The sequence below is a fragment of the Dermochelys coriacea genome, chromosome 27, assembly GCF_009764565.3.
Source record: "Dermochelys coriacea isolate rDerCor1 chromosome 27, rDerCor1.pri.v4, whole genome shotgun sequence".
In the NCBI taxonomy this organism is placed as follows: Eukaryota; Metazoa; Chordata; order Testudines; family Dermochelyidae; genus Dermochelys; species Dermochelys coriacea.
In genome coordinates this window covers 13,917,249-13,978,196 of record NC_050094.1, presented here as the reverse complement: position 1 = coordinate 13,978,196, position 60,948 = coordinate 13,917,249, and the positions used below count along the sequence as shown (strand labels likewise).

Here is a 60,948-nt window from a genome sequence, read left to right as displayed (position 1 = left end):
TCTAGAGTGGCAGCTGACACCCTCTCTGTCTTATCTTAAAGTATCACAGTCTATATAAATGAGGGTTGATAATAACATCTCCCTTAAAGGGCTAATTGGTTGTTTGTGAGACAAAGGACAATTACTACTAATAGTTGCTTGTAAATTTCCATCTATTAGAGAATGTGTGCATTTGTGCACTTGAAGAGAAAAGCATCCCATCATTAAGATTTCCTCTTGGGCAAATGTTACTGCCCTTTTGGGTAATATGCCAGTTCTCTGAATCCTCTTAGTTTGTCCCTGTATATTATAGCGGTAGTGGTGTCCAAGCTCTCAGAGCTTTGTTAGGAGTGTACTGGACCTAGTATCTGTCACTGTGCCAAGGAGCAGACCTGAATATTTATATAATGCTGTGAAAGATTTTTCTACAGTGAGGTTTTCATTTTATCGGAGCATGACTCCATATTTATTCATTCCTTCATTTATTTTGATCATCAATATCTACACTGCAGCATCTCATATGAAAAACATGCTTATTAAAGACAAAATAAACATTAAAATAAAATAACAATATATAAAGAGTTTTCTGTTGCAATAAGCTGCATTATTTCTTCTCTGTATATAATTTAGGGCAGTGTTTTTTCTGACTTCTTCTTGTAAAGTTTTCATCATAAGGAAGAGCTGATGATTCATAAAACATCATTGCAAGTGTATTTTTGAAACAAACTGCTGACATGTAACTTAAATTCCTGTGTACTGGGTTTCTTGAGGGAAACTGCCTTTGGGAAATTATTCTTGGCACAAACAGCAAGACTAGCTAGCCCCACGGGAAGGAGAAACACCCAACTGGTGACACCCATTGTGGAAGGTATAAATAGAGATCTGTGGGGATAGAAAATCTGCAGTCTGAATTCATATCAAGCTGTGCCTCTTGCTTTGGGCTTTGGGTTGGACTCTTAATCGCTGTCGCTATGAGCTGCAGCACCAAGCAGACTGTTACTCTCTCTACCAAAGGGAGGAGTAGTGGTGGTAGCTGTGTGGTTGGAGGTGGTGGTGGAGGAAGGACTTCTTCCATCTCTTCTGGAAGATATAGCTCCTATGGGATAGGCAGCGGTAGAGGCTTTTCGGGTAGAAGTTACAGTGGTGGAGCGAGTTGTGGAGCGGGACTGAGTGCTGGTAGCTTTTCTGGAGGTAGCTATGGAGGTGCCTTAGGAGCAGGTCTCCCAGGATACGGTTATGGAGGTTGTTCCAGCATTGGGTTCAGTGGTGGCAGCACCCGCTGTGGATATGGAGGTGGCTTTGGTGGTGTAGTTGGTGTTGGCTTTGGTGGTGGAGTCAGTGGTGGCTTTGGTGGTGGTGGTGTTTGTGGAGATGGCGTATTTGCCAACTGTGATGAAAAGCTGACCATGCAGAACCTTAATGACCGCCTGGCTTCTTACCTGAACCAGGTGCGATGCCTGGAGGAAGAAAATTCTGCCTTAGAGTGCAAAATCAGGGAATGGTATGCCCAGTATGGACAGTCCGGTGTACCAAAGGACTACAGCTGCTACTATAAGGAAATAGAAGATCTTCAAAATCAGGTGACTTTTTTTTGGCTGCATTCCCCATTGAAAGAGCTTCCCTCTGAGCCTGTGGCCTGGTCTACACTACGAGTTTATGTCGGATTTAGCAGCGTTAAATCCGAATTAACCCGACACCTGTCCATACGAGCAGTTTTTTCAACATAAAGATCCCAGTGCAGTTGTGAGAGGCAATATTTCACTTTTGTAAAATGTTCTTTGCAGACATAAATTAAGGCAACTGCTTTTATGAACTATGAGTGAGGGTGTGAAAACTCATGAGTCCGTTTACAATTTGCCTTTTCTCGACCAGATTTGCACATAGAGAAAAAGGTTACATATGCAGGGAACAATCTGGACCTGGTCAGTACTCCTCATGAATGAAGTTTCTAACAGGATGTTTTAATATATTTATACCCAAAAGGGAGATGAGAAGAGAAATTCATTCATTAAGCCACTGAGTTATCTTCATTATTACATTGTATCCTGTCATCACTTTTCCTGGATTCTAGTTAAAATCTCATTTCTATTTCAACAAACTTTGAGCTCGTATACAGAAGTGAGGTTAGGGAAGGGGAATATTCTCATAAAGAACAATAAGAAAAAAAGAATATTTTGTCACCAAGAGTTTTGAATGGGCAATTTAATTTTTGTAAAAATATTTTCCAAGTGTATTCTGAAGAAAAGTTAGTCAGATAGGAAAAAGAAAGCGGACAAGATCACAGGGTGCTGGAGAGAGATACCTGCTAAATGCTGAGCTGTAATGTAAGTCTTGCGATGAAAAACATAAATTCATAGTTATGAACTCTAGACCAAGTTTGAAAATGTGAGGTTTGTTACAGTAGGCACCAGAGACCACTAATTATCATTACAAAACTGTTAGCATCTTAACTGTATGTCTTTACACATTTATGCATTTCACCTATTTCATTTCACGCACTCGGATATTTCTCAAACATTTCTCCTTGGATCAGAAATTTTCTGTGCTTCCTATCTGTCTGAATTTGAATACTGGGAGAGTAAAAAGACTGAAATTTGCAATGTGACACTGAGCATAACAAAGTGAAGAGACTTCAGGACTGAAAATCCCCTGTACCTCTTCTTTTCCAGATTGTTTGCGCTACCTTAGACAACAACAAGATCATTCTGAACATTGATAACAGCAGGATGACAGCAGATGACTTCAGACTGAAGTGAGTACCTCTCTGTACCAGACAAACACTGTCATTCTCCTCTTGTTTCCTCATGTCCTATTTACAAACTGACAAACGAAGAAAACTCCCAACCAAGAATTACGTATCCTATTTCCAAATTAAGGTATCTTCTAATGGAGAGTTAGTGGAATTCCCAAAACAGGACAGGTGGTATTTTTGTGACATTTTATTATTGTTACTTATTTATAATATCATGGCACCTATGAGCCACGTCATGGACCAGGACCCCATTCTGCTAGGCATTGTAGAAACACAGAACAAAATGACACTCACCACCCTCAAAGAACCAACAATCCCACTAGAAAACAAAAAACAATGGATACAGACAGACCAATGGGGGAGCACTCGGGAACAATGACACATAATCAGTGGTCTCAGATTTTGAGTTGTGCCTTCGGTCTTTGACTCTAGAGGTGCCAGAATAGGGGCATTTCCAGGACAGAGTGTTTGAGGCAATAAAGAGTTTGCTTGTGGGATTTAGCGGACTAAAATATAGGGACAACTGATGTAAGTTGGCATGAGTCCACTGAAGGCAATGGAGATATGCAGATTTATACCAACTGAGAGTTTGGCACATGGATTTTTTAATAAAGAAAAGGGTTTAGATTATTTCCAAGGGGAAGTGAAAAAAAATTAGTGTGTGACATCTTTGTAGTAGTTCCAGTCGAGAGGAGAGGGACAAAAAAACAGCTGAGGAAGAAGATCTTTTATGAACCAAACATCACATGCTGCCTTTGAACACACAGATAGACTAGGCAGCAGACGTAGTGTGTTATACTTTAACAACAGATATAAAGGTAAAGCTGAAAGAAGGGAAACCCAGACCCATTCATAACCAAAGTGCAGGAATCCTTAATGGTGGGCTCAGCCAGAGGCTGACTTTTCTGTCTCTTTTGTCCATGGCTTAGGTATGAGACTGAGCTGGCCCTTCGCCAGAGTGTGGAGGCTGATATTAATGGCTTACGCCAAGTTCTGGATGAACTAACCCTGTGCAGGTCTGACCTGGAGGCGCAGCTTGAGTGCCTGAAGGAAGAGCTATGTTGTCTGAAGAAGAATCATGAGGAGGTAGGAGCTCATTCCCTTAAATGGATTTTTTAAAAATGTTGTACATTACTTACTACAGCAGTGGGGACCTGATCCTCATTAAAACACCAGGGCATGACTACAACTATGATCAAGAGAATATTAATAATAATCTGCATTATGATGATATTATCCTTTCACAAATCCCGTTGCCTATCATATTCATTCTAATTTAAAATATAAAGATGGCGGGTCCTGTGCTGGAATAATTGTCACAAGCAGCTCAAGAGCTCAGGTCCAGCCATCTAAGATTTGTGAGGAATGTAGGAGTTGAGTCTTAAGAAGGAATGTCAAGCTTCTGGGATCTCCTGGGCTCTGCAAAAGGGAAAGGGGAGAGAGCTACCTCAGACACTAGCAGTGAGTTGGATAAATCTTCCAGCTGATTTGTCATGGGCTGATTACTTTTCTCTTGTTTGGCATATTTCATCCAAAGAACTTAATTCAAAACAGTGCAAATGTTTCTTAGCAAAAAAGAAATGAATCAGTATTAACAACACCCTTGTGAGGCTATCATTATTCTCTCTATTGTGAAGCCAGGATATCTAAGGAATAATCAAGAGAAGTGTCTCCCTAAGATCACTTGAAAACTCAGGAGCAGATCGAGGAACAGTATATCAGGAGCTCCAACCACTGAACCAAGCTCCTCTTTCTTAAAACATAAGAATTAATGGAAAAAATATTAAAAGAACCAACACATTGAGACTAATTTAAGCTAAGGAATGACTTCTTTGTCAAAAACGGCAGTAGAAATGGGCTGATTGTATTTGGAGTATAGAACAGACACACACAAAAATGGTAGCTGTTATTAAAACATAATCTGTTAACAGCATGATGTGGCTATCACAGGAAAACACATCTCATGCTGGCTCCAGGTCACAAAGTAACACAAAGACCCAGGTGAAGATGAAGTATAATAAATGTCCATTTTTCCAGCAATAGTCAGGAATTCCTTAATTTGCTGTGATTAACTATCTTACAAACCAATAAACACCCACTGTTTCTTTACCTCAGAAGTGCTCACTGTGGAGCTTTGCTTGTAAATCAGCTGTGGTTTCCCCATCAGAGCTGGGTGTATACTGGAGAAGATGCATCAGAGACAGTGTTGTGACTGTCAGAAATGGGCCCCAGGATGTAGAGGCTCACTGACAGTGGCATGCTGCTTTCACTTGCCAGAAAACTCAACTCACGTTTTTTTCCTTTTTAAATAAGCTGATCTGGGTTATCTTTGCAGGAAATCAATTGTCTGAGAAACCAGTCCACTGGTGATGTCAGTGTGGAGGTCAATTCCTGTCCTGGCCCAGATCTGAAGAAAATTCTAGAGGAGATGAGATGCCAGTATGAAACAATGATTGCACAAAATCGCAAAGAGGTTGAGGATTGGTATGAATGCAAGGTAAATTCATCACAACTGTAACTCTCTCAAGCAAAAGTACAGGAGCTATTTCGGAATCACACATGCACGCCATGGGAGGAATTTATTCCTGTATCATATGTTCTAAACGTCATCAGCATAGATGTATAGTGACCAGGTGCACAGGGGATGGAGGCCCTGTGCATATACAGTGTATGTGTCTCATGGAAGAATGGGGTTTGCTATATGTCATTATTGAGGTGTGTTGCTGGAACAGTGGGCAAGCCTGTCAGTTAGGACAGAAGAGAATTACAGGTGAAGTTGTGAGGGGTCTTAGCATTAGAATAGCAAGGGGAGTTACAAGCAATAGATGAGATTGATTCCAGTGTGCAGAAAACTTGCCCAGCCCCTGCCTATCTTACATCTTTTGTTACCCGCTACTTTATACATTCACTAGATTCACCTGACAATTAAAAAAATCCCTCTGAAGCTCTTTATTCTGGGTTTCTGGTTTTCAGATTGAGGAGGTGAATCGTGAGGTCATCACAAGCAGTCAGGAGGTTGAGTCATGCAACAGCCAGGTCTCTGAACTTAGACGTCAGTTGCAGTGCCTGGAAATTGATCTGCAAGCCCATCTTAGCCAGGTATGTGATGTTGTCACCATTGATATCTCACCTGTGACACACTGACGTCTGAATTTCTGGACTGACAGGGACCAGCCTGGCCTGGCACTCTATGTAGCAGTGACGAAATCACTGACAAATCGATTGTTAGCAATGGTTTGCTTTCATTTTTGCGTTGGAAATCCTCAACTTTCTGCATCAAAATGGGTTAAATTTAGTGCATGGCTAAAGTACATGTGGGTCTTTTGCTTCAATTCTTAGAGAGACAACCTGGAAGCCTCTTTGGCTGAAACCGAAAGTCGCTACAACAGCCACCTGTACCAGTTACAGCAACAGATCACCTGTGTGGAGCAGCAACTGGCTGACCTGCGAGCGGAAATTGAGTCCCAGAACCACGAGTACAAGGTCCTCCTGGATGTCAAATGTCGACTGGAGCAGGAGATTCACACTTACCGCTGCCTGCTGGAAGGAGGACAGCGTGACATTGTGTACGTAGACTACAGATACAGCGAGGCATAAAGAAAACACCTATGCTGTGATCTGTGCAATGTGTGAGATCTAAAATCACAGAGAGTGTGGAGATTTAGTTTAGATAAGTATCCAAAGCTTAAGCCAAACCTTGTTCCCTCCTCGTGGGTCTACAGAATGGAGAACTTCTAATGAGATGAGGTGCCTTCCAATACTGTATCTTACGATATAGCATCATCTCGTATTGTTGTGTGCTTCCTGGTATGGGCTGGGCAACAACTACCATGAGGAGAGGATTAATTGCAATATTTTGCCGTTTCTGCTCCAGACAGAAGCAGCGGGTGCAGAGGCAGCTGTGAAAATGAGAGAGAATTGTAACAAGAGATTAACCTAAGTATTTCAAACCTGCATAAAAGACCCAGTCTGAGATTTTGCCAAAAGTCCAGGTCATTCCTTCTTTTATCCCAAGCATCTGGCATGTCCCCAACTCCACTTTGTTGTGAAACAAGTGATATAAATAATTAGGCAAAGATTTTCCTGATATGGAAGCAAGGGAGTCAGCAGACCCTGTTTAAAAAGCCCATTGGCAATGGCAGCCTATGACTAATTCATCCTTTGTGGGCAAAGTTAGTGGGGAGAATGACTCGCCCTGTAGTGATGTGCTTTTGCTTTTCTGCGTGGACGAAGTGGAGTGAGGGTGCTGGGGAGGCGTGCTGGCCAGGTCCTGGCTCTTTGCTGGACTGGTAGCGATTGAGGACAGGCAAAGTCACATGGCTTCACTGAACCTACATGCCGTTGTAAGGTTGGTTTCTCTTTCATTCACTGAACATTCTTTCCTTGTCACAGTAGCTCGGATGGAGGGATTGGCGTAGGAGGTGGAATAGGAGGAGGAACAGTCATTAAAACGTCCCACTCCTACTCTTCATCTTCCCACTCTCTGCCCCATGTCACGTCTTGCCACCCTGGTGATCTAAAAGGTAAGAACTGACTTGCCGTGTAAGGGAAAATGTTTCTTTGGTCCTCTTCTTACCAATAGGGCAAGAGAGAAGCTGCCAAACCCACTCTCTATTAAGTGGTTATGAGGTGCTGTAGCTCACCTTTCAGGACCCTGTTGTAAGGCAACTGGAGAGTCTGGTAGGACATGGTGATACAACAGTGGCATGGTATGGGGAGTATTGTCAAGAAACAGGATCAAATGCAGTTGTGACTCTCTCACTATGAATCATGAATGGTGCAAGTGAGGGAGAAGAGTTTTACTTCCTTTCTAAGCAAAGTAATGGTTCTATTTATCCCTCTCCAGGGCACGGCAGAAAGATTTGTGACTAAGAAGAGAAACCGGCCTCTTCAAGTGCAAGACCCACCGAGCAAAGACCCATCCATGGACAAAGCGAGAGCTCAGCCAGCACTTTCACTGTGCACCTCTGCAAAGAGCATGGAGAAGAGCTCTTCAGAATTACTCATCGCTGCTAATGCCAACACTAGTATCCTAAGGGGCCCATCCGAGCTTTGGTCCACCTTCCTGCCTATCATGATATTTGCTTCTTCCAATCTGTGATGCTCTGTGTGTCTAATCACAATAATTACTTACTTGAGTTAATCTGTATGGTTGTTGGTAATTTACCTTCTGCTGAAAAAGTGTCTCCAATAAAACTTTGCTTCTTCCTGATGCAATCAAGAAACCTGTGTCTTGGTAATGGTTTCCTCTATCAAACTTTTCAGTGGTCTCTGGTACCGGGTTAAACACGAAGCCATGTGCTCAGATAGGTCTGTTAGACTGTGCCATAGTCCCCAAAGGGAAGTGGTGGAAGCCTCATCACAATAAATTAAGGAGAACAATTTTGCTTTGTCCAATAGGGCTGAGGGAATGCACTAGCTAACTTAGCACGTCTTTTCCAGCCCTAAACTCTATGTCAGACGCTGCCTGTTACTATATAAACTGCTATTGTTCACAGTCTATATGTACAGCCCATATGGACCTTTGGTCTGATCCTGTCTGGCCATTCTTATGTTCTCACAGAACACAAGTGTACAGTGCTCCCTTTCTATTTATTTTTGATTACAAGTATTTTTACTGTAAAAAAACAGATACAGTATTTTGCAATTCACCTAATACAAGTACTGTAGTGCAATCTCTTTATGAAAGTTGAACTCACAAATGTAAAATTATGTAAAAAAACAACTGCGTTTAAAGATAAAACAATGTAAAATTTTAGATCGTGCAAGTCCACTCAGTCCTACTTCTTGTTCAGTTAATCGCTCAGACAAATAAGTTTGGTTACATTTGCAGGAGATAAAGCTGCCCGCTTCTTGTTTACAATGTCACCTGAAAGTGAGAACAGGCGTTCACTTGGCACTGTTGTAGCCGGATGTGATGAAGTGGGACTGTTCTTAATGTTTCCTCTGAATATTGTGGGGGGTGCCTCAATTTCCCCTATGCAGTTCTTAAGTACCTAGGTGGTGGGATAAGGGTGTATGATCGTTGCACAGCCCTAGAGGGCAAGTGTGGGCAGGGGTCTGGACACAGAGAATGGCCGACACCCTGTTTCCTGCAACTGATGGCCTGGGCCCTTCCCCCCTGCAAGGTGAGAGCTAAAGGGTTGGAGGACAAAGGAATCAAGTGACCTCCTGGCCCGAAAAGGGACAAAGCCCAGAGGAGGAGGGGCTGGAGAGAATTTCAGTTTGTGGCTGTCTGGGGACATGGAGTGAAGTGCAGACGTGGTTGTCTGGCTCACTGCCCCGCAAAATGGACCCAGCTAAGGGGTCCTGTTCTCTTCCCCTACAAGCTCTGTTTTAGACCATGTTCCTGTCATCTAATAAACCTCTGTTTTACTGGCTGGCTGAGAGTCACATCTGACTGCGAAGTTGGGGTGCAGGACCCTCTGGCTTCCCCAGGAGCCCGGCTGGGCGGACTCGCTGTGGGAAGCACACGGAGGGGCAGAGGATGCTGAATGCTCCGAGGTCAGATCCAGGAAGGTGGAAGTTGTGTGAGCTGTGTGTCGTGAAGACAGGCTGCTCCCAGAGAGGAGACTTCCCCAGAGTCCTGACTGGCTTCGTAGGGAGCAGTTCCAGAGCATCGCTGTGACACCAGCATCACAAGATAGTTACGTGCTAGATGCACTAAAGATTCATATGTTCTTTGATGCTTCAACCACCATTACAGAGGACATGCATCCATGCTAAAGACGGGTTCTACTCGATAACGATCAAAACAGAGCGGACCGACGCATGTTCATTTTTATTATCTGAGTCAGATGCCACCAGCAGAAGGTTGATTTTCTTTTTTGATGGTTTAGGTTCTGTAGTTTCCACATGGGAGTGTTGCTCTTTTAAGACTTCTGAAAGCATGTTCCACACCTTGTCCCTCTGAGATTTTGGAAGGCACTTCAGATTCTTAAATCTTGGCTCGAGTACTGTAGCTATTTTTAGAAATCTCACATTGGTACCTTCTTTGTATTTTGTCAAATCTATTGTGAAAGTGTTCTTAAAATAAACAACATGTGCTGGGTCATTATCCAAGACTGCTATAACATGAAATATATGGCAGATTGCAGGTAAAACAGAGCAGGGGACATACAATTCTCCCTGAAGGAGTTCAGTCATAAATTTAATTAACACATTATTTTTTTAATGAGCGTCATCAGCATGGAAGCATGTCCTCTGGAATAGTGGCCGAAGCATGAAGGGGCATACGAATGTTTAGCATATGTGGCACGTAAATACTATGTAGTGCCAGCTACAAAAGTGCCATGCAAATGCCTGTTCTCACTTTCTGGTGACAATGTAAATAAGAAGAGGACAACATTATCTCCTGTAAATGTAAAAAACTTTTTTGTCTTAGCAATTGGTTGAACAACAAGTAGGACTGAGTGGACTTGTGGGGTCTGAAGATTTACATTGTTTTGTTTTTGAGTGCAGTTATGTAACAAAAAAAATCTACATTTGTAAGTTGCACTTTCACGATAAAGAGATTGCATGACAGTACTTGTATGAGGTGAATTGAAAAATACAATTTATTTTGTTTATCATTTTTACAGTACAAATATTTGTAATCAAAAATAATATACACTTTGATTTCAATTACAAGACAGAATACAATATATATGAAAATGTAGAAAAACATCCAAAATATTTAATAAATTTCAACTGGTATTCTATTGTTTAACAGTGTGTTTAAAACTGCGATTAATTTTTTTAATTGCAATTAATTTTTTTGAGTTAATCGCGTGAGTTAACTGCAATTAATCGACAGCCCGAATAAAGACACAATATGGTGAACCAATAAGTATGAGACCATGCCATGTGGAAGTGAATTTTACATACACAGATGCCAACAAGTTTCCAATCTAAATTAGACAGTCAGAGGAAATGATGACAACAGGCTAAGATGAAGGAGGGAAGGGATGAAGGAGGGTTATAACAAATAGAGAAGGCGTGATTCATGTTCTGTGGGGAATGCTGTTTATGAGCGTTGATTTTTTTTTCTTTTCTCACTGCAAACAATTAGAGCAAGAGATGATGAGCAGGTGACTGAGGCACAAGCTTAGGCTGAAAACCGTAAGTTTTAAAGAGGAATTTAAAGACGGAGTGAAGATATTTGGTGCGCTGGGAAGGGGAGGCTGTTCCAAGAGTAGGAAGCAGCATGAGCAAAGGCACTATGATGCAAGTAGGAGAAGACAAAGAGAAGAACAAGCAAGGAATGTGGGAAGAGCACAAGGAAGGAGTCTCAGGGCTCAGTGCAGAATGGATCTTGGGAAGCAGTCAGCATTGATGCCAACAGTTGTGGGTAAAATGAATTGTACTCCTACAGGGAGGCAGAATCACCAGCCCATTCATGAAGGAGCAGAAATGAACACGGATTACAGCATCATCAAAAAGAAATCTCTGCAGGGACAAATGAACAGATGCTACAAGGTGTGAATGAGGAGATCAAGAGGAGACCACTAGCTACATGGAGTGCAAACTGTTTGCAATAAGCATCTATTAAATACTGGGTGTTGAAAATAATTATAAACGACTATGTGGAGTCTAGATTTTTTTGAATACTCGTGTATTTTATGGTATGATGTAGATACTCTAAATTCTCCATATAAGTCTGTTTTGTGATGTTTTTCTGTATTTATTTATTGTACAGTTTGTAATATTTGTAAAGATTTATGTAAGTGTAAACACCCATGACAATAACCAACCCTGAGGCTGTGAGCTCTCAAGGCCTGAGACAGTCCTTGTGTTATTTGTTTGTCCAGTGCCTAGTAAAATAGGGCTGTTCTACTTGTGTGGGATCCGTACATGCTACTGCAATAGAAATAACAATAAATAATAGTTATATTTCACCCCTCTTCTTGTCTATTGTCTCCACCTAGTCTAATACTGTGTTAGTATCAATGGCTGTGAATGCTGTATGCTGTGAAGTGGTCACATGAATGACAAATCATAAATATATTGTACAATATTTAAAAAAATATTAAATGCAAATTGAAGAATCATTTCAAAAGAAACACCAAGTTGGGTACACATCATCTATCTATTATCTGCCTGCATTGGACTGACCACCTTAATGTCTGGTGTTTGAAGCACTTTAAATAGTCCAGCTCTGTTGCTCACTTTCCCACATTCTCACAGTGCTCTGCCAGTACATTTCCGTGTTCTGCTGCAGGCTCGGGCATTGTCTCCTGTTCCAATCCATCACTGCACACAGATCCCAGCAAGAAAATATAAAAGGAGGGTGAACCAGCTGTGCCTTCGCTCCCCCTTCATTCTTCCCGGTATTCCCTAATGTCTCTTTGGATTCTTCTTTGCCATGATGATCGATCGACGATGATGCCTCCAGCGATGTAAATGGCAGGAATTTTTATTGCATCGTGAAATGTCGGCAGACTCTGCAAACAGATTAACCCTCCAGAAAAGAAATCAAGGAGGTTAAGGATGAGCTTCTAAGAGTAGATGATTCTGCTGTTGTTGTACACGCTCTACCACTCCTCCAATTCATCACTAACAAATGTGCTGAGATAACTCAAAACTACGAACTAACCACCAGTGTGAGAGAAACTGAAGTAATGTACAGAACTGGCACTTGGAAGGCATATTTAAGACCTAGGACCACAATCAATGTTGCCAAATTCAGCATGGTAATAATTTAATTTACCTGCTTGGAATTTTGTCAGACATCGTCATTACAGACAGCGAATCATTAGCCCAATAAAAAGGCATGGTCTGAATTTGAAGGGTTGCAACACTAAAACTGCAATCAGCACAGTATCCCACTCCCACCCACATGCAAAAATTAAAGTCCACATTTACTGCAGAGTACTGAGTTTGCTCTCTGTTTGCACATCAAAGAACTGGAAAAATTTAATAGATAATGCCTGGTAGCTATTATGCAAATTGTATAAGGTCATTATGACAAGTGACAAGATAAAATCATGTATAACAAGGTTGCAGAAACATCACAAAAAATGCTTATGAAAGAAAGCTCTGCTGGTTTGGACACACCCTCCTCATGGAGCAAACAGGACTCTTAGAGAAAATATTCTATAGTGGACTTTTAATGAACAAAAGAACCAGACAGAGAAAAAGAGAGAGATGTCCTGAAAATTAACTCTGCCCATTGTTTAAAAAAACGTCAGTGGGAAGCTGCAGCAGAAAATTAATCATTTTGGTGGGAAAACCAGGAACACATGATGCTGCAAGTTCTGATGCAAAAGGAGAGTTCGCTGTCACAGAGAGCAAGAGAGAGTCGGAATTAATGAGATGAGTAGCAAACATAAATGCATTTCCCTCTCTGATCCATGGCAGGGCCTGTACGTCAAGCAACAAGTCTTTAGCTAACTACAAATGTACAAAAATCTTCCGTGGAATTGACAATGAACCTCTGTTTGTGCTGCATGTAATTCAGGCAAGTTTTGCTGTGCTGGCAAGAAAGTGGAACTCTGCTGTGCTAAAATGATACCTCTGAAAGAGAGAACAGAAGTTACCCCATCCACAAAAGCTGCTTATTGAAGACAGCTATTGGCCTATTTCTTCAGAGATCCTACACAGCATAACGAAAGCTTCAAGCAATGAAAGCATTATATTAATTTTGGTTTGTCCTTGGAGCCTCACCCTGACTCCAATTATACTCCACAGTACAAACAATGAAAATTAGATTTTCTTCCTTATAACTTTCCTCATGATTGTGTCTTTGCTGACTTGCATTTGGGAAGCGAGTGGGGTACATTTCTGAAGGGAGGACTGGCTTCTGTTTAAAGCACTGTAGCCTAATTCAGGAGCCCTGCATGTAATTCTTGGCTCTGCCACAGTTTCATTCTGTGACCTTGAGAAGTCACTTCCTCTCTCTGTGGAATGATTATTTTAATGCTGTTGGGGGTTTCCATGTACCATGTAGTTAATGAATGTGGCAAGGCATCTAGAGCCCTGTGATAGGCATCCTTTTTATCATTTGAAATCTAAATAAATTAATCAGTCACTTAAACGGGAATCATAGTACCCCAGCTTACATGAATGGGATGATGATAAATCCATATATACTTGGGAGGCACTTGGGTATTATGGGATGGGAGCCATATAAGTGCGTAATATAGATAGCTATTCCTACCAGTAAACAGGAGATGGTTTGAGAGGTATGGATTTGGAGGGATTGTCTTTCAGATGCCAGAGGAGAAGGACTTGGAGAATTAGGTGCTTACAACAGCAAGTAGTTTTTCAATAACCCTTTTTTCTCTAATATGGAATCCCTTTCTCTGTCTCATTCAGGCAACACAATATAGGAATTTAGCCTCTCCTTATACAGAGAGTTACTGATTGCTCCTAAATCTCTATGTTAGGGCTTCCAGATCCCTAGCACAATATCTCATGCTAGCAAATCTCAGCTGTTCACAGCTGACAAGTTCTGGCTGGGTGTAAATAGTTCTAACCATTTTGCAAAGAAGCCCCTCTCTTCTGGAGTAGCAGCTGATGTCCTCTCTGTCTTCTCTGACAGCACCAGTCTATATAAATGAGAGTTCATCAAACTTCTCCCTTAATGAGCTAACTGGGGGGAGGAAGGAGGTGAGACAAAGCCCTGTTACTACTAATAGTTGCTTGTAAATTGCGATCTATTAGGGAATGTGTGCCTTTGTGCACTTGAAGAGAAAAGCATCCAATCATTAAGATGTCCTCTTGGGAAAACATTACTGACCTTTTCTGTAGTATGCCAGTTCTGTAAATCCTTTTCTTGTTTCCACCTGCATATCATAGTGGTAATGGTGTCCAAGCTCTCAGAACAAATCAGAATGAATTACTGTGCAGTTTTGAAATGAGAACAGTTCTTCTCACTTCAATTTCCCTGCTCAGTATAGATTCTTAGACCTTAGCAATGGAAAAGGTCTATTTGGTCACACCTAGTCCACCCCCTTGCAGCCAGCCAGTTGTTCCTCCAGTGCTATCAGTGGTCCAGTTTTACATTCTCTATTTCAGGAGTTCCCAGAGTTTTTCACATACACAACAAATATTAACAGATAAATTGTCCATGGACAACCCCATCCCCATTCATCACTGCATGGACCATTTCCCCTTTCACTCACTGTCACAAAACATCCAGCTGGCATCTACAGCAATTACTTACATGGGAAAAGTAACATTAAGAAAGTATTTAATGTATTTTTTGCTTATTTCAATGCAGTTTTTAGATGAAGACAAGGAGGAGGGGAACCAGTTAACCAGCCAACTCTCCACAGACTACCAGCAAGTGATCCTTGTGGATCAGCAGCAATCAACAGGCTATAGTTCGGGAACCCCGCTCTACTTCCACAGCCTAACAATTCTCTGTTTTAGGAGTGTATTGGACGGAGCATCTGTCACATTATTAGGAGCAGACCTGAATACTTATATCATGGTGTCTCAGACCTTTCCACTGAGAGGTTCATCACTATTTTCACTTTACTAAAGCGTGACTCCATTTTTATTCATTCATTCGCTTTGATCTTCGATATCTACGCCCCTGCATCTCATATGAAAAACATGCTTATTAAGGCAAAATAAAAATTAAAATAAAATAACAACATATAAAGAGCTTTCTGTTGCAATAAGCTGCATTATTTCTTCTCTGTATATAATTTAGGGCAGTGTTTTTTCTGGCTTCTTCTTGTAACATTTTCATCATAAGGAAAAGCTGATGATTCATAAAACATCATTGAGAGTGTATTTTTGAAACAAACTGCTGACATGTAACTTAAATTCCTTGTGTACTGGGATTGCTGGAGGGAAACTGCCTTTGGGAAATTATTCTTGGCATAAACAGCAAGACTAGCCAGCCACATGGGAAGGAGAAACACCCTACTGGTGACACCCACTGTGGAAGGTATAAATAGAGATTTGTGGGGATAGAAAATCTGCAGGCTGAATTCATATCAAGCTGTGCCTCTTGCTTTGGGCTTTGGGTTGGATTCTTACTTGCTGTCGCTATGAGCTGCAGCACCAAGCAGACTGTTACTCTCTCTACCAAAGGGAGGAGTAGTGGTGCTAGCTGTGTGGTTGGAGGTGGTGGTGGAGGAAGGACTTCTTCCATCTCTTCTGGAAGATATAGCTCCTATGGGATAGGCAGCGGTAGAGGCTTTTCGGGTAGGAGTTACAGTGGTGGAGCGAGTTGTGGAGCGGGACTGAGTGCTGGTAGCTTTTCTGGAGGTAGCTATGGAGGTGCCTTAGGAGCAGGTCTCCCAGGATACGGTTATGGAGGTTGTTCCAGCATTGGGTTCAGTGGTGGCAGCACCCGCTGTGGATATGGAGGTGGCTTTGGTGGTGTAGTTGGTGTTGGCTTTGGTGGTGGAGTCAATGGTGGCTTTGGTGGTGGTGGTGTTTGTGGAGATGGCGTATTTGCCAACTGTGATGAAAAGCTGACCATGCAGAACCTTAATGACCGCCTGGCTTCTTACCTGAACCAGGTGCGATGCCTGGAGGAAGAAAATTCTGCCTTAGAGTGCAAAATCAGGGAATGGTATGCCCAGTATGGACACTCCGGTGTAGCAAAGGACTACAGCTGCTACTATAAGGAAATAGAAGATCTTCAAAATCAGGTGACATTTTTTTGGCTGTTTTCCCCATTGTAAGAGCTTCCTTCTAAGTTCAGATCCTAGTGCACTTGTGAGAGGCAATATTTCAGTTTTGTAAAATGTTCTATGCAGACATAAATTAAGGCAACTGCTTTTATGAACTATGAGTGAGGGTGTGAAAACTCATGAGTCCATTTACAATTTGCCTTTTCTTGACCTGATTTGTACAAAAAGAAAAAGGTTACATATGCAGGGAACAATCTGGGCCTGATCAGTACATGAATGAAGTTTGTAACAGGATGTTTTAATATATTTATACCCAAAAAGGAGATGTGAAGAGAAATTCATTCATTAAGCCACTGAGCTATCTTCATTATTACATTGTATCCTGTCATCAGTTTTCCGGGATTCTAGTTAAAATCCCATTTCTATTTCAACTATCTTTGAGCTCCTATACAGAAGTGGGGGTGGAGAAGGGGAATATTCTCATAAAGAACAATAAGAAAAAAAGAATACTTTTTCACCAAGAGTTTTGAATGGGCAATTTAATTTTTGAAAAAATATTTTCCAAGTGTATTCTGAAGAAGGGTTAGTCAGATAGAAAAAAGAAAGTGGAGAGGATCACAGGGTGCTGGAGAGAGATACCTGCCAAATGCTGAGCTGTAATGTAAGTCTTGCGATGAAAAACATAAACTCACAGTTAAGAACTCCAGACCAAGTTTGAAAATGTGAGGTTTGTTACAGTAGGCACCAGAGACCACTAATTATCATTACAAAACTGTTAGCATCTTAACTGTGTGTCTTTACACATTTATGCATTTCACCTATTTCATTTCATGCACTCGGATATTTCTCAAACATTTCTCCTTGGATCAGAAATTTTCTGTGCTTCCCATCTGTTTGAATTTGAATACTGGGAGAGTAAAAAGACTGAAATTTGCAATGTGACACTGAGCATAACAAAGTGAAGAGACTTCTGAGCTGAAAATCCCCTGGAACCTCTTCTTTTCCAGATTGTTTGCACTACCCTAGACAACAACAAGATCATTTTGAACATTGATAACAGCAAGATGGCAGCTGATGACTTCAGACTGAAGTGAGTACCTCTCTGTACCAGACAAACCCTGTCATTCTCCTTTTGTTCCCTCCTATCGTATTCCCAAATTGATAAATGAAGAAATCCCCCAACCAAGAATTACTGGAATTCCTGATTCATGGCAGGTTGTATTTTTGTGAGATTTTATTATTATTAATTATCTGTATTAGAGTATCAGCTATAAAGCTCAGTCATGTACCAGGACCCCATTCTGCTAGGCAATGTACAAACACAGAGCAAAATGACACTCACCACCCCCAAGGAGCCGACAATCCCACTAGAAGACAAAAACAACAATGGATACAGACAGACCAATGGGGGAGTACTTGGGAACAATGCCACTTAATTGGTGATCTCTGATTTTGATATGTGCCTTTGGTCTTTGACTCTAGAGGTGTCAAAATAGGGGCATTTCCAGGACAGAGTGTTTGAGGCAACAAAGAATTTGCTTGTGGGGTTTAGAGGGCTAGAATATAGGGACAACTGATGTAAGTTGGCATGAGTCCATTAAAGGCAATGGATCTATGCAGATTTATACTAATGGAGAGTCTGGGCCACAGATTTTTAAAAAAGAAAAGAGTTTAGATTATTTCTCAGGGGAAGTATAGGAAAATTAGTGTGTGACATCTTTGTAGTAGTTCCACTCGAGAGGAGGGGGTAAAAAAATCTGAAGAAGAAGGTCTTTTATGAACCAAACATCACATCCCTGGCTTTGAACACACAGATTTACTAGGCAGCAGACATAGTGTGTTATACTTCAAGTACAGATATAAAGGTAACGCTGGAAGAAGGGAAACACAGATCCATTTATAACCGAAGTGCAGATGCCAGGAATCCTTAATGGTGGGCTCAGGGGCTGACTTTTCTGTCTTTCTTGTCCATGGCTTAGGTTTGAAACTGAGCTGGCCCTTCGCCAGAGTGTGGAGGCTGATATTAATGGCTTACGCCAAGTTCTGGATGAACTGACCCTGTGCAGGTCTGACCTGGAGGCGCAGCTTGAGTGCCTGAAGGAAGAGCTGTGTTGTCTGAAGAAGAACCATGAGGAGGTAGGAGCTCATTCCCGTATATAAAAAAAATTATTTTGTACATTACTTACTACAGCAGTGGGGACCTGATCCTGATTAAAACAACAGGGCACGACTGCAACTATGACCAAGAGAATATTAATAATAATCCGCATTATTATGATATTACTCCTTTCACAAATCCTGTTGCTTAATCATATTCATTCTAATTTGAAATATAAAGAGGGCGGATCCTGTGCCAGAGTAATTGTCACAAGCAGCCGAAGATCTCAGGTCCAGCCCTCTAAGGTTTGTGAGTAATGTAGGAGTTGAATCTTAAGAAGGAATGTCAAGCTTCTGGGAGCTCCTGGGCTCTGCAAAAGTGGAAGGAGAGAGAGCTACTTCAGACACTAGCAGGGAGTTGAATAAATCTTGTCATGGGCCGATATGATTACTTTTCTCTTCTTTGGCATATTTCATCCAAATAACTTAACTTAAAACACTTCATAAACAATTAATTAGTATTAACAACATCCCTGTAATGCTAGTATTCTCTCTGTTGGGAAGCCAGGATATCTAAGGAACAATTAAGAGAAGAATCTGCCCAAGATCACTTGGAAACTCAGTAGCAGATCCAGGTACAGTAGGTCAGGAACTCTAAGCATTGAACCAAGCTCCCTTCTCTTGAAATGTAAATATGAAAGGAAAAAATATGAAGAGAGCCAACCTATTATGACTAGTCTAAGATAAAGAATGACTTCTTTTTCAAAAAGAGGCCAAGAGAACCTGTAACACTAGTCCAAACCCATTCAGGAAAATGAGTGACTTTCATTCATCAAAGTTAATTCTGTCACAATATGTATGCAACAAAAATGTCAGTGGAAATGTGCTGACTGGATTTGGTGTATAGAAGAGCCACACACAAAAATGGCTCTTGTGAAAACATAAACTGTTAAAAAGCATAATGTAGAAACTATCACAGGAAATCACCTCTTATGCAAGAGCCAGTGACAAAAAGACCCAGGTGAAGATGAAGCATAAAAAATATCCTTTTTTCCTGCAAAAATAGTCAGGAATTCCTTAATTTGCTGTGATTAACCATCACACAAACCAATAAACACCACTGTTTCTTTACCTCAGAAGTGCTCACTGTGGAGCTTTGCTTGTAAATCAGCTGTGGTTTCCCCATCAGAGCTGGGTGTATACTGGAGAAGATGCATCAGAGACAGTGTTGTGACTGTCAGAAATGGGCCCCAGGATGTAGAGGCTCACTGACAGTGGCATGCTGCTTTCACTTGCCAGAAAACTCAACTCACGTTTTTTTCCTTTTTAAATAAGCTGATCTGGGTTATCTTTGCAGGAAATCAATTGTCTGAGAAACCAGTCCACTGGTGATGTCAGTGTGGAGGTCAATTCCTGTCCTGGCCCAGATCTGAAGAAAATTCTAGAGGAGATGAGATGCCAGTATGAAACAATGATTGCACAAAATCGCAAAGAGGTTGAGGATTGGTATGAATGCAAGGTAAATTCATCACAACTGTAACTCTCTCAAGCAAAAGTACAGGAGCTATTTCGGAATCACACATGCACACCATGGGAGGAATTTATTCCTGTATCATATGTTCTAAACGTCATCAGCATAGATGTATAGTGACCAGGTGCACAGGGGATGGAGGCCCTGTGCATATACAGTGTATGTGTCTCATGGAAGAATGGGGTTTGCTATATGTCATTATTGAGGTGTGTTGCTGGAACAGTGGGCAAGCCTGTCAGTTAGGACAGAAGAGAATTACAGGTGAAGTTGTGAGGGGTCTTAGCATTAGAATAGCAAGGGGAGTTACAAGCAATAGATGAGATTGATTCCAGTGTGCAGAAAACTTGCCCAGCCCCTGCCTATCTTACATCTTTTGTTACCCGCTACTTTATACATTCACTAGATTCACCTGACAATTAAAAAAATCCCTCTGAAGCTCTTTATTCTGGGTTTCTGGTTTTCAGATTGAGGAGGTGAATCGTGAGGTCATCACAAGCAGTCAGGAGGTTGAGTCATGCAACAGCCAGGTCTCTGAACTTAGACGTCAGTTGCAGTGCCTGGAAATTGATCTGCAAGCCCATCTTAGCCAGGTATGTGATGTTGTCACCATTGATATCTCACCTGTGACACACTGACGTCTGAATTTCTGGACTGACAGGGACCAGCCTGGCCTGGCACTCTATGTAGCAGTGACGAAATCACTGACAAATCGATTGTTAGCAATGGTTTGCTTTCATTTTTGCGTTGGAAATCCTCAACTTTCTGCATCAAAATGGGTTAAATTTAGTGCATGGCTAAAGTACATGTGGGTCTTTTGCTTCAATTCTTAGAGAGACAACCTGGAAGCCTCTTTGGCTGAAACCGAAAGTCGCTACAACAGCCACCTGTGCCAGTTACAGCAACAGATCACCTGTGTGGAGCAGCAACTGGCTGACCTGCGAGCGGAAATTGAGTCCCAGAACCACGAGTACAAGGTCCTCCTGGATGTCAAATGTCGACTGGAGCAGGAGATTCACACTTACCGCTGCCTGCTGGAAGGAGGACAGCGTGACATTGTGTACGTAGACTACAGATACAGCGAGGCATAAAGAAAACACCTATGCTGTGATCTGTGCAATGTGTGAGATCTAAAATCACAGAGAGTGTGGAGATTTAGTTTAGATAAGTATCCAAAGCTTAAGCCAAACCTTGTTCCCTCCTCGTGGGTCTACAGAATGGAGAACTTCTAATGAGATGAGGTGCCTTCCAATACTGTATCTTACGATATAGCATCATCTCGTATTGTTGTGTGCTTCCTGGTATGGGCTGGGCAACAACTACCATGAGGAGAGGATTAATTGCAATATTTTGCCGTTTCTGCTCCAGACAGAAGCAGCGGGTGCAGAGGCAGCTGTGAAAATGAGAGAGAATTGTAACAAGAGATTAACCTAAGTATTTCAAACCTGCATAAAAGACCCAGTCTGAGATTTTGCCAAAAGTCCAGGTCATTCCTTCTTTTATCCCAAGCATCTGGCATGTCCCCAACTCCACTTTGTTGTGAAACAAGTGATATAAATAATTAGGCAAAGATTTTCCTGATATGGAAGCAAGGGAGTCAGCAGACCCTGTTTAAAAAGCCCATTGGCAATGGCAGCCTATGACTAATTCATCCTTTGTGGGCAAAGTTAGTGGGGAGAATGACTTGCCCTGTAGTGATGTGCTTTTGCTTTTCTGCGTGGACGAAGTGGAGTGAGGGTGCTGGGGAGGCGTGCTGGCCAGGTCCTGGCTCTTTGCTGGACTGGTAGCGATTGAGGACAGGCAAAGTCACATGGCTTCACTGAACCTACATGCCGTTGTAAGGTTGGTTTCTCTTTCATTCACTGAACATTCTTTCCTTGTCACAGTAGCTCGGATGGAGGGATTGGCGTAGGAGGTGGAATAGGAGGAGGAACAGTCATTAAAACGTCCCACTCCTACTCTTCATCTTCCCACTCTCTGCCCCATGTCACGTCTTGCCACCCTGGTGATCTAAAAGGTAAGAACTGACTTGCCGTGTAAGGGAAAATGTTTCTTTGGTCCGCTTCTTACCAATAGGGCAAGAGAGAAGCTGCCAAACCCACTCTCTATTAAGTGGTTATGAGGTGCTGTAGCTCACCTTTCAGGACCCTGTTGTAAGGCAACTGGAGAGTCTGGTAGGACATGGTGATACAACAGTGGCATGGTATGGGGAGTATTGTCAAGAAACAGGATCAAATGCAGTTGTGACTCTCTCACTACGAATCATGAATGGTGCAAGTGAGGGAGAAGAGTTTTACTTCCTTTCTAAGCAAAGTAATGGTTCTATTTATCCCTCTCCAGGGCACGGCAGAAAGATTTGTGACTAAGAAGAGAAACTGGCCTCTTCCAGTGCAAGACCCACCGAGCAAAGACCCATCCATGGACAAAGCGAGAGCTCAGCCAGCACATTCACTGTGCACCTCTGCAAAGAGCATGGAGAAGAGCTCTTCAGAATTACTCATCGCTGCTAATGCCAACACTAGTGTCCTAAGGGGCCCATCCGAGCTTTGGTCCACCTTCCTGCCTATCATGATATTTGCTTCTTCCAATCTGTGATGCTCTGTGTGTCTAATCACAATGATTACTTACTTGAGTTAATCTGTATGGTTGTTGGTAATTTACCTTCTGCTGAAAAAGAATCTCTAATAAACTTTGCTTCTGCCTGATGCAATCAAGAAACCTGTGTCTTGGTAATGGTTTCCTCTATCAAACTTTTCAGTGGTCTCTGGTACCGGGTTAAACACGAAGCCATGTGCTCAGATAGGTCTGTTAGACTGTGCCATAGTCCCCAAAGAGAAGTGTTGGAAGCCCCACAACATGAATCATTTAAAACTGGTCTGGACAATAAACTAAGGAGAACAATCTGGCCTTGGCAAAAGAGCTGTGGAAATGGACTAGATGAGTTAGCAGGTTTTTTCCTCCCGTAGTATCTATGGTTATGTATCAGACACTTCGTGTTACTATCTGAGCTAAAATTCATTGGATATAGTCCCCTTGTGCAGCTAATGCATGAGGGTTTAAGCTGGTTTCTCTGGTATGAATATGCTAAATTTTAGTTGTAAGAAGAGAATTAAGAGCAGTTTAAGGGTATGAATGACAGCTTCGGGGATCTGCAGAACAGGCAACTTCAATACAAGCTCCCACACACTCACACTAACCACCAGCAATATATTGCAGTGACAAGCTCTGTCAGGGGTGAGATGAAATATTGTTCTTTATAAGCCATTGCATCTCTGCTGAGATCACAACAAACAGGCCTATTCCTACAATGTCGACACCTCACTAAGAAAAGGACTGAAGCAACCAATTCCCTTTGTATAGGTCACCAAAGACTCACTGGACCACTCCTTTGGTCACTACCAGCCTAAACTGAACTCAGGTTAGTAACCTAAAGGTGAAATGTTATGTAACCCACCCCCCCAGCAATCCAGTCCCACTCTGAGACACACACTGGGTTTGGTTCTTAATGGGTTTGTGACAGTTTCTGTCAGAACCTGGTCATCTGTGTTTGTGCCCAAGAGGACTCACTTGAACCAAACACGTTTTCTCAAATTCTAGGATTTTGTAAAACTATAGTTTCAACCCTGAAGTGAAGGTGGGACAGTGGCCATCTTGAAAATGTTCCTTTTATGGGTAGAAATTAGATGCGGAGAAAAGAGGCCGAGAGAGAAAAAGAATGTAACATTTAATATGAATGTTTATAGGTGTAGATCTATTCATCGTATGCATATTTTATATAAATACAATAGAAGCATTTAAAAAGTTAATACCAATTTTAGAGGTATTACTGGTTCCACCAATATTCCTTGTTTTAAATATTAGGAATGTCGCTAGAACTGTTAATATGTTTAAAACTTTTTAATGCATCTGCTGTACAGACCTTTTGGAATGGTGGCAGAGAATGAGGGCAGAGGCACAAGGAAGGTGCTGTGGGTACAACTGATGATGGTGAGGAGGGCAGAATGTCATTAAGGCAGTGTTCCATGTGCCCACTTTGTGGCAAATAGAAGAGCCATGCTTGGAGCAAACACAGTATTGTGGAAGCTTCCCCGGATCATGCATAGGTTGTTAGCGTTTTGCCAGTATAGTCCAAGAAAGAAACCAAAACCCAAAGCCATACCCCACCCCTCAACAAAAACAAAGCCAACACCCCCCTCTTGCCCTCCACAACAGTATCACCTAAACACAGCATCCCACAGCTGAACATTGCACACAGGAAGTCACAAATATCATCTGCAGTAGCAAGAACTTTACTGGCCTTTGTTTTAGAGCTGGGCCCTACAGATGTTTCAGTGACTGTACAAACAGAGTAATATGTAAAGGCACAACGTGGTGAATCAATAAGTATGAGACCATGCCACGTGGAAATGAATTTTACATACACAGAAGTGACAGATGCCAATGAGGCAGCTACACAAACATAAAAAGAAGTGTGTGTGCATGAGTGTGCATGTGCATCAGACCTGGGAGACTAATATCCTGTGAGAATCAGGACCCTGTGCTGGGATACAAACTGTTGTCCTCTGAGGACAGTCGCTTTATGTTGGAACATTCCCGCTATTGGGGAGCTGCATCAGTAACAGAAATGTGGAGAACTGAAAGGGGTGGGGGAAGACTAGTGCAGACAGAGCCCTTTGATATGCAGAGCTATCCAGACTACTAACCCTTATTTACAAGACCAAGATCCTTGTCTCCCGCAAAAGAATGCACAAACCATTCTTCCGACTTGTGTCTAAGTGGATAGGACGTAGTTATGTAGATGTCATATATCACTGATGTTCATGGATTATTCTAGTGTCTGCTGTACACTACATGCTCATAGCTCTTCGACAAGCCAGGATACTGCTCCTGCTCAATGTTTTGCAAATTTTTAAAATGTCTTCATTATTTTGAGAATTATATTAGCTCACACAGTGTTTCAGCAATGCAGAAACACCTGGGCTTTTCCTCCTCTGACAAAGATAGGGAATAAAAAGGGGTAAACAGTGTGATGGCAAAGTTTGCAGACAATATAAAATTACTCAAGATAGTTAAGTCCAAAGTAGACTGTGAAAAGTTACAAAGGGGTCTCAGAAAACTGGAGGACTGGGCAACAGAATGGTAGATGAAAATTCAGTGTTGATAAATGCAGAGTAATGCACATTGGAAAACATAATCCCAAGTAGACATACAAAATGATGGGGTCTAAATTAGCTGTCAAGAAAGAGCTCTTGGAGTCATTGTTGATAGTTCTCTGAAAACATCTGCTCAATATGCAGCAGCAGCCAAAAAAGCTCACAATGTTCCTAACCATGAAAGGGATAGATAATAAGACATTAAATATCATAATGCCATTATATAAATCCATGAGATGCCCACACCTTGGATACTGCATGCAATTCTGGTTGCCCCATCTCAAAAAAGATATATTAGAAATGGAAAAGGTAGAGAGAAGGTCAATAAAAATTATTAGGGGCATGGAACAAGCTTCAGTATGAGGAGAGATTAAAGAGAATGGTACTGTTCAGCTTGGGAAAGAGACAGCTAAGGGGGATCTGTCGGAGGTCTATAAAATCATGACTAGGGCGGAGAGAGTGAATAAGGACGTGTTGTTTACTCCTTGTCATAACACAAGAACCAGAGGTCACCCAACGAAACTAACAGGCAGAAGGTTTAAAACAAACAAAAAGAAGCATTTCTTCATACAATGCACAGTCAACCTGTGGAACTTGTTGACAGAGGATGTTGTAAAGGCCAAAAATATAACTGGGTTCAAAAAAGAATTAGATACATTCATGGAGGATAGATCCATCAATGGCCATTAGCCAAGATGGTCAGGGATGCAACCCCATGCTCTGGGTGTCCTAAGTTTCTGGCTGCCAGATGCTGGGACTAGATAACAGAGGATGGATCATGCGACAGTTGCCTGTGTTGTTCATTCCCTTGAAAACATCTGGCATTGGCTAATGTTGGAAGACAGGATACTAGGCTAAATGGACAATTGATCTAACCCAGTATGGCCACTCTTATGTTCTTATGGATGTGAAAAAAATCAAACTGTGAGTGTGGGGGGAAGGGGAGAGATGAGCAGTCCAGAGACAAAGAAACATTCTAATGAAAACACAAATTCAGGGAACCCATTTGTGCTTGCCCAATTTTGGTGGGGGCAGGGGTTCTTCTACCCCTAATACAGAAAACTCACTTCTCTTTAGCTAAAAAAAAATAATTCTAAAAATAGACTGAGTCACCTGAGAAAAAAACATGGGTTTAAACCAGAGGAATAAAAGGTTAGTTCAATCCAACTAGTTTTGTGAGCACCCTCTTGAACTATAGTTTCCATGGATGGTGAATGCTTAGCCACAAGGTTCCACCATCCCTACCCTTGGCTTTGGGAAATCTGAGAGCCAGTCCAGTTCAGACTTTCTGAGATCCTGAATATCCTGAGCAGGACTTTGCAAAGATGTAAAAATCAGCCTAGGTTCAGCCTAATGGACAATACATAAATAGAATGATTTTGCTAAATCTGAGCAGAAATATGGCTCCAGTTGCTAAAATCAAGTCTAGAAAACCTGCTTTATGGTGAGAGACTCAAGAAGCTCTATTTTATTTATCAAGAAAGAAAGTTAAGAGGTGACTTGATCATGCACTATAAATACACTGGGAGAAGATTTTGGATAGATTTCTGATTATCTTTAATCTAGCAGACAGAAACACAACATCCAGAGACTGAAGGCTAAAGCTAGACAAATGCAGGCTGGAAATAAAGTACATTTTTAACAGTGAGGGTAATTAGCCATTAGAACAACTTATCTAGGAGTGCAACAGAGTGTTCATCACTTGAAGTCTTTAAATCAAGACTGGATGTCTTCCTAAAAGACATGCTTTAGCTTAACAATAAGTTCTGGGCTCAATGTAGGAATCACTGGTGAAATTCTCTAGCCTGCGTTATGTGGGAGGTCAGACTAGGTGGTAAGAATGGTCTCTTCTGGCAAAACTTTTTGTCCACAATAGGTTTTTTTTAAAATAAAAAATGTGAATTCATATCAATTTTGCCTAATTGTTCTGGGTGGGGAAAAAAAGAGCTGAAATATTTTAGAAAAAAACAAGTTTCATTTTGATATTTCCAAAATGAAACATTTCTATTTTTGAATTCAAAATGACATTTTGTTAAAAAATTTATTCACTTTTATTTTTAAAAATTAAAAAAGCTCAAAAATGAAAAGAAATATTTTGTTGAACATTTTCTGTTTTATCCAAAATGAATTATCATTTGATTTTTTCCCACCAAAAATTTCAAAAAAGTTTAATTTCTTGTCAAGTTGAAATAATTTTTTTCTAATTTTTCAGTACCACCAGTGAATTGAAAATCAATTATTTCCACATCTCTGTGAATAAACGTGAAAAGCAATTAGACATCAAAGGCATGTTTGACACAACTGACAATTTACTGCACCAACTACACTCACTTAAATCAATATTTGAAAAAATTCAGTCTTTTAGAAATCTTAGTTAACTATCGTAACATCTGGCCTGATCTCCACTCTGTCACCCTGGTCTTACAGTAGGTTAACTCCATGGACTTCAATCAATTTACATAGGCATAAAACTGGTGAAACAAAGTGCAGAATTTGGTTTTTCATTTCTGTGTCTTAATTTAAAAAGTGTAGGTGCACAGGAATGGTGAGCACATCCTGGAAAAATTTTCTGAGACACTCTCCCTATCAGCTTTCCGCACAGGGTAGGGAATACGCAAGTACTGCAAGGTTTGGTACAATATGTGGGGGTGGGCTGTTTCTCATCGACAATCACCCATAAAAAGAAAGGTTTCAGAGTAGCAGCCGTGTTAGTCTGTATTCGCAAAAAGAAAAGGAGTACTTGTGGCACCTTAGAGACTAACAAATTTATTTGAGCATAAGCTTTCGTGAGGTACAGCTCACTTCATCGGATGCATAAAAAGAAAATCGTTCAGAGTCAAGTGCCCTGTCACTCTGATCATACAAAATCCAGATGGAACCAGAAATTACTGTTAACAAACACAAGAGAAAAGGAGTACTTGTGGCACCTTAGAGACTAACAAATTTATTAGAGCATAAGCTTTCGTGAGCTACAGCTCACTTCATCGGATGCATTTGATGAAGTGAGCTGTAGCTCACGAAAGCTTATGCTCTAATAAATTTGTTAGTCTCTAAGGTGCCACAAGTACTCCTTTTCTTTTTGCGAATACAGACTAACACGGCTGCTCCTCTGAAACCTAGAGAACAAAGAAATCATCACATTTGGAAGAGAGCAGTGATCTCTTTGGTCTGGTATCCAGTCTCTGGCAGTGGCTAGTGCTGGATGATTCAGAAGAAAGTGTAAAACTTTCCTAGTATGTCATTAACACCATAAATTTGGAGGGATTGTCTTTCTGATCAGTTTGTGCCCTGCAACAAGAAGGGTAGACAGAAGACCTGGGGAGGGATAATACTTTGGCTCTGACACACCAACAGAGGAAGCAAGACCCACCTCTGGTATATAGGGAGCCAAGAGAAGTTAGGAAGTTAAAAGAATCCAGAGAATGCAAACTTATCTGGCAAGGGGTGACATACTCTTCAAATGGACAGAAAAGTCTCAGTTCTTGCCAAACAAGAATGTTTCCCAGTTTTTGCCCGAAGAAATAGGCTTCCTTAGATCAACAGGCAAAGCAGTGTGCTCAGATGGCGACCTCTAGTGCTTAGCACAAGAAAATATCAAACAAAGGAAAGAGACGTTTCAGAGTAGCAGCCATGTTAGTCTGTATTCGAAAAAGAAAAGGAGGACTTGTGGCACCTTAGAGACTAACAAATTTATTTGAGCATAAGCTTTCGTGAGCTACAGCTCACTTCATCGGATGCATTTGGTGGAAAAAGCAGAGGAGAGATTTATATACACACACAGACACAGAGAACATGAAACAATGGGTTTATCATACACACTGTAAGGAGAGTGAAAGTACTCCCTTTTCTTTTTGCGAATACAGACTAACACGGCTGCTACTCTGAAACCTATCATAAAGAGAGAAAGAGAGCCTGAGAATGCTGGGTAAAGAACTGGAGAATATTTTACTAAGGGTACTGAGATGTAGAGCAAGTTTTTTTTAATAGTCCCAAGGGGGTAGTGTTTGATATATAATATAATTAATATAATATAAACTGCAGTAGTTTCCAGAACCTCATTGTACTAGGCTCTATTCCAACACATATGGAAACACAATCCCTGCCTTCTAATGACACAAAGTATGATTCTCTATGGTCCTGCACCTTATGTCATTACTTATACCTGTGCAAAGGGGTTGTCTAATGCTACCACTGACACAGGTGAGTGGTGAATTCTGATCTGGAAGCACCTTACATCATTGGATTCAATATACGCAGGTGTAAATGACAGCACAAGATTGAAGGTACTGTTTTGTTGTTCCCATCTTTTTGTCTAGAGGGCACAGTGTTGTTAATGATGCATTGTATACGTTTCAGAGTAGCAGCCGTGTTAGTCTGTATTCGCAAAAAGAAAAGGAGTACTTGTGGCACCTTAGAGACTAACACATTTATTTGAGCATAAGCTTTCGTGAGCTTCACGAAAGCTTATGCTCAAATAAATGTGTTAGTCTCTAAGGTGCCACAAGTACTCCTTTTCTTATTGTATACGTTGTTTCTTCACATAGGCAATAAAGCTATGTTTTAAACTCCAGTTTTCAGGTGTGTTTGTTTTGCTAATTCTGGGAATTAAGAATCTTGGCTGTTTAACAGAAATATTCTGTAAAAGCAGATGAGGCCCTATCGGTGGAACGTGATAAAACATAATCCTGTGGAAATCCTGTCAACTGAAAATGAGGAAACTGACTAAGAAGATAAGATTCCAACTGCCTACCTTGGCTGCCCATTGCCCCAGCCCAGTTGCCCATCTTAAACAGTCAGGTCCATGAGAACTTTGAGATGAGCCTGACTTTGCCTAGGTTACTTTCTTGGGAGATGGTGTAAATTTATTTCCCACTTTCTCTAGGATTCCTGACCACATTCGCCTTTGTATGACTGACGGAATTATTGCCTGCTGCTCTGGAGGTTGTGGTAGTGATTACAACCAACTGCCAGCAGCCAGAGACCAGATGAACTTGGACAGGCCTGCTGGATTTATAGATATATAAACCAGTGCATTGTCAGAATGACTTTGGCATCTTTTACCTATTAGAGATTGTGGCATATGTTTAGGAATAAGCACAGTGTATTCCTGGCTGTACCAGCTAGGCTGTGTCTACACTGAGCAATTCATTTATTTCTCCAGCTCTTGCACTAGCACTGGTGTAGTTCCCCCCCTCTCTTGAGCAAATTATTGGACTTATTATTTATTATTTGTGTTATTGTAGGACCTAGGAACCCTGGTGATGGATCATGCTATGACTTCACTGAGCTTGGTGCTGTACAAACAAAGATATGGTACCTGCCCCAAAGAGCTGGAGTGCTCGGGGAGCAAAATTCTTTGTGAATACTTGTGTATACTAGATTACCGTAACAAATTAGGAAACAGATTAAGTATGCTGCATGGAACAATGATTTATTAGTCTAAAGGGCAAATATTTGGTTAGGATAGTGTATTCTTGTCTGCACCTACCAGGGGGCAGCAGACTGCCCATGAGGGATGAAGTGCAAAGCAATTTTTCACTGATGGGTGCAGGCTGAATGTTCTATGTGATCTTCATCTTCTGAAACCAGTGAGCATAGTGAGTGACTGCCTCCACTGGGGTGTGGGTCAGATGCAGTGGGCACATAATCTTTCCTTGGAATTTGTACTTTGTAACTTCAAAATATGCATCTAGGAAATCTAAATACAATAAAGTATATATGTAAGTTGGTGTATCAGTGGTTATATATTATAAACACAGCAGAATTTTGATGGTCTCTTAAAATATATTGTTTTAAGATATTAAACAATTAATTTGATATTGTTTTAAATGCACACACACACACAGATAGAGAGAGAGAGAGAGAGAGAGAATAGTACTTTATTTTGCTATTAAATAATCCTAAAACTACCTGCTGTTGAAGTCCCTCTATGGGAGTAAGGATATATGATCTTTGAACCAGCTGCATTTGCAGTATTCTCAATTTATTTCAAGGTCAGAACTAGAGCTGCTTGGGCATTTTTCAACAAAATGTGTTTTCATGGTAAAATACTGATTAATTGAAACAAACTTTTCATGGGAAAGGGTCAGTTTTGATTAATTTCTGGACTCAAAACATTTTTGAAAAAAAGTTTTCAGAATGTCAAAAGATCCTTTTTGACCTTTTCAAAATGAAAAAAAAAACCACCTGGTTTTCCAGTTGAAAATGACTTTTTGTTTAAACTAATTAGAGGTAAAAATGGTTGAAATTGAAACAAAACATTTCAATGTTATTAAAACAAAACGTTTCCATTGACCCAAACCAACATTTTGTTTGAATTTTCAGTCTGCAAAGATTTTCAAAATTTTGACCTTTTGTGCCAATTTGGGATGAGCAAACTTTTTGAAATCTCAATTTTTTTCACAGGACGGACAAACCATTTTCTGCCCAGCTCTTAGCTCTTTGTTGCTGGTGGAATGAGAAATAGCACAGGTCCTCAGAGGGACAAAAGTGTCTTATCTTCAGCCCCTGCTGTGCTTGGAGAACCATACTGTATCTTTATCACAGAGAAATGCTTTTAATTCACTGGTGATTATGAGATACTAATAAAATTACATGGTTTTAATAAATAATAGGAGCTGAATTATAATGTGTAATTATGGTGATGAATCACACCCTTCAAGCTGATGAGCCACGGATCTTTTAACCTATACCATATCCTAACCTGCCTACTTGTCTGTCTCTCCTTCTTTGGGAGATCCCCAGAGCCAGAACTCTCCTTGAATGATTAGAAAGGACCTAGCACACAGTGCTAAGTAAGTAATAAAAATGTGGTGTGAAATATTTTATTCCCCCTCTAAGCAAAATTATGGTTTCTGCTGTCTCTCAATAGGTTTTTCAAGACAGTGAATCCGGCATCTCTCAGTGCAAGCCCCTTCAAGCAGAACCATGCACAAAGTGGAAGTGTGCCCAGCACATTCAATGCACACCTATGCAAACAGCAAGGAGAAATACTTCTTCCAGTTACTTAACACTGCTGATAATACCTATCCAAAAAGAAAAGGAGTACCGGTGGCACCTTAGAGACTAACAAATTTATTAGAGCATAAGCTTTCGTGAGCTACAGCTCACTTCAAGCTTATGCTCTAATAAATTTGTTAGTCTCTAAGGTGCCACCGGTACTCCTTTTCTTTTTGCGAATACAGACTAACACGGCTGCTACTCTGATACCTATCCAAAGAGGCCCATCAGAGCTGATCAAATGGCCATCTTCAATCCTACCATGCCACCTGCTTTTTTCATCTTTATCTCTTTGTGTGCCATTCACTGTTACTTGAATTAATCTTTACCATAGTTGGTAATCTACCTTCTGAATAAAAATGTCTCTAATAAAACTTTACTTCTGTCTGATGCAACCAGAAAGCTATGTCCAGGAATTTCTTAATTCCCTTTAAAAAACTTTTTGTTGGAATCTAATTCAGGTGCAAATACTAAGCCATATATGCAGAATGTACAGTGATGGGTCAATAAGACTATTAAACACTCTCCCAAGTTTAGTGGTGGAAGTCCCATATACGCACCATTTAAAACTGACTGGGCAAAACCCTGAGGAACATAGTACAGAGAAAAATTCTGTGAAGGTGCCTGTGGTGGGAAAGATGGCCAGAGAATTCACTTCTTCTGCTAGTTTCTGTGATTCTGTAATGTTAATTAATCATTTCCTATAACCACATAACCTACTGTTTTAAACCATATATCTGTACTGACAACAGCTCAAAATGCACACAAGGGTTTGTTAATAGCAAACAAGCCTTGACAGAAAGCTACAGTCAAAGCTGTACACAGGGGAAGAGTACATACATAAAGCTATAAAGTTTGAGGCCAGAAGGGACCATAAGTCTGACCTCCTGCAGGCTACCAGCACCACCCAGTACCACCCAGCACCCACACATTAAATGCAACAATTGAAATTGGACCAAAGTATTACAGTCCACGAGAGACTAGACTATTATGTATCACAGGCAAGGAAGGACCAAGGTGCATCAGTGCCCAAGGCTCCTGAAACGGCAGGGAATTGATTAAGCAAGATGGACCCAGATGATCCTGGAAAGCAACCTGTTCCTCATGCTGAAGAAGGAGCAAGGTCACTGCCAATATGGCCGGGGAGGTGAGGGGGGAAATTTCCCAACCCCACATATGGTGATCAGTTAGATCCTGAGCATGTGAGCAAGATCCAACCAGTCAAACCCCTGAGAGAGAGAATTTTCAATACTGTCTCAGAGCAACTGCCCTCCCATCCAGTGTCCCAACTTCAGCTATGGCCATCTCTGATGTTTCAGAGGAAGGGGAAAAAAACAACCAACCCACAAACACCAGAATATTGGAGGTGGGGGAGGATGACAGAAACTAAACTGTACATGGGGCTCCACATGAAAATCATTCAAATTTCAGCTGGTGCAGAATACACATAATGGTATCTGTCACAGGAAGGCTATGACACTTCTGTCCTTGTAGTCAGCACAGTTCTCAGCCCTTGATACTGTGGGGTTGGTAGCTATACAAAAAGCTAAAATCAAATTGAAAGTGATTTTAATCAGTAAAGTCTTTAATGATTTTGGCTCTTAGCCACCTGAAACTGCTTCTATCCATGTGTTATTCCCTGATTTTGACAGCAGCCAAGACACTTGGACTACTAAACTCTAAATTTCAGGTCAGGGGCCAGGGAAATTCCAGATGAAGGGACCTTATCTTGAATTCATTCCCCATGCTGGTCCAACCAATTCTGAGTTGTTAATCTCCATCTCCAGGGTACATTGTCCAACTCACCGATTTACAGGGATTTTCTTCAGGGTGATTCATTGAGGCCTATAAAATGGGTGGATCTTTAACTGACCCTAGGTTTATTAATGATTGTATTGTTAATTTAGTGTGTTTTGTATGCGTGCTTAGAGTGAGGTGAAAAGGGTGCTTTTTACAAATCCAAATCATCTAATTAATGAATGAAAGTCCAAGTCCTCATCTGAACTAATCATAGTTCCCCTTGAGATATTTTCTTCCAAAATGTATTAATTGGGGAACAGAGAGAATAACCAAAAGATTGTTCATTGTGTTTGGACATTTCCATGTTTTTTGTTTTTGTAGTAGCCTATCTGCTGTAAATGGAAAATACAGGTTTAATAGCTGCAGGGTGATTCTGGGATGCATTTTAGAAAAATCCTAGCCAGAGTCATCTTGATAGTTAAAGATTCCCAAGCAGGGTCACGCAGCAGTTTTTAGAGCAGCAGCTTTTGACAGCACAAGTGTGAGAGGTCCAGAGAGAAACAGCTGGAGCATGGTTGTAGCAGTTGCTTCTCCTTACTTAGACACAGGCAGGCGGACTCTCTCAGTCCTAGCTCAGGCTTTTATCAAACATGGCCATTTTCCTTTTCTCCCATCAGTCCCTGTTCTGCTCACAACAACCCCTACCCCTGCCCAACATCAATGAAAAACCGGATGTGACAGAGGTGGAAGATCTTTTTGTGAAGATCCTTCTCTGTGAAGTCTCAGATTTGTATAGACAATTACAGACCTGGCTGATGTTACTGAGTCTGCTAACCAGATGCTACAGGCTCCATGTGTCCCTCCATCCTCCCTTTCCAGTTTTCCAATTTTCACCAAAATCAATAGGATTCTGCTCATTGGTGCCTAGAACATTCCCTGAAATTTTAGAATTGAGCAGATGTGGTATTTAAAAATTATTATGTTCAACCAAACAGAGAAATGCCATCAAGCTAGGCGTAGGCTATTATTATGCTGACGACACCCATCACTAAATCCTTCAGCAGTCCCACCCTTGAGTCTATCTTCACCAATCTCAAATATCAACACCTGGCTCTTTCATAACTTTTTTCAATTGACTTGTTGACAAATGAATTTCTCTCAAGATCTCTCAATTCTGGCCTCTCTTTTGCCTCTAATGTCTATAATCTTGGAAAAAGAAAAAGAGTACTTGTGGCACCTTAGAGACTAACAAATTTATTTGAGCATAAGCTTTCGTGAGCTACAAAGCTTATGCTCAAATACATTTGTTAGTCTCTAAGGTGCCACAAGTCCTCCTTTTCTTTTTGCGAATACAGACTAACACAGCTGCTACTCTGAAACCTATAACCTTGGAGGCATCCTTGCCCCATAGCTTTTCTTTGAACCTCATATTGTTAAAATCTGCAATTCCATCTACAATAACCCATACCTGGATCTATTACTTTCATGCATTCTCCATTCCTTCTTTGATTACTCCAATTCCCTTCTCTTTAGGCTCTCTGGTACTCATAGACAAACTCCAGTCTGTTCAGAATGGGGTAGCACACTGAGTGAGGGAGCATTGTTTAGAGCCCTGTTTCTCAATCGGTGGGTCGCAAACCCCATTGATTTAAAAGGCAAAAGGGGGTTGTGAGGTGTTGAAAATTTAATTATGATTCTAAAGCAAAGAAAATAAAAATTCCAAAATAACTTTAGGGTGGCCACAACCTTTAAAGTTTGTGATGTCAAATGTATAAATAGCTCCACCCCTTTCAAGTTCACACATGTAATCCTCTCCCACTATCTTTCTCCCTCACTTCCTACGCACCTTCAAGGTCAAGTATTCTCTGTGAGGTTTCAGAGTAGCAGCCGTGTTAGTCTGTATTCGCAAAAAGAAAAGGAGGACTTGTGGCACCTTAGAGACTAACAAATTTATTAGAGCATAAGCTTTCGTGAGCTACAGCTCACTTCATCGGATGCATTTGGTGGAAAAAACAGAGGAGAGATTTATATACACACACACAGAGAACATGAAACAATGGGTTTATCATACACACTGTAAGGAGAGTGATCACTTAAGATAAGCCATCAACAGCAGCAGGGGGGGGGGAAAGGAGGAAAACCTTTCATGGTGACAAGCAAGGTAGGCTAATTCCAGCAGTTAACAAGAATATCAGAGGGACAGTGGGGGGTGGGGTGGGGGGGTTTTTCATTCTTTTACGTAGAGACTGTCCAGTTTGGCCAATGTACATGGCAGAGGGGCATTGCTGGCACATGATGGCATATATCACATTGGTAGATGCGCAGGTGAACGAGCCTCTGATAGTGTGGCTGATGTGATTAGGCCCTATGATGATATCCCCTGAATAGATATGTGGACAGAGTTGGCAACGGGCTTTGTTGCAAGGATAGGTTCCTGGGTTGGTGGTAAAAGAATGAATGGACACAAATCAGACGTCAAGCATTGTAACATTCAAAAACCAGTTGGAGAACACTTCAATCTCTCTGGTCACTCGATCACAGACCTAAGAGTGGCTATCCTTCAACAAAAAAGCTTCAAAAACAGACTCCAACGAGAGACTGCTGAATTGGAATTAATTTGCAAACTGGATACAATTAACTTAGGCTTGAATAGAGACTGGGAATGGATGAGTCATTACACAAAGTAAAACTATTTCCCCATGGTATTTCTCCCCCCCACCCCACCCCCCACTGTTCCTCTGATATTCTTGTTAACTGCTGGAATTAGCCTACCTTGCTTGTCACCATGAAAGGTTTTCCTCCTTTCCCCCCCCTGCTGCTGTTGATGGCTTATCTTAAGTGATCACTCTCCTTACAGTGTGTATGATAAACCCATTGTTTCATGTTCTCTGTGTGTGTATATAAATCTCCCCTCTGTTTTTTCCACCAAATGCATCCGATGAAGTGAGCTGTAGCTCACGAAAGCTTATGCTCTAATAAATTTGTTAGTCTCTAAGGTGCCACAAGTACTCCTTTTCTTTATTCTCTGTGAACCTCTCAAACCATGTGCATCATGCGCGCGCGCACACACACACATCAGTTATACAGGCTTATCACTGATAACATTTTTACTGTTACTTTTACAACAAATATAAAGAGGTAACACATTTTTTTTACTTCAGATAAGGGATGGCCAACCCCCAAAGTGGTTTGATCATGGAAATGAGAGCCTTGAACACCTGAGCTCCTCATCCATCTGTGCCAGTGACTCACTGTGTTGATTTATTTAAGTCACTCAGTTTTTGTGGGTCAATTTCCTCATCTTGAACAAGCATTTTCTTGCCTACCTCATAGGGTTGCCGTCAGGATTTGGTAAATGTTTGTAAAGTGCTATCTAAATGCTAAGCATTATTAATATTCTCACCCTAAAATACAAACATGATTACAAGAGCTGTTCAGTAAAACCTTCACTGTCTCCCTATTTACTACAAAATCATGCTTCTCATCTTTATGTCTCTTCTTAGGTATTCTCTAGTTTTAGCTCTCCCTCTAGCCCTATATATTCTCTTGGCTCTGTTAGTTCTGTCTTCCTCTCTGTTCCAGACTACCTCCTTTCATTTCAGAGATATAAGCCAAAGGGCTAACACATTTGCCTATGAACCAAGGAACAATCTCTAGATATAGGATTCTAGTCCCTTTTCATCAGGGACTCAGTTTTATTTTAACACAAGTGAAATATATCAGACATGTCCTTTTCCCCTTGGCCAGGATATCCTACAGATGCCTGCCTGCCTGCCTGCCTTGCTGGTGGTGATCTTCAAGCTATCACCTGATCTCTCGCATGATGGTATCATCTGGGAGGCAGCTGTTTAGTCACAGCTGAGGTGGGCCCAATTCCTCATAACAGATCAGCCATCCTGAGCCAGGGTGTACTGTTGCTTAAAGCAGAAGCTCATTATAATAAAGTTGGAAGTGAGAACAGGCATAACACAACCTGCAGGGTTGGAAGCTGTTGGGAAGAGAACTCAGTAGACAGCTGAACACTAAACTGTCTGAGATCAGACAGTTAAATATTACATGTGACAAACTCCTGAACTAGCACTAACTGGAATTTTATCAATATTAATATGTTGTATTTTGCAAAGTGTTATATAATCATAGATATATAGGGCTGGAAGGGACCTTGAGATATCATCAAATCCAGACCCCTGTGCTGAGGCAAGACTAAGTAAATCTAGATCATCCCTGACAGGTGTTCACCCATCCTATTCTTAAAAACCTCCACAGATGGGGATTCCACAACTCCTTTGAAAGCCTATGGCAGAGCTAAACTACCTTTATAATTAGAAAGTTTTTCCTGATAGCTAACCTAAATCTCCCTTGCTGCAGATTAAGCCATTACTTGACTAATTGATCACCATCCTCTTTATAACAGCCCTTAAGATATTTCAAGACTTAAATCAGGTTCTCCTTCAGTTTTCTTTTCTTAAGACTAAACACGTCCAGTTTTTTTAGCCTTTCCTCATTGGTCAAATAACTTTTCAAAACCATTTATCATTTTTGTTGCTCTCCTCTGGACTCTCTCCATTGTATCTAAATCTTTCTGAAAAGTGCGACACCCAAAACTGGATATAGTACTTCAGGTGAGGCCTACACGTGCCAAGTATTGGGACAACCACTTCCCATGTTTTACAAATACCATTTCTGTTACTATAGTCCAGAAATATTATCTTTTTTTTGCAGCTGCATCACATTGTTGACTCATATTTATTTAGTGATCCACTATAGCCCCCAGATCATTTTAGTAGTACTATCATCTGACCATTACTTCCCTTTTGTAGTTGCACATTTGATTTTTCCTTCCTAAGTGAAGTACTTTGCACTTGTCTTTACTGAATTTCATCTTGTTGATTTCAGATCAATTCTCCAATTTCTCAAGGTTGTTTTTGAATTCTAATCCTGTTCTCCAAAATGCTTGCAATCCCTCCCAGTTTGGTGTCAACTGCAAATGGTATAAGCATATTCTCCACTCTATTATCCAAGCCATTAATGAAAATATTGACTAGTACTGGACCCAGGAAAGACCCCTACAGAAACCCACTGGGTACACCCTCCAAATCTGACGGTGAACTAGTGATAGCTACTCTTTGAGTATGGTCTTTCAACCAGTTGTGCACCCACTTTACAATAATTTTATCTAGATGACATTTTCCTAGTTTGCTTCTGAGACTGTCATGTGGGACTTTGTCAAAAACCTTAATAAAATCAAGATATATCAAGTCTACTACTTCCCCCCATCCACTAGGTTAGTAACCCTGTCAAATAATGATGCTGACCTATTCGGAGTTATATTTGCAATTAGTATGATTATAATAATATACAGTTTGCAGAAGAATTTTGGTTCTTGAAGATGGAAGATGCTATGTGAATGTACTATAACAACACTTTTGGCAGTACTTTCCTCCTTATCTAATGTCCACACCTGTTCTCACACATCATGTAGAATTTCATGGTTGTAACTGCTGTGTCTTTGTATAGCAGTTGTAGTAAAGACACATTATAAAATTAGAGTGCATCATTACATAATTTATTTTATATCCTGAAAGTAAAACAATAAAATCTAATGAATACCCACTTACATTATCTAGAGAGGGAATCTGAGGACTACTGAAGCATGAACAAAGCCAGAGCAAGCCAGGCAGGTTTAATATTTTATGCTCCCTGGAGCATAGCTTGCCAACCTCTCTAATTTTATTTCTGATTGTTTTTTTATGCCACAATAGCAAGGCCTGCTTTGGGTTATTACTGAGGTGCACTGGCCAAGTTATATGGGAAATCCAGATCTGGAATAGCACAGATAGTGCAGGCAAAGCTGTGCATAGACACAGGAGTAGAAAAGCAGAAGTATTGAAGGCCAGGAATTAAGTACATTAGCAGAGCTGTGTGGGGTACCATAGCTGGAAATAGAGGGACTGCTGTAGGTTAAGTTTGGGTAGTACTGACAGAGCTGTGTGGAGAAGTGCACAGTATCTGCATTGATTATGATTAATCAGCATTATGAGCTCTAATCTTATGAGCATCAAGTCTTGCAATTTGCAGAATGTATCTGATGTTTTTATTAGTTACTCAATAAGCTTACTGCAATACATGTTGGAGCAAGATCTTCTGAACAGTCACAGGCAAAAATAAATTAGCACACACAATCCTCCAAAAACCCTTCACTCTCAGAATAATTTGCTTTCTGCAGTTGAAAGAATCAATTTAATTTTGTTAACACATTTCAAATTGCCTAGAGAAGATTTAAATTAATCCCATTATTTCTTAGGCTGATCTAATTTCTCAGCACATGTGTAAGTGTACAGAAATACTTCCTGCTGAGAAAACTGCTCCCTTACTGGACTACAAGGGGGAAAAATGGAAGAAAAGGGGGAACATTCTTTAGTTTGATGATAAACCAGCAAACTTTCTCCTTAGAAACCATTCATCTCCATCATGTATTTCCTGGTGCTTTCCCTACTCTTTTTATGAGCAGGGCATCTTGGTTGCTTAGGGACTTATTTACTTCAAATATTTATTTCCAATCATAATTTCCTATTTGGAATATCAGAGTAAGGAAATTGGAAATTATCATGTTTTTACAGAGCATTATGAAATTAGCTGGACATGAACAGCTAGGGCAGATTCCTAAGCAAAATTAATAAAAAAATCCTGTTTTCAAGCAGAAGTTTCTGGTAACAGTTGGGGGGAAGAGACTGTCAAATATAACAGCAGAAAGGTTTACAAAGTTTTCCACAAGATATTAGATGTGGTTGGATGTCTTGGTACATAATTAACTTCCTGGGACAGACATACAAGCGTCGGTGTATTTTTTTGCAAGTCCATTTTGCATACAACAGCCTCATGAACTGCCTAAATTAAGAGTCTCTGGGTTGTGGTGAAGTACACAATGGGGTTAACTGTTTGTGGACTTTGTCTTTGGTCTGATGCTCACCAGCTCTCTCATTGATATGTACTGTTGGGGCCTGGGATAGAGGCAAAGAGTGAGAAAGAGTCAAAGGAAATCAACATCATTTTAAATCCAATACATGCATGTAGATTTAACAGCTAGTTTCAATGGTGGCAATAAACTAGTGGTAAAGCTATGTCATAGGATCTGAATCCTTTGCAGACTTCGGGCAAGTCTACATTAGTGCACTACGTTGGTGCAGCTGCATGAGCATCTGGTGAAGATGACCTATGCCGACGGGAGAACACTCTGCTGTCAACAGAATTACTCCACCTCCACAAGAGATGGAAGCTATGTCAGTGGGAGACATAGTGCCAGTGCAGACAGTGCTTAGGTTGATGTAACTTACTTCGCTCAGGGGTGTGTGTCTTTTTCACACTCGTGAGTGACGTAAGTTACATTGACTTAAGCAGTAGTGTAGACAGCCCTTAGTAATGCTGGCAGTAGTAGTCATGAATTTGTATGCAGCCAATCCAGAACGCTGGTCTTTCTGCACTGGACTTAAAATAGCAACAGCATTTAGTGCATCTTGGACGGGTAAAGAGCATAACTGTATCAGAATCATAGTGCTCCTCAAAGATAAAAAGAAAAAAGGGACTAGAAAAGCTGCCCTAAAAATTGTCAGTTTCCTTTAGGCACCCCAGAAAACCACAGCTTTTAGGTCATCCATCTTGCAGTTACTTATGTGAACAAAAATGGATCAAAAATAATGATTATTGTTGTGTCTTGAAACATCAAAGCAGTTCAGGATAGGAAAGATTGATTCTGCCAGAGAGAAAGTGTGCCCTGTTTTTCAAACAATTAACATATAACCATACAGATACTGCTGCATTAAGACTTCCCAAGAAGACTGAACTAACCAAAGTCTGTGTGCGATTGAGAGCTTACCTAGTGGAGGTTTCAGAGTAGCAGCCGTGTTAGTCTGTATTCGCAAAAAGAAAAGGAGTACTTGTGGCACCTTAGAGACTAACAAATTTATTAGAGCATAAACTGAGCTGTAGCTCACGAAAGCTTATGCTCTAATAAATTTGTTAGTCTCTAAGGTGCCACAAGTACTCCTTTTCTTTTTACCTAGTGGAGGAAATCACAGGAACCCAAACCTGCTAGTACTGGATTTAAACTTTGAAATAACTTCATTTAATAACTTGATAGTTTAGAAATGGGAAAAGTAGGGCTGGCTGAAAATCTGCCATCAAAAGTTTTTTTTGATGGAAAAATGGGATTTTGACTACATTAAAATATTCATAGAAAGTGTCTGATTTCCTCAGGTTTTTCATTGAAAAACTGAAAATATGTGACTGAAAACTGATTGTTTTTATATAACAAAAAGTCAATTTTCAGTGGGGGAAAAATTCTGACCAGGTCTAGGAATAAGTGTGTGGTGTATGACACAGAATTGCCACTTTAACAAAAAGGCCATGCTTCGTGCAGTGCATGTGTATTTTGTCTAATAGCAATGAGAAAAAAGGGAAATTTGTACAGCAAATTAGATGAAGCTATCAAAAGGCCCCCAAATGCTGAGACATGTCTCCTTTTAAGTGACTTCAGTGACCAAGAAGGAGCTGACAGTGCCACTATCATGAGTTGACTGGATGAGTAGTTAATGGAAACAACAGCTGACCTTTGCTACACCAAAATAAACACCGCTGGATTAATGAAAAGAAAGCATTAGAATTCAAGTGATGATAATGAAATAATAGCAATATTGAAAGAAAAAAAGGAAAACCCCACAGGTATACCATTTAAAAGTTACTGAAGTTAAAGAAGCAAAAATTCATACTTTTGTTCCATCTTTCAATATAACTGATGAGAATTTTTAAGTATTAGAGGGGGACTAAAAGAGCCTCTGAGACTAAAGTACTGAAAGTAGGATAGAGTGTAATTAGGAATTTTAAAAAGAGCACTAGGGAAATCTCATTTCTGAAAATCTCATATTTTGGTTTCTTGAAATTATATTAAATACTTCATTGTGAAATTCTTAATTTTTTTAGAATTATGTATCAATTTTATATTGTGGGAAAAGAATTTAAAACATTTTAAAATCTTTATAATTTATTATATTTTACAGCCCCCAAAATATGCTGGGCCTTTATAGACAGACAAGACCTTGCCCTGAGGAGCTTTCAATCTAAAAAACGTCATACAGGACAGGAGGAGGGGAAAGGATGCAGGTTCTTTAACTTGAGGAGACTGAAAGCCTTCATAAAAGTGACCAGGTTATATCAGAGAACTTGATGCAAATACTTTTGCTCTTGCTGCACACACTCCAGAGAACCTTCAGTCATTACTAAGCCAATGTATATAAATTGCCTGATAAAATTAAAGTAATGTACTACCCTGCACCTAGGAAAGCATATGTAAGACACAGCACTAGAATCAGTGGTGGGAAACTCAGTGTGATAACTGATTTTAGTTACCTTATGGAATTTTGTCAAAGACGGCCCTCACTGACCAAAAATATGTTACCTGAATAAAAAAAGACACAGAAAAGACATTTTGCATATGGCAAATTGCATCTTTCAGTCAGGCACCAGTAAGGTATCACACATAAGACCAAAGTCTACATTTACTCTGTTGTAGATTGCCACCTTGCTCTCCATCTCTGCAACAAGGACAAGTTATCATCTTATCAAGGAGAATAAAATATTTCATCACAATTAAGCTATTATGCATAACAAATGGCAAGATAAAATCATAAACAGTGAGCTTCTGCAAAGAGAATGCATAAAGAGCAATCAAGCAAACACAAAAGCACAGCTTTATTGGACAGGACATGTCCCAGATGGCACCCATTGAGCTCAGAAAGAAAATGTTATATAATGATTTGTTAAATTAAAAACAGCCAGAAATGAAGACGCAGAAAGATCTCTTGAAAAAGAACCTTGCACATTGTGACAGATAGCAATTTGTGAGAAGTGACTTGCAGCAAACCAAACAGGTTGCATAGTCAGGGTAACATTTGCAAATCCATGGAGAGCTTGCAAAATGGGCCATCAGAGATACAAGGACAAATGATGATGATACTCTAGGTGTGTCTCACTGTAGTCTTAGCAGGGGGAATATGGGGTGAGAATATTTTGTCCATACCAGTTGCTAAATCTCACAACAGCATCACAACTCACTAAACCAGCAATCACAAAATATCACAAAGGCAGGATAGTGTTAAAAATAATTCAGTAATACCCAACACTTCATACTGCAAAAACAGTCCAGTTTCCTCAAACCACAGCTGCCAGAGAATTTGTGGTTTTCTGAGGTTTAATCCACATGAGGAAGATCACAAGAAGTACTGATAGGTGAGTCTTACAAGGTTTAGAGGCTGATTTCAGATAAGCAATCCATGGTTTGGATGTTGACCTGAATTTACTAAACCTCATATGTATACAAATATGGGCTGGAAATCTCACAAGAATAGACTTCTGGGCTGCAGTAGGGTTGATCTGGCAAAGGAAAAAATTAATTAATCAATTGACAGCAACAGACAAATGCTTTTTGGAGACAAAAGCTGATTCTGGAAGCAAGCTGTTATACTAAGTGTTGGTTGGCAATTTCCATGACAATCCTCAGAATACTCTTTTAGCTTTCTCAGAAACAGTGCTGGTGTCCAAACACTCAATGAAGATATTAGGATTATTTGGGGGTACTGTTTCTCCACAGACTGCTACAACAAGCATGCTTGGCAGCAGTTTTGAAGCGACCTAAACCTTTTGATTCCTTACTTTAGCACAGAATTCAGGAATTTAAGATGGAAAAGACCTATAGATCTTGTGGTCCACACCCCTTTAGGATCAGAGCAAGATTCTTCTCTAGTGCTTTGTCCAGTATAATTTTAATTGATTCAAATTATGGGATTTCCAACATTTTCCCTGATACTATTTCAGACTCTGTAAGATCTCTTTACTATGAGAATACATAACACTCTAACAATAGATGGAATTGACACTTTCTACCACACTTTGGTTTACGAAAACTCTTCAGCTTAATACAGCTTTTCACTGCACTGCAACTGATATTTTAATAACATTATTGTACAATTGATTTTATTATGATTTCATATTGAATATCACTCTCCTAGACAAGAATAGTTTAAGAGGTATATGCTGAAGAGCTCTTTGCTGCAAATAAACTGTAATTATTCTTTCTCTGTAATATTCGGAGAGCTTTTGTATAGTTTTCTTCATAAAGAAAAGTTGATGATTTAAAAATATTAATACTGATGCATTGTTTGGAATAGACTTCTGATATGTACATGAACTGTCTTGGTACCGGGATTGTTGTAGCTAAATACACATTCCAGACAAGTTAAATAGCTTCAATAGTAAAAATATATTGCAATGTTTTGCCCACTGAGACAAAAATATGAGCAGAATGAAAATGGAATTATACTGAATATGAAAATACAAAAGAGAATAGTAACGTTCTATAACAGTAGTTAACAACAACAATCAGAGCAAACAAAATGAAAGAATACATAAATACCCAACCTAAATCGGAGGAAATTAGGATTAATTTTTCTATTTCATATAGGGAATGGAATTTGGAAAAGAACTTTATTGACCAATGATGCTCATTAGAGAGACACTATCCAGTAGTTGCCTTTTGCAGTTTATTGTACTACAGAAGCCTTCTTGCTATGATGAAAGAGGTACAAATGGCATGAGAGAGGTAAAGCACTGCACTATCTAACACAGAGATCCACATTAATACATCCATCCCACTGAAATTACATTTGTTTGTCTCAAACAAAGACACACTGAAAAAAATCAGCAATGTGTGCTTGATTGTCTTAAAAAAATCCCTTCGGCAAACTATTGTTGGCACCAACAATACGGTTGCCAAATGCCCTGGGAAGAGGAAACACCCTATGATGACACCCAATGTGTAAGGTATAAATAGAAATCGGAAGACATCAAAAATGTACAGTCTGAGTCTTTATCAGGCTGTGCAACTAAACTTGGGCTTTGGGTTTGACGCTTTACTGCTATCATTATGAGTCGTAGCACTAAGACTACGATTACCTCTTCTTCAGTGGTTGGAAGTGGAGGACGTAGCTCCAGTGGAGGTGGTGGTGGGCATTCTTCAAGCTCCTCTAGAAGGATAACCAGTGGTGGAAGCTTTTCTGGTAGAAGTTATGGTGGAGGAGGTTCCAGATGTGGTTACGGAGGGGGAATAAGCATTGGTGGTTATGGAGGAGGAATAAGCAGTGGCAGTTGTGGAGGGGGAATAGGTGGTGGTAGTTATGGAGGGGGAATAAGCAGTGGTAATTATGGAGGGGGCTTTGGATCAAGTTGTGGTGGCTTCGGGGGATTTGATGGCGGTTATGGAGGTGGCAGCTTTGGTGGAGGTGTTGGCTTTGGTGGAGTTGGCTTTGGTGGCGATGATACTGGCATCCTCTCCAACAACGAAAAGATAACCATGCAGACTCTTAATAACCGCCTGGCTTCTTACCTGAATAACGTGCGAGCTTTGGAAGAACAAAATGCTAATCTTGAGAATTTAATCAAAGAATGGTATCAGAAGCAAGGTCCAACTGCTATATTAAAGGACTACAGTCACTATTATGGAGAAATTGAAGAACTTAACAATCGGGTAAGCTATTTTTTTTCAGACAAGTTCTATTAATTATAAAGGCTTCTCTTTGAGACTATGCACAGCTACTTAGGCAGACAGCAGGTAAAATATTTAATGTAATATGAGATTACATACAAGCAATCAAAAATTAAGACATGTCAGCATTAAGGTTACCTGTACGATGGAAACTTCAGAGACTTTACTAAACTCTAACAAATATTTACTGAGCATGTGCAATCTCAGATTTTCACAAGCTCATAACTTGTCCAATTTGGGGCTGATTTTACAGAGTCAGCAAAAGGTATGTCTTTTATGCCAGGGTACACCCTCCTGCCAAATTTAAAGTCTCTATTCCAAAAGACGGAGGTGCTAAACTCAACAAAATGTTAGTAAGAGCTTTTTTTTTACATAGACAAAACACAGTATTTTACCTAACCTTGTCTAGAGAAATAGCTGAACTGTTTCTGCTAAAATTATATATTTTAAAAAGGGTGCGAGGCTCCGTTGTGCACAAGCAGGGGCAAGTCCCTCCATCCCCCCCATCTCTGGGGCTGGATGTCATATGTCACTTCTTTTTCAGATTGTTAATTCATCTGTGGATCTTAACAAGATCATTCTGAACATTGATAACACTAGGATGACTATTGAAGACTTTAAACTGAAGTGAGTATCTCTCTTCCTTCCTGCCTGACCCAGTCATTTCCACCTCTTCACATCAGTTCCATGAATCCACTATCTAAAGCAATCATACAGGGGGTTACAGTATTTTAGTTCCAACTACATGACAGAAGATGTTATTGGAAAGAGAAGTACTCCAGGAACCACTGGCTTTTTAAGATTTACATTATCATTTTTTTCTAGAGATGCTTTTGAAGAGGGGCATTCCAAGGACTCCAGTTCGTTGTCACCCACAACTTTTCTTGTGTTTCTTAGGTGTTACGAATTTAGGATCAGATCCTCAGCTGGTATAAATCAGCGTAGTGCCATTGACAACAATGGGGTTTTGCTGATTTTTACACACTGAGGATCTGACCCTTAGTTTTACACGGTAACTGAACAAAAAATTGATTATTCCTCACTGAAAACAGGATACATTGGTAGGTGATATCTGTACAATGCCTACAGTGAGTGGGAACATGGAAAAGACTGAGGAAGGAGTGCTTGATTGTACTAAAAATCCAGTCCATGACGTTGAACTAATAGCTCAGGTTGTCAGCCTGTACTCATCTACACCAATGTTAATCAGGAGAGACTCCGTTGCAGCCAATGGGATTAAAACAGTGTAAAGTCAATAAAAATTGAAAGAGAATCAGGAATAAGCAAATAGATTAAAATAAGGTAGAAAAAGGCAACTAGGTGATGAGGACCGTTTCGCAAAAAAACCTGATAGTGCTAAGAATACTAACCTAGTATTCCTCTGGCTCTACTGACTTTCTTTTCTGTGATTTAGATATGAGACTGAATTGGGTCTCCGCCAGAGTGTGGAGGGTGATATTAATGGCTTACGCCCTCTGTTGGACCAACTGACCCTAACCAGGTCTGACCTGGAGTTAGAGTTTGAAACCCTGAAGGAGGAACTGATTTCTCTCAAGAAGAATCACGAGGAGGTAAAATCCCCCTTAAAAATAATAATTAATGAAAATTCAATATTCAAAGAGTTTCCTTGGCTACTAGTCACCAAATTTTGCCCACTGATTTTGAGTGTCTAACTTGAGACGTCCTGGGCCTGATCTTCAGAGCTGCTGATTGCCCTCCACTCTCACTGACTTCAGCAGGTACCTTCTTGTTCAGGAAAGGGATGGCCAGGGGACGTCTACTTCGAATGTTAGACCAAACTAGATTAGGGAAATGAGCAGCTTTCATTCTCCAAATTCAATTCATTGGTGAAGCCATGGAAGAAAACAATAGATTTCATATATGTAAAAGCCACAAGGAAATATCTAAACTTCCTGTGAAAATATTTTTCATGGAAGAAGTGTGATGCATAAACTGACTACCATAATGAACACTCAACATGCAAGGTCCACAACACACTGGAAATCAAACACCCCAGAGGAGGCAGAGTTGGAGCTGAGCATACAAAACTGGCCCTTTCACAGAGTAAAACAGCGTTGGCCATTGTGTTGTTTAACTACGGAGTCAAAAGTGTGGATCCTGCTCCTCTCCTGGCATATGACAGAGGAGGGTCTTGTGAAACATAAGGGGTGAATGTCAGAATCAGGCCACAGGAGAAAGGATTGTGTTGGCAGTGGGAAGGTTGTCTTCCAAACCTTCCTTGCTACAAATATGAGCTCAGAATGAGGTATTTGTTTGTTTTTGGGGGGCCTGGGTTTTCATTGCAGGAAATTAAAGGACTGCAACCACAGACCAGTGGTGATGTTAATGTGGAGGTCAATGCTACTCCAGGCTACGATCTGACAGAAGTGCTAAATGACTTGAGAAAAGAATACGAGCATCTCATTGAGAACAACCGTAGAGAGGTGGAAAAATGGTATGAAACCAAGGTAAGTTGCAGTATCTATGACTATATCTCTCACAAAAAGACTTGACATACTTTATTAGCACACACAGGTATAATAGTGGTAGGACAATTGTTCACATGTTACTTAATGCATATCATCTTTAAATTATGCTGACAGTTTAGCATGAGAAGTTCAGAACTGGAGTGAAAGAGTTTGCTGCAAGCTAGAATTCATAGAATCATAGAAATGTGGGGTTGGAAGGGACCTTGAGAAGACAGATCCAGCCCCCTGTACCTATGGCAGGACCAAGTGAACCTAAACTATCCCTGACAGGTGTTTGTCCTACCTGTTTTTAAAAACCTTCAATGATGGGGATTCTACAACTTCCCTTGGAAGCCTATTCCAGAGCTTAACTGTCCTTATAGTTAGAAAGTTTACCTAACATCTAACCTAAATCTCCTTTGCTGAAAATTAAGCCAATTACTTCTTGTCCTACTTTCAGTGGACAGGGAGAACAATTGATCAATTTTTACTGCAGCCCTTAACATATCTGAAGACTGATATCAGGTCCTCCCTCAAGACTCCTTTTCTTAAGATAAAGCGTACCCAGGTTTTTTTAATCTTTCCTCAAAGGTCAGGTTTTCCAAACCTTTAACCATTTTTGATACTCTCCTTTGGATTCTTTCAAATTTGTCCATGTCTTTCCTAAAGTGGGGCATCCAGAATTGGACACAGTTCTCCAGCTGAGGCCTCAACAGTGCAGAGTAGAGGGAGACAATTACCTCCCGTGTCTAACATACAACACTCCTGTGAATACACCCCAGAATGATATTAGCCTTTTATCACAGCTGCATCACATTGTTGACTCAGATCCAATTTGTGATCCACTAGAACCCCCAGGTATTTTTCACCAGTATCACCATCTAAACAGTTATTCCCCATGCAACCCCTCCCAGCTTGGTGTCACCTGTAAATTTTATAAGCACTCTCTCCACTCCATTATCCAAGTCACTAATGAAAATATTGAATAGCATTGGATCCAGGATTGACCCCTGAAAAACCTACTACATACACCCTCCAAATTTAACAGCAAACCATTGATAGCTACTCTCTAAGTACAGTCTTTCAACCAGCTGTGCATCCACCATTAGTAATTTTATCTAGACCACGTTTCCCTGAGGTGAACTGGTAAAGATATGTGGAATCTTTGTATTAAATAGCAAGGGGAATTCAAACCAGGCCTGGGGTGCACTGGTACTGCAGAACTGTGTGTGGAAAGTTTACACAGTCCCCAGCTTACATTACTCATAGACTCAGACTCATAGACTTTAAGGTCAGAAGGGACCATCATGATCAACCAGTCTGACCTCCTGCACATTGCAGTCCACAGAACCTCACCAACTCATTCAGCCTCTAGCCAGATTTACTTATTTTTTAAATGCTTTCATGATGATAAATTCACCATATTCACCCTATAATTAAAGCTAAACCATCTTGATTCTGTATTTGCATTTTTCAGATAACAGAAGTTCATCGAGAAGTCCACTCGAATGGTAAGGACATAGAGTCAAGCAGCAAACAGGTCACAGAGTTGAGACATGACTATCAGAACATGGAAATTGAGCTGCAGTCCCACCTCAGCACGGTATGTAACAGCATTTGCTTCTGACATATGGAACAGGACACATAGATTACAGGCATGACAGGAGACCAGCCATAGCTAGTGCTCCTTTAGTAAAGGGTGAGATGGCTGGTACATCTGTTGCTGTGAAGGATTTGCTTTGTTCTTTTTGCCCTGGAGAATCCCAGTTTTCTGCATCAAAATAGGTTAAACATTCCTACAGACCCTGTTCTTCCTGTTCAATTCTCAGGTACAGTCTTTGCAGTCCTCCTTGGCTGATACAGAAAGTCGCTACAACATACAGCTACAACAGATCCAGAGCATTATTGTCTCTGTGGAAGAAGAACTGGCAAGTATCCGATGTGAAATAGATAATCAGAATCACGAGTACAGGCTGCTCCTTGGCATCAAGAACCAGCTGGAACAGGAGATCGCTCAGTATCGGCATCTGCTTGATGAAGGACATCAAGACATTAGGTATGTAAACTATTGAGATATCAGGGCATTACATGAAACCTCAATGCTGGTAATTCCTGAGTGCAAATTATAGTACTTAGGAGCAAAGAGAATCATGCAGGGTGAAGAACTGGTACAACAGATTCTGCAGCCACAAAACCTGCAAGGAATGGGGGCTAATTTCATGCCACTGAGTGATCCTGAAAATATTTGGAGATTTGTTTCATAAACCATAAGGTGCTCCAAAACTCATGGCATTCTTGGATTTTAGAATTGGAATAGAAATCTTATGGGTAAAACCATAATTTAAAAGTTGTTCTTCTGCTGTACTACTTTGGGCTGGGCAGGAAATACCATGAAAAGAACCTTTTTTCCATTCTTTTGTGAGTTTTGATTCTAGAAAAAGCTAGGAAGTACAGAGGCAGCAGTGAAAATAGAAAAGAATTTTAGTTTGAAGTTCTGGTGAAAATTGAGGTTATTTTTTATTTTACCTGAAGCAGTTGGCCTGTCCCTAATTCTGACCGGTCTTAACCCATACCATGAAACAAGCAAAAATTAGTTAGCTTTATGCATTTCAACTTTGGATATCAGTGACATAGTAGGCTTTCAGAACTGGTTGGCAGCAGAACCAAATCTGGCAAAAAATCTCTGAGCAGGGCCATGGGAAAATTCAGCCTGTAGACATGAGGTTGGTGGGGAGATGGATTTGAGTGTCATTTTCTTGATGATCTGCACTGGCCCTGGGGGTTGAGGGTGCTGGGTAATGGACCGGAAGAAGAGTGCTGGCCAGGCTTCCATGTATCTTCGGCATGTGGGTCTCCTTTTGTGAAATGATTTGTTGTTTCATTCACTTTTCTCTTTCCCTTTTACAGTGTTCAACGAGAAGGAGGTGGCACCTCTTTAGGAGGAGGAAGAGCCATTGGAGGCGGAAGGTCAGGAGGCAGAACTGGAGGAAGTAGCATTACTTATGGAGGAAGCACAGGGGGAGGAAGAGGAGGGGACATCTCCTTAGGGGACGGAACAGGAGGATCGGGAGGAAGATCATGTGGTATAACTGGAGGAGGAGAAAGAATTTTAGGAGCTAATAGTAGTTCTTCCCACTCCTATTCATCTTCCTATGGCCACGCATCTTCTCAGCCATCCAAGTCTGGTGAAAGCTATGGTAAGAACTGTTTTAAGGATAATTGTTTCCTTGTTCTTTACACTCTCATTCAAACAGTAGGCTAATTGCTCATTTGGCTCAAAGGATTCCTTGTGTGGGGCTCTGCAACATTTTATTAAGTTTCTTTTTCTTCAAAATATATGTGAGGCTGTTGGGGAGACTGAGGTGAATTGGATTGCAGTATCATTGCTATGCAACTGGTACACTGCACTGCTCTGTATCTCATTTTTAATCAGGCCAAATACTCTTTCTTTTCCATTATCTGGGTGTCACAGAGCCCCATGAGAGTGAGTTGAATGAGGTTCAATTTGGACATGGAAATAATGATACTTGTTGGTTGGGGGTGGGACCTCAAAAGTACAGAGGCGAAGTTTCTGCACCCGCTACAGAGGAAGTTTGCAATTTGGGAGATGCAAGTTACAAGGAGTAGCGTGGGAGTAAAAAGTAGGTAATATAAACAAACTGTGAACTAGAGGAGAATAGGAATGGTGGAACTTGGAGGAAGATCCTGTAACATATATGTGTGCGCATGTGTGTGTGTCTGAAAGAGAAAGGAGGAAAAGACAGAAAGAGAGTGAGAAAAAGAGAAAGAGAGAGAATGATGCTTATAGAGCAGGGTGGTGGGAAACAACAGAAAAACAGAGAGGTGGACCATAGGTAGAACAGAACTGTAGATAAAAGAGCATTTCTGAAAGATGCTTCTATTCATGGTGGATTACTGATGTATTTTTAAAAAATACATTTTACCACACTATGAAAACTAAAGACCAAATTCTCCCTTCAGATGTGTGCTCAGCTCCTGTTTTTTTCAATAGAAGGTGTAAGTGCCCATCTGAGAGCAGAATTTTGCCCTAAATACATATTTAATTACAACCACAGCTGGTTTTCTTCATCTCATTTACTTGCTGCAGAACCCCATCAAAAATACACTTTTTAAATAAAACTCTGGAGTACTTACAGCCATCCTAGCATTTGTCCCCAGCCTGTTTTCTGTGTGTTAAACGGTAGTGCAAAGAGATTCCCCCCACCCCACCAAACAAAGTAATGGTTCCCTCTCTCTCTCTCAACAGCATACTCAAGAAAATCCTTTGATTAACCAGACATGCCGAACATCATCCATTTGAGCAAACTTCACACAAAGTTAAAGCGAACTCACCACATTTCCTGAATGCCTAAACAAAGAGCAAGGAGAAATGCTCCTAAAAGTTATTCAACGCTGCTGCCATCAATCCATAGGGGGTCCATCAGAGCTGTTCAGATGGGCCACTTTCCTGCCTATTACTACTTGCTTTTTCCATTCTGTTTTTTCCATTCTGTAATGTTCTGACAATCTGTACCACGGTTGGTAATTTGCCTTCCAGTGAAAAGTATCTCTAATAAAACTTTATTTCTGCCTGATGCAATTAGAAACCTGTGTCTGGGAAGTATTTTCCTTTAACACACTTTTTGTTGCTATCCAATTCAGATGCAAATATCAACTCATCCTCACGCAGAGTATATAGGAATGGGTCAGTAATACATTGCAGTAGTTGATGGCGTTATACTTAAAGTAAGAGAATTAAATTAAGAGAAAATACATCTGCATGTTTTAGTGGTCATGTACTTCAATCCCAGATTATCCAGCCCATTTCACACTGGTATTGTTCTGATTGTTCAGTGTAGATTGTAAACTCCTTGTGGCAGGGACCATGTCTTTATCTTTTAGTAATGTACCAACTACTCTTGTGGCATTCAGCAAATAATAAATAAACAAGCATAAGGAAGTACTGCTTCACACAAGGCAGAGTCTCCCTGTGGAATTCACTACCAGGGGATGCTGTGAAGGCCAGAAATATAACTGGGTTCAAAAAAGAATTGAATAAATTCATGGAGGTTTAAAACAAACATATGGAAATACTTCTTCACACGCACAGTCAAACTGCGGAACTTGTTGCCAAGGGTTATTGTGAAGACCAAAAGCATAACTGGGTTTAAAAAAGAATTAGATAAGTTCATGCAGGATCAGTACATCCATGGCTATTAGCAACCCCATGCTCTCGGTATTCCTAAAACTCTAACTGCCAGAAGCTGGGAATGGATGACTCAGTATTGGATTACTCAACAATTGCCCTGTTCTGTTCATTCCCTCTGAAGTATCTGGCACAGGCCACTGTTGGAAGACAGGATACTAGGCTCGACAGACAATTGGTTTGACCCAGTATGGCCATTCTTATGTTCTTAGTGCCAATCTAGACCAGACTCCGTAAGATCACTCAACCAGATGAATCAAGACTGTGAGAAATTAGTGCTGGTCCAGTCTGCAGAGATAACAGTGACCCAGGACAGTGTGATGGACTGACTTATACAGACTCTTACTTCCTTACTATTTGCCACCCTGAATAGTGGCTCTAAACATTCACAACTAACACCAACCAGTCATGACTCAATGAGATCTGAGTAATGATACAGCCCAGACATTGTGATATTTAAGCTCTGATCCAGTTTTAGCTTTGTGAGATCTTGAATGAAATAAACTGTACAGTGTAAACTTGAAAATGTGGAATCTAGTGATCAGTTTGTACAGAAACATTCAATTTAAAAGAAAAAGGAAGAAGACAAGAAAAATTATTCATAATTCCAAATGATTTAGCCAGGTTTCAGAGTAGCAGCCGTGTTAGTCTGTATTCGCAAAAAGAAAAGGAGTACTTGTGGCACCTTAGAGACTAACAAATTTATTTGAGCATAAGCTTTCGTGAGCTACAGCTCACTTCATCGGATGCATCCAGTACCCAGTGTTGGGTACATCAGAGGAAGAGATAAAACTTACACAGCGCATCCCAATTTCCCTACCTATATTAGAACATGGAGAAAATGTCTTTTTTAACACATCTGGCTATTAGTTTCTTCCCTGAAATGTCAGTATTGACTGAGTACTCAGGGAAGGATAATATTCTGGCTTGTTATTTTATAGACCTTATTCTAGGGGCTTTGTAAATTTTCTTCTGAGATGTTAACATTGATAGTATTCCACTGTCTGTATTAGCTAGTGTACATGTGAAAGCAGACAGAAAAGCTTATTTATACACATTTGTGAAAACCATTTGCACAGTATTTGTACTTTGATAATGAAGTAAAGAATCCTTTACCACCAGAAAGCAGGACCGGATTAACCTTTTGTGGGCCAGGCACCAAACATATTTGTGGGCCCCTTTGACCGGAGTCTTAGGAGAGCCAACTGAAGTCACTCAGTTAGAGTGAACTGCAAAGAATGGGGCAGGCAATCCCCAAAGCTGGTGGATATTCCAATACTTAGATTTACCAAGCCAGCACAAAACAACTTCTGTAATACCTCACTGGTTTCAGAGTAGCAGCCGTGTTAGTCTGTATTCGCAAAAAGAAAAGGAGTACTTGTGGCACCTTAGAGACTAACAAATTTATTAGAGCATAAGCTTTCGTGAGCTACAGCTCACTTCATCTGGTTACCCAGAAGCAAACAACAGAGTTCCGTTAAAGCAACCCAGCCTCAGGCCTCCACCAAGACACCCAAGTCAAATATGATGAGGATTACTGAAAATCTTATTCATCATAAAAAAGTTCTACCAATCCCAAAGGATCAGACACATTACCTCCGAGGTTAATGAATATTCCAGATCTTACCCAAATACATGCTTACAGCCAATTCTTATTAATTACACTAAAATCAGAGGTGAAAGTAAGCCGGTACAGTACGGTACGGCGTACCGGCAAGGGCTGGTACACAGCTGACTGTACCGGCAGAGGGCAGCTTCCCCAGGCTGGCAATTTAAAAGGGCCCTGGGCTTCGGGCAGCAGCCGGAGCCCCATGCCCTTTAAATCACGGCCAAATCCTCGCTTCCAGAGCCCTGGGAAGGCAGTCATGAGCCCCAAAGGCTCTGGCGGTGATTTAAAGGGCCCGGGACTCCACTGTGGTCAGGAGCCCAGGGCCCTTTAAATAGCCACTGGAGCCCCGCTGCCAGAGCCCCAGGGTAGTGGCGGTGGAGGCTGGGAGCCCCAGGGCTCCGACGGTGATTTAAAGGGCCAGGGGCTCCAAGCTGCAGCTACTGCAGCCCTGGGCCCTTTAAATTGTGATTGAAAAGGCCCATGGATTTAAAGGCCCAGCCCCTTCCAGTTGAGTCCACACCCCTTCCGGTTGAGGTATCCTCCCCACCGCTCAGGACCCTGGCCCTGCGTACTGGTAAGTTCCTTAAGTTACTTTCACCCCTGACTAAAATTTATTAAAAAGGAAAAGATAGAGAGCACTGGCTAAAAGATCAGTATACATAGACATGAGTACAATTCTTGAGATTCAGATTCATAACAGAGATGGTGATCTTTGTAGTTGCAAAGAATTCTTTCAGAATTAGTCCATAGGTTATAGTCCTAATTATATTCAAGGTGGTCCAGTCAGAGCTGGGATCTCAATCTTGTGGTTTAAGCTTCCCCTGCATTGAAGCATCAAGCAGATCTGAGATAAAAAAGAATTGGGACCCAAGGGTCTTTTATACAGTTTTCTAGCAGACACTTGACCATACAGTCCTGGGTAACATTCTGTTTCCTAAACCTCATAGGTAATTAACTACATGGATTAACATAAGATAATTTATCCATTAAGCAGTTCATCACAAACTTTTAAAGAGACAAATACACAATGACATTATTGCACCCAAGATTCATCTAAATGTTAATATTCCTTTTTGATCTCTGAATTAACAGCTATAGTGACAGACAGGAACTGTCTGTTTACATGGCTTGCATCTAAGATATCAGTCTACACACACAATTAGTATCACCTCTAACTTCTAACAATATAGGTTTGTATTTCAAAGTTCTAGCCTATTTAACATGGAATGGCCCTAGTTACCATTTGCATACTTTCTAACATGTCTCTAAATGTTGGCTTTGGGTTAGCCTGCAAGCTGTTTAACGCTTTCTGGCCATGTGTTAAACTTTGTATAAGATTTGCTACAGTTATATAACAGTGGTAGCAACAAGGGTTTGCATGGTTATATTTTAATCATGGTCAGTCCTCGGAGCGAGGGGCTGGTCAGGGGTATGGCATGGCAGGGGTGGGGTGAGGGTACCCAGTGTGAGGGTACTATTTACAAACCAGCAGTTGCCACATGCACAATGGCCCACCCAGCCCTGTGCTGCCAGCATGCCCCTTCCCCTCGGGGGTGGGCCTATGCCGTGCCACACAGCCCCCGCATCCAATCCTGGAACACCTCCCCAATTCCCTATGGCCAGAGACCCCCCGGACCTGCTATCCCCAGTGTCCCCTCCCAGACCCTGCCATAAATGCACAGCGCCCTGCACAACACCACCCCTGCCCAGCGCCCCCCCACCGACAATCCCACCACAACTGCCTAGCACCCCACACAGAACCCCCCACTCCCTAGTGCCCCAAAACACACAGATCTTCCCTGCCCCCTCACAGCCCAGCACCCCCCAGGCCCTCCAGAGGCTCACTCCCCCGTGCCCTGCCTCCCAGCCACACTCACCAGCCCTTCTGGGAGGTGACTGTGTTTGCCATGCTGAGCCGGCAGCGTAGCCATGGCTGGTCCTGGGCAAGGAATCTCTCCAGCCCCTTGGGAGTGGCGCGATCAGCCAGGCCAGGGCCTGCCCCAGCCGGGCTTCCTCCGGATCCACTTGCCTGGAGGGGCCCAGCCAAGCCCCCCACACTGTCTCTTTCCCAGTTGGCCCAAACTTACCAGGCTTCTGCACCAGCCCCAGGCGGCTCAGCTTTGGGAAGACAGGTGGGGCCCCACAGGTGGTGGGAAGCAGAGACTGCCCGGTGCCGGAGGTGAACTGGGGTCCAGGCAGGAGGCAGAGAGAAGCTGGTGGGTGGGGCCAAGGGGCAGAGAGAAGCCCTTGGCCAGCTGGCAGGCAGGCCAAGAGGAGCAAGTGGTGGGCAGGGGGGTGCCAGCAGGTTGGTGGGGTCTCAGGGCGCAGTGCAAGCAGAGCAGGCTGGGGCTCCTTCTGAGCATGGGCCTGGCTCCATGGCGCCATTGTAAACCTGGCATGGCCGGAAAGAATCATAGTTTCAACTCATCATTATCTGGCTTTTTGGAAGTTGCATCTACCTCAGTCCAGTCAAATGTATTCATGTGTTCAGAAATTTATTGTAACACCTTATACCCCTTGCTTGGCATCTGGAAGAACCTTTCAGAAAAGCAAACATCAGTTTATAACTACCCACAATGCAATATTAACCCTCTTGCAATAAAATACTGAATGTCAAGAAAGAACTAAACAAAGAAGGGAAAGATATTACCCTTAGTTATAGCTAGCAGAGACTTGGATGAAAAGATGAACCTTGCACTATACTCTGAAAACACAGTCCCTGGAAAACTACTTTCAAACCAATATCATTAGACCTTTTAGTTACTTTCATCCTCATTAGTCACCATATTCGCTCAACAGTTAACCCCTCACCCCATTTGTGTTGTATTTTTCAGATTGAGGACGTGAATCAGCAGTCACTTCAAGTGGTCAGGAGCTCCAGATAAGCAACAAACAGGTCACTTAACTGAGACATAAAATACAGGCCTTGGAGACTGAACTGCAGGCCCAGCTCAGCATGCTACCTGACGCTGATAGGATCTGCACTCCCATGCTGTATGACACACAGATATAGGGACTGAGAAGAAGGTGCCATGGCTTGCACTTCTTTTGGAAGTATCAGTGTAATAAGGTTAGCAAAGGGTTTGCATTACTTTGTGCTAGAAAATCCTAATTTCTTGTAATCCTAATCTTGAAAAGGGATTAAATTTTCACGATTCCTAAAATTCTGCATTTTCTTTTTGCATTCTCAGAAAGGCACTCTGGAAAACTCCTTGGCAGGAATGGAATCTCATTATAACATGCAGTGCAATACCTCCTGACTAGGCCCTGACTGACTCTGTAGAGGAGGAACTGGCCTGTTTGTGACGTGACATGGGCATTCAAAACCGAGAGTACAAAATGCTCCTTGGCATTAAGACCCCATTGAAACAGATCTGTTAATACGGGGAACTGCTGCAGGAAGGACAGCAAGACCTTATATATGTATGCTGTAGAGAAGTCAGGGCATAAAGTAAAATACCAGTGCAGTTGTCTGTTTAAAGTGACCTATAGTCATTTTAGCAACAATGGCAACTCTCTGGGTGGGAAGCTAGTACATTGGATTGTGCAGCCACAATATCTGCACTGAAATGGGATTATTCTTATTGTAATGAGCACACCTCAAAAGATTTGGAGATGTGATTCAGATAAACACCAAAAAGTTGATCCCAACCTCATCCTGTCCTCCTTGTTCTGCAGCATGGGCATGTAAATCTCATGAAAACAATTGCCATACAAAATTATATTGTATTGTACTTCCTTCTATCAGCTGATCAATACAATGGGAAGAACTTTTCTGAATTTATTTATTGTTTCAGTCCCCAAAACTTTCTCCTTTTCACAGTATCCCTGAAGTTGGGCTAAAAGGGGAGGTGGAAGAGGTCAAAGATCCGCCAAGTCCTACTCATCATCTTCCCAGTCTCAGTGTCACTGAGTATGGTACCTAGTATGATAATGTGATAGGTAAGAATTAGCTTTATAAGGGTATACTGATTTATTAGCATTTTACTTCTGAATTGGATTCTTCTAGGTAACTTATAGTAGTAGTGGTGCTACGACAAAGCGATTGGAATACAGAGGTAGGAAGATATAAGTTACGCAGGGCTTCTGGATCAAATTTACATTCCTTATGATCATCTTCAAACTCAGGACAACTTAACTCCTACACAAAACTCCCATCTCTTTCCAATTCCTTTATTCCCCTCACCCCTTCCAGGCCACATAATTCTCCACCCCTTCATCTCCTTCCCTCCCTCATCTTTGTGCCCTCTTCCATGTATCCTCTTTACCTAGAACTGCCTTCCTGACTAAATCTGCCATGGTTCCACTTCCTCTTCCGCCATACCCATTGCTATGGGATTGCTGGGCCATGTAAGGGTCCCAAACTCCCCATGATGAGCTAAATTAAGGGGAATGAGCCCATCTAGGCATAGCTGAATAACAAGCACCTGAGCCTCAGAAAAGGCCACCAGGGCTCAGTTACAGGATGTGCTCACAGACAGAGATGCTCTCCTCGGGGCCAGGAGCTCCCAGAGACCACTGGCCTCTAGGAGGGGGGCAGGATAAGGGGAGAGATTTTATTTCAAGTTTATTTGTATTGAATAAAGTAGAGGAATTTTGTCTCACATGCTTTTGGACTGTGTGAAGTTCTTAAGGGGTCCTTAGAGAAAGGAAACCGAGGCAGGGAGTTTATGTAGCACCACACTAGGTCAGCAGAAGATGGCACAGAGAAGGCACACCCTGCAAACTCATCCTCAAACATTTCCATCAAGGAAGGGTTAGCAAAAATAACCCCCCAAAACAAAACTACATACAAAAAATCTCAAATGGAACTAGCACAATGTTTTATAATCAGACTGTTCAATCACATTGCATTTTGTCCGTACTTTTATATAAATGCTTTGATGCAGGGATCTTGTATTCCCACTGTTTATGAAACACCAAGCCAACCTTAGCTGCTATATAAATAATGAATAATAATAAAGCCAAAACTACCACTATTCTATATTCATTAAAACCAAAACAAACAATTCCCAGAGGGGAAGGAAGAGAAAAGTTTTATGAAGCAAGAAAGCCCAGAGAGGACAGGGTTAAATGACAGAAGAGAAATGGTGGTGAGGTCTGAAGGAGAAATAGATGGGTGGCTTGGGGAGAACTGCAGACTGAGGGCCTGGAGTTAAGAAGGCGAAAGTCGCTGTGGGAGCTGATCCCAGGCCTTTAAAGTCCAGACCCACTGACAAAGTGAGAGTGCACCCAGTACATTTGCTGCACA

The 60,948-nt window shown here is 41.1% G+C and overlaps 3 protein-coding genes across 3 annotated transcripts; all 3 read left to right on the top strand.

Annotated features, from left to right (window-relative positions):
- The first annotated feature begins 882 nt into the window (after positions 1-882).
- LOC119848853 (keratin, type I cytoskeletal 19-like) lies at positions 883-7,956 on the top strand. The gene is made up of 8 exons (XM_043503503.1): positions 883-1,559; positions 2,649-2,731; positions 3,661-3,817; positions 5,067-5,228; positions 5,705-5,830; positions 6,071-6,297; positions 7,124-7,254; positions 7,578-7,956. Exons 1-8 carry the CDS (start codon positions 951-953, stop codon positions 7,601-7,603), a joined length of 1,521 nt encoding a protein of 506 aa, XP_043359438.1. The 5' UTR covers positions 883-950; the 3' UTR covers positions 7,604-7,956.
- Positions 7,957-15,650: 7,694 nt separating this feature from the next.
- Positions 15,651-22,779, top strand: LOC119849040 (keratin, type I cytoskeletal 19-like). The gene is made up of 8 exons (XM_038385640.2): positions 15,651-16,323; positions 17,313-17,395; positions 18,285-18,441; positions 19,760-19,921; positions 20,398-20,523; positions 20,764-20,990; positions 21,817-21,947; positions 22,271-22,779. The coding sequence occupies exons 1-8, from the start codon at positions 15,715-15,717 to the stop codon at positions 22,294-22,296; spliced, it is 1,521 nt and encodes a 506-aa protein (XP_038241568.1). The 5' UTR covers positions 15,651-15,714; the 3' UTR covers positions 22,297-22,779.
- A 22,946-nt stretch (positions 22,780-45,725) lies between these two features.
- On the top strand, positions 45,726-53,213 carry LOC119849076 (keratin, type I cytoskeletal 13-like). The gene is made up of 8 exons (XM_038385725.2): positions 45,726-46,396; positions 46,959-47,041; positions 47,829-47,985; positions 48,721-48,882; positions 50,360-50,485; positions 50,712-50,938; positions 51,790-52,079; positions 53,150-53,213. The coding sequence occupies exons 1-8, from the start codon at positions 45,797-45,799 to the stop codon at positions 53,173-53,175; spliced, it is 1,671 nt and encodes a 556-aa protein (XP_038241653.1). The 5' UTR covers positions 45,726-45,796; the 3' UTR covers positions 53,176-53,213.
- Positions 53,214-60,948: the final 7,735 nt, after the last annotated feature.

Excerpts from the sequence above, each read along its gene's own strand:
- LOC119848853 (XM_043503503.1), top strand. The coding sequence starts at position 951 with ATGAGCTGCAGCACCAAGCAGACTGTTACTCTCTCTACCAAAGGGAGG. Across the intron at positions 1,560-2,648 it reads TAGAAGATCTTCAAAATCAG|ATTGTTTGCGCTACCTTAGA; the intron begins GTGACTTTTTTT and ends CTTCTTTTCCAG. Across the intron at positions 5,831-6,070 it reads TGCAAGCCCATCTTAGCCAG|AGAGACAACCTGGAAGCCTC; the intron begins GTATGTGATGTT and ends TTCAATTCTTAG.
- LOC119849040 (XM_038385640.2), top strand. The coding sequence starts at position 15,715 with ATGAGCTGCAGCACCAAGCAGACTGTTACTCTCTCTACCAAAGGGAGG. Across the intron at positions 20,524-20,763 it reads TGCAAGCCCATCTTAGCCAG|AGAGACAACCTGGAAGCCTC; the intron begins GTATGTGATGTT and ends TTCAATTCTTAG. Across the intron at positions 21,948-22,270 it reads CCACCCTGGTGATCTAAAAG|GGCACGGCAGAAAGATTTGT; the intron begins GTAAGAACTGAC and ends ATCCCTCTCCAG.
- LOC119849076 (XM_038385725.2), top strand. The coding sequence starts at position 45,797 with ATGAGTCGTAGCACTAAGACTACGATTACCTCTTCTTCAGTGGTTGGA. Across the intron at positions 48,883-50,359 it reads AAAAATGGTATGAAACCAAG|ATAACAGAAGTTCATCGAGA; the intron begins GTAAGTTGCAGT and ends TGCATTTTTCAG. Across the intron at positions 52,080-53,149 it reads CAAGTCTGGTGAAAGCTATG|CATACTCAAGAAAATCCTTT; the intron begins GTAAGAACTGTT and ends CTCTCTCAACAG.